The 58237-nt window shown below is 35.8% G+C and overlaps 4 protein-coding genes and 1 long non-coding RNA gene across 9 annotated transcripts; 2 read left to right on the forward strand and 3 right to left on the reverse strand.

The window, feature by feature from the left end:
- Positions 1–1122: 1122 nt before the first annotated feature.
- LOC136805715 (E3 ubiquitin-protein ligase mib1-like) lies at positions 1123–16012 on the forward strand. 2 transcript variants are annotated; one of them, XM_067062260.1, is made up of 20 exons: positions 1123–1456; positions 1627–1795; positions 1991–2097; positions 2266–2393; positions 3458–3649; positions 9964–10043; positions 10236–10479; positions 10707–10839; positions 10970–11103; positions 11348–11504; positions 11631–11931; positions 12120–12339; positions 12446–12574; positions 13610–13797; positions 13896–14070; positions 14180–14258; positions 14494–14583; positions 14816–14895; positions 15382–15685; positions 15751–16012. In XM_067062260.1, exons 1-19 carry the CDS (start codon positions 1222–1224, stop codon positions 15520–15522), a joined length of 2982 nt encoding a protein of 993 aa, XP_066918361.1. In that variant the 5' UTR covers positions 1123–1221; the 3' UTR covers positions 15523–15685; positions 15751–16012. The 2 variants fall into 2 exon arrangements, with proteins under 2 accessions (XP_066918361.1, XP_066918362.1); XM_067062261.1 differs by lacking the exon at positions 15751–16012 and having other exon boundaries at positions 1139–1456; positions 2275–2393; positions 15382–15614.
- Positions 16013–18237: 2225 nt separating this feature from the next.
- LOC136805706 (titin-like) lies at positions 18238–36260 on the reverse strand. Of its 4 annotated transcripts, XM_067062243.1 has the most exons (37): positions 36059–36260; positions 35591–35689; positions 35422–35464; positions 35205–35280; positions 34938–34982; positions 32506–32558; positions 32226–32293; positions 32085–32131; positions 31859–31946; positions 31604–31753; positions 31334–31503; positions 30766–30923; positions 30539–30645; positions 30168–30353; positions 29647–29832; positions 29323–29508; positions 28860–29045; positions 28410–28595; positions 28072–28257; positions 27746–27931; positions 27410–27607; positions 27065–27253; positions 26781–26954; positions 23554–23943; positions 23056–23442; positions 22663–22869; positions 22330–22529; positions 22119–22199; positions 21691–21929; positions 21219–21310; positions 20895–21043; positions 20396–20541; positions 20014–20222; positions 19745–19859; positions 19327–19634; positions 19021–19098; positions 18238–18671 (listed from the first exon to the last, which is right to left on the reverse strand). In XM_067062243.1, the coding sequence occupies exons 1-37, from the start codon at positions 36197–36199 to the stop codon at positions 18540–18542; spliced, it is 5841 nt and encodes a 1946-aa protein (XP_066918344.1). In that variant the 5' UTR covers positions 36200–36260; the 3' UTR covers positions 18238–18539. The 4 variants fall into 4 exon arrangements, with proteins under 4 accessions (XP_066918344.1, XP_066918345.1, XP_066918346.1 ...); XM_067062244.1 differs by lacking the exon at positions 19021–19098; XM_067062245.1 differs by lacking the exons at positions 20895–21043; positions 21219–21310; positions 21691–21929; positions 22119–22199.
- A 5718-nt stretch (positions 36261–41978) lies between these two features.
- LOC136805735 (isoaspartyl peptidase/L-asparaginase-like) lies at positions 41979–44232 on the forward strand. The gene is made up of 6 exons (XM_067062281.1): positions 41979–42156; positions 42259–42406; positions 42710–42904; positions 43149–43334; positions 43535–43671; positions 43853–44232. The coding sequence occupies exons 1-6, from the start codon at positions 42022–42024 to the stop codon at positions 44078–44080; spliced, it is 1029 nt and encodes a 342-aa protein (XP_066918382.1). The 5' UTR covers positions 41979–42021; the 3' UTR covers positions 44081–44232.
- A 1955-nt stretch (positions 44233–46187) lies between these two features.
- Positions 46188–46776, reverse strand: LOC136805749 (uncharacterized). Its single transcript, XR_010846445.1, has 2 exons — positions 46545–46776; positions 46188–46368 (listed from the first exon to the last, which is right to left on the reverse strand). It is a non-coding gene; the product is annotated as an uncharacterized lncRNA (long non-coding RNA).
- A 138-nt stretch (positions 46777–46914) lies between these two features.
- LOC136805732 (probable phosphoglycerate kinase) lies at positions 46915–52239 on the reverse strand. Its single transcript, XM_067062279.1, has 13 exons — positions 52124–52239; positions 51540–51590; positions 51302–51454; positions 50142–50209; positions 49939–50015; positions 49462–49565; positions 49172–49291; positions 48952–49066; positions 48644–48823; positions 47695–47771; positions 47496–47596; positions 47281–47379; positions 46915–47128 (listed from the first exon to the last, which is right to left on the reverse strand). Exons 1-13 carry the CDS (start codon positions 52183–52185, stop codon positions 47088–47090), a joined length of 1248 nt encoding a protein of 415 aa, XP_066918380.1. The 5' UTR covers positions 52186–52239; the 3' UTR covers positions 46915–47087.
- Between the last annotated feature and the right edge of the window lie 5998 nt (positions 52240–58237).

Consider the following 58237-nt stretch of genomic DNA (forward strand, 5'->3'; position numbering starts at 1 on the left):
TCTTTATACAAAAACATTCGAAATTTTTTCTCTTTTATATTTTCTCTTTTATTGTTAAATTAAGAAAACAAAACTTCTATTGCTTATTTGGCATTTTATTTTGTTATTGATAGAAAAAAAGAAAACTTCTTTTATGTTCACAAAAAGAGATATTCACTATTGGATATCTAAAAATATCTGACATTGTGTTTTGCTTAGAGGTGGACGATAATGCATAATACCTAACACATAATCATAGTGTGCAGAAGGGTTGTTTTTAATGTATAATTGATAATGGAGGGTGCGTAGTGCAATGGAAAATAGACACAGGGTTATCCTCCCCAGGTAAGCATTTGAATATGAAGCCTTCACTTTTGACTTTACAAAGAAGATATTTTATTGGAAGATAGGTATTTTTAATTCCTATTAATCAGAACTTTAAAAGTATACTTTTTCCAGGGCTATTGTTCCATCCCAATTCCTGAAAGTCTTAGTGTTCATTCTGATTGTTTTAACAAAAAAACATTGAAAACGATAAGAAATAATAGTAAAGCTCTAAAGAAGTGAAGAAATTGTGATTTTATAAAAGCCTTTGTTTGATTTGAGCCTCAATCCTCAATCCTCAATCCTCAATCCTTTAAAAGTACTTTTCCATTTATGTATTATTATATGTTAGGGATTATACATTATACATTATGCACCGTGGCGAAAATCAAGATCACAAGTTTTTGCTTGCTGGGAATAAACTTTAGGGCTTTATATAAAAAAGATTTTGTCAAGTCAAGTAAATTTGAAGATCCTCCGATCAATCGACACAAAACTCTACATTAAATGGATTTTTTGTGTGGATTTTTTAGCAAATGGAGAATATTAATCTGTGTGTGGATTAAAGTTCCCAAATCATCCTCTTTTTCTCCTAATTTCTTTCACTTTTCTGGGCTTGGCTAAATTTTGTGAAAAGAGCCAAAGTTATTAATTAATTGAATTGATTAATCCATGCAAAATTCGATGCAGTTAAGGTTTCTAGTTTTCCATGCAATAAGACTGTCCTTTTTCAAAGTTGATTTAAAAAATGTTGGATAAAAAAGTCCCTCGATAACGTATCTCCTACTCTTTTTCATTATTTAAACCTGTTGTTATTTTAGATGAAAATCTTTAATTGCTCAATTTTTCAAACAAGACTTTTTATTGCAGCTAACATATTGTGAAATAAATAATCAGATGGTAAATACTTGATATGTGATGGCTGCAGCAGCTTCGCCAATAAACAATTTTCTGGCCAAACAAATTGGTGTTCGTGTTATACGAGGTCCTGATTGGAAATGGGGCAAACAAGATGGTGGTGAGGGCCATGTTGGAACTGTGCGGAGCTTTGAAAGTCATGAAGAAGTAGTTGTTGTGTGGGATAATGGAACTGCAGCAAATTATAGATGCTCTGGTGCTTATGATCTGCGTATCTTTGATTCAGGACCGGCTGGTTTGTAGTTTTCATTACATAATAGAATAACTTTTTTATTCATATTTTGAAAAGGATGGGCATTCATACCTTTTTGTATTTTAAATTATTAATTGGTGGATTAGTATGATGTATTTCATTTATTATCTCTGTTAACAGCAAATTGGAGAAAATTTTCTCTTGTTTTCCAGGCATAAAGCATGACGGGACACAGTGTTGTGAATGTCAATCGAATCCAATCTACGGAACTTTATGGAAGTGTGTGGAGTGCACTGAAGAGATGTGCAGTACTTGTTATCACAATGATCGGCATAACTTGAGACATCGATTTCATCAACTTGTTGCTCCTGGTTCAAATAAGTAGGTCTTTATTAAACTCTACTTTTGAGTTCCATAACTTTTTTATAAATAGTCACTGCCTCTCTTCTTAAAATAACAGAGGACTAAAATTGATGCTTTTCAAAATGAGAGTTTCTAACAAAACTCTTCTCATAATTCCAAACCTACCTACAAGGGAATCGTTCATTGAATACATTTTCTGTTTCAATTTTCCAGGGTATTGGTTGAACCACGGAGAAAGAGCAAGAAGATCACAGCTCGTGGAATGTTTCCTGGTTCAAGAGTCATTCGTGGTGTTGATTGGCATTGGGAATCTCAAGATGGTAACTCTTTCATTTGCTTGATTTTTTAATCTAATTCTTTGTAATAATTTCATCAGTTTGAGGTATGTTGTTTTGCTGGTAGCTTGGGAACATTGCGAACACAATGACAACCATCTGCCTTTTTCAACATGTCAAAAGTAGTATCAGAAATCTCAACTGTTTTTTAAGGTGTTGCAGGAAGGCGAGGAAAGATCACAGAAATTCAAGATTGGAGTTTGTTGCTTCCACGTTCTGCAGCTTACGTTGTGTGGGACACTGGTGCAAAAAATCTTTATCGTTTAGGCTCTGAAGGAATGGTTGGTGTTTCATTATTCACAACGCAACACTATTTTTGTGTTATATTTCTTCTTTTGAACTGATTCCAACTACTTTTTATAATAACATAGCTCCGATGATATTTTTGACCTCATTAGTCAGCCCAGGTGACTCCTCAAATCGGTTCGACGATTTTTTTCCCGCTGGTCGTCGTTAAGACTTTAAGTTTTAATTCCGATTTCGGATTATTTTCGGGAAACAGGATTTCGGAATTACTTAGCGCGCGAAAATAATTTTTTCTTAGTGAGATAAAATAGGACGAGAAAAAACACATAAAAAGACGCGTATAATTAATAATAAGAAAAAAAGAAAAAAGATTCTTTTTTGCGTCATATTCAATAGTTAATAAAAGTTACTTCTGCATTGTAAATAAAGAAAGAGAACTAATTATAGAGAAAGTGAGTATTAAAGAAATTACTCTTCTTTGAATAATGTTAAGTTGTATACTGTACTTGTAGAAATTCTTCTTCTATTTGGGTCTTTTATTTTATTGTCATGACAAGACACCCGTCGAGTGTTTTTTATAATCTGATATCTTTGATATAAACTAGACAGGTTCGAGCTGTAGTCCAATTTTGGACTCACATTTTTAACAGTTGAACAAGCGCAGGACTCACTCACTGAATAAAAATGAGTAAACGACTGGACAATAAAAAATCGCGCTTTTTTCTGAGGCAGTTTGAAAAGAGAAACTAAAACAAGCTTTCATAGGCTAATTCATCAACTGTCATTTTGAGGAGCGAAATTCAAATTCAATACAGCAATGGTATTTATTTGTTTCACCGACTTCTGCTTTGGACGGATCCCACTATGCACCACTACCTTTTCGTCTGAACGTTTCAAGCAAATAGATACGCTCTTTCAAGCTGTTCAGATTTTAACAAAGCTAGATCTCTTATTTGCACTTCTAAGCCTTCTAAGCCTTTTGGGCTGACTTTCCAGCGCAGCTGGTTTATTTTGTTTAATTGGAATCCATTCCTGATAGTAATAAAAAAGGATTCCTGTACCACGAATGCAATTTGTTGATTATAATTTTCTTTCTCAGGTTGACTTGAAGTGTGTATCAGATGCCAAAGGACCACCCTTTTATCGTGATCACCTGCCAATGTTAGGAGAAATGTCCGTCAAACGAACTTACAACTGGCAAGTAGCTGATTACGTGAGAGTGGACCTTGAGTTGGAAGTCGTTCAATCTTTACAATTTGGACATGGTGGATGGGCTTATGGAATGGAAGAGGTGAGAGAACATCAAATCTGTCTTTCAAAGTTTTCCTTTCCTTTTCGAAAATTTCTTTAAAATTCATGTTTGATTTACTAGAAAAACATTGAAAACTTTAGTTTGGAAATCGACTTGTGGTTCTATCATGAAAATGGTGTATTTAACTCCAGGGTTCGAATTATAGCTTCGCACTTCGCAAATTGCGAAGCAATTTCAGGTTTTGGCGAAGAAAAAAGTTTTTTGAGATAAAAATTGCGAAGCAAAAATTTTTAAGCGAAACTTAAAAATTGAAAGGCAAAGAGAAAAAAGAATCTAACCAAAGAGATAGAAAATAGAGGAGGTTGCACGCTTCTCTTTCTATTATACTATGTTAGTTATGATCATGAATAATTAATGAGGGAAGAAAAAAAGAGGGAAAAGTTTACGGAACCGACTAAATTGAGACAATCAATGTTTCATTCAAAAAGATACTATCGACGCCGTAAAAAGGTGTTTGAAAACGAAAGTAGAACGAGCAGAGAGGGATAGAGACAGATCAAAAAAATGGTAAAAAAATGGCTACTGTTTTCTTTGACAGCTCGAGTCTTTTGGAAATTTATTCTTAGATATTAGCTCTCTTGAAATATACTGTTCACTTTCTCACGTTCTAAAGAAAGGTTTACTTCAATGAGAGTCTATATAGCTGCAAATAAGGTAAGCTAAGTACAGGGAGAAATCTAGCACCAGTTGTCCATTTTAGCTTTTTTATGAGCTAAAAAATGTATATTTTTCTACAAAAATCATAATATATTTTAACCATATAATAAACTATCATCAAAAGATAAATATCTACTAACAAATGTATTGAGATTGATAATTTTAGATCAGTTTGGACTGGTTTGGAGAGAAAAGAGAAGATATGCAGATATAAGATGATCAAAAACTTTAAGAGATTATAAACTTCAAATTTTTCATCTCATGTCAAAGACTGTCACAAGTGTGAAGGTGTATTTACTTTTTCTGCTTAATTAATTTTTGTTTGAAACTTCACAAAAAACATTTGGAAATCCAAATCAAATCCAGCTAAAATCTAACAAAACAATTGAATAACAATAATTTAACAATAGAAAAATCAGAACGACCTGCCCATAAGTTGAGGTTGGGGTTGGCTGACTAAGACGACCACCCAAAGTGTAAAATCCAGGATATTCGACAAGCAACTCTTGCATCAATGACGTGAATGTCTTGACTAAAGATGAAAAGTGAAAAGTCTGAATGAAAGAATAAAAGACGGAGAAAGTGTTGGTTTTCTATTTTGAAAAAAAACCTCCAGAACATGCAAAGCCAGGAGCACTCACAGAAACATTGATTGCTTATAAAAATTAACATTGTACTATTTCATACTAAAAAAACTTTGAATGCAAAATCATTACAAACCTGTAGTTTACAGCCCTTCAACAGTTTGAATAGCCAGATACAGTCTCCTTTTTTCTTTCCTCTTTAGCAAGCCAGGTGTGGAAAGTGCCTCTGTTTTCCCACCTTTCAAAAATGTATTGGTCAGCCACTAAAATGATAAAAAGTTATAATTTGGTCACAACACACAAGTAAACTGTCAACATTATCTCTTATCAAATAAAAAATGCTCCTTTAAAATCATGAGATTTCATTTCACATATTGTATAATATGGAGTAGAATTATCTGGATAATAGTAACACCTAACCCTCCCCTCAGTAGCGGCCTGGCTTAATTTTCTTGGTGGTGCAAACTATGAAATTGGCGCCCCTGATATTTTTGTCCTTACTTGCGCCCTCCATATTAAGTGAAAATATTAAACTGTAAAAGCAGTGACTGATTGAAAGTAACGCCCGGAATCTTTGAGTTAAAAAACTTTTTTTAATTGTCATAGCGCTGTGAACCCTAAGTTAAGTTAGGGCCTATTCCCTGTGCTAAGGGAAGGTTCACCTCCTCCTCCTCCTCCTCCTTCCTAGTTATTATTTGAACTTTTTTCAATTTTCAACTTTTAAAATTTTCAAAAAATGCCCCAATTTATCCCGATTTACATTTAGCATCAAAAATAAAGCTCCTGAAATAGAAAACATGAGCTGTTGATACTTGAAATGGAAATGTTATACCTAGCAAGTCGTTTGGTTTATATTTTTGTTTTCTAAAACTTTATCAGCAAATTGCGACCTGATCCTGATAATCTTTAAACTTTTTTGCGCCGCTGGTCTTACTTTACTTTAAAGATGAATGGCTGAAAAAGGAACCAAAAGCTGTACAGTTTGCAAGAATAAGGGTATTTTTAATTTTAGGCGCCACAGGCAAAAAATTTTGGTGTAAGAAACGTCAAACAGCTTAAAAGATCTTCTAAAAAGAAAAAAAGTTAGACAGCATAAGACCACAAAAACCACAGTGGGCATCAACAAGTTTCGATCTTTTTGGCAATTTCTCATTTTGGGGGTGATCATCCTCTTTAACCCCTGGTGGACACAATGTTGACAGTAGTTTTGAAAAAATTAACATTGCACTTATTGAAGGCGCTATAAACTTGTCGAAGGGCGCCAAATCGCCCAGTTAAACAGCAACAAAATTTTGGCGCCCCCTTGAAAAGCTCTTTTGGCGCCCCTTTCAGATCTTTCTGGGTGGTGCACTGCACACCCTGCACCCCCTGCCAGGCCGCCACTGCCTCCCCTTAAAGGGAACTAGCAGGTGGTGAGAATACCTACAAAAACTAATCCCATTAGAAGAATATAGGATAAAAATGACGAAACGTTTGTCTTTCGTTTTTATGTACTGTCTAGAAAAACTATTTAAAATTTCTGTTTATATCAAGCTAGTCATCAAACTAAAATCAGACTAAGAACAAGCAGACTTGTAGCTATAGACTAAATTATTTCAATGTCATGGACAACAACTGAATACATCATATCATGGGATTTTTATTGTCATAAAAAGCCATTTTATTTCAGACGGACCTAATTCTCAGACTTCACCTAGCATGGTCAAAAATAAGAAGGAAAAATATAAAAAATGATAACTGTTGTATAATTGTATGCTTAGTAACATAAGCAAAATTTTTGAGTTAATATGGAAGTTACCTGAGCTGCAAGTTTAAATGTCATCCTATTTAGTCGATGTGTTCTCTTCTTAATTTGATCATGTAAAGCCCTTGGATTATGGTATTCTCGAACCAGCTAAAAGGAAAGGAAACCTTACAATTTCAATCATTTTTTTGAATTTCAACACCTGGTAGTGATAATACTATTTCAAACAAATCATCATTAATAATATCTAAGGTATATATCCTCTGGAAATAATAGACAAACCATTGATTTACAAAAGTTTTTGGTGCTTCTATTTCCATGAGAGTTTTCAAAATTGTTTTATATACTCACAAATGAAATAGAGCTTTCTATCCAAAACACATCAGATTAATACTGAAGAAATAGACTTTATCTTCCTTATTCTTTGAGTTTATAAAATGAACAGTTTGTACAATGCTCCATCAGATACCAAACACCTGACCTTCAAACTCAATATAATTCCAACACTTTAAAACAGCTCTCAGACTACAGGAAATAACTCATCACTTGAAGCAGATGCAGTAGGGAAAAAACAAAAACAAAAGTAAATCCAGTGTAGATACCTCGTAAGTAGTACAATAAAAGCTAAAACATGTGAGGCCGATTGTCTTGCTTGTTGGCCCTCCTCATAACATGTTTTTTGCCCTTCCAAGTTACAGATTTCCTCTTATTTCACCCAATAGACCTTTTTTCAAAGAGGACGTCCTGTTGAATAATTATGTACTCCAGCCATAAAAACAATGATAGAGCCATGCATAATTACTGGTTTTATCATTGTTTTTCTGCTGGACTACATAATTATTCAACAGGGTGGCCTCTTTGAAAAAAGGTCTATAACAAAATAAAAAGTCTTCAGCATCAATAATTAGACAAGCCACACGGTCTCTTTAATATTGTGAAATTTTCTCTCCATCAACAAAATCTGCGAAACCACCAGTATCAATATATACCTGGTGTTGCTTTAACACGCTGAGTTGAGTTATGCTTGACTTTCTATTTCTTCCTACTTTTTCAGCTTGGGTGTTTCTGGGTGCCTTTCAACAGTCAGGGAAATCCCTCAATTGCGGTAGTAAATTTATACTGCAATTGCAGTATAAACGTCAATTTTACAATTTTCATATACCGCAATTGCAGTACACTCAAGAATCAGAATTCAAGATTCAAGGAAAAAACAGGCAATTTTTGTACATAATTGATCATATCTTTTTAACGCACAGACAAAATATTTTTTCCGTAGATCAGATTCTTTTAATAAAGAAAAGCTTTCTTCTCGTACGATTTTTTATAGTCGATGTTTGTTTATCTTTGTCGACCAGCACTATATGTAGTCGTTATAAGCCTTTGTAGGCTAAACACGAATGAAAACTACCGCAATTGCAGTATACCGCAATTGAGAGATTTCCCTGACTGTTCAACGCTGATTCAAACTTCGTACAAACAACTCACAGATTTTCTCAGGATGAAAATCAACAGAATCATTAGTATAACATCAAACTCTCAAAGCATTGAAAGCATCAAAAGAAGTTGCCTCTTTAAGTTTTCTACGGTCTTACTTTTTATGATGAATTGGCTTATCATGCACCGGCCGCATAATAATCTACACTACGTTTTTACTAAGCCAAACCAAAGTGTAGGTTTGTTCGATGAAATTCAAATTCTTCTAAGAAGAAGAAGACTTCCATCTCTTCCTTCAGTAATAAAAAAAACAAATCAAGAAGCAAACTTTTCGAAATTCACTGCCAGAGTGAAAGACAACAAGAACCTGAACCTAGTCAGTCTAGTTGAGTACATGAAAAATGGGCTGAACTCAAAGAGCCAGACCACAGTGAAAAGAGCCAGACCACACTAGAAACTTCAGATATACATACCTCAAGGCATCCTTCACCAAGGAAAATTATTCCCTATTTGAGAAAAAATGTCCATCTTTTCGATTTCGAGTGATTTCCATCAGTTGGTGCTGTTAGCTACTCAACAAGACAGGCCATCTTTCTTCGATGATAATTTCACTGTATCCTTGATCAAAACGTAAACAAATCATTTGATTGGTTGAAATAAATATATCCCAAAGCATTTGAGATGTTTTAAACAATGTAGTACTTGCTGTAGACGTTGTTTTAGTCATAACTCGAATAGACATAACAAAAATAACAGCAGAAAAATCACCACTTCGACCCGCCATGTTTGCTTCCTTCTCGATTGGCGGCATAACACAGCTCGCGTCAAAGGCGATTTTTCTTTGTTGCAAAACAAAGGAAATTGAATAGAAAACAAGAGTCGCCCGGCTTTAAAGCAGTTGCGTGCAACCTCCTCTATTTTCTATCTCTTTGATCTAACACAGTCTGTATATGTAATTTAATGAGTGGGATCACACGCCTGAATTTAGCTCCCAGCTAAATCTTTCCACGCTTTTCTCTCTGGCATCATAAAAGAAGAAACTCCCTTATTTGCTTGCCTTTTTGCTGAAGAGAAAATCTCTTCGTTAATTGTTGCTGAGTAATTTTTCTTTCTCTCTGGTTATTACGTCATAACAAATGTTCGGTTCATTGCACTTGTTATCTTTAGTAACGAGTAAAATTCCTTTTACATTTTACAAGTCTAGACATTTATCTTCTCTTTTGAATCTCAAAGAGAGAGGAATGTAGTTGTTTAATAAAGCGTTTTGATAAACAACTTTTGTATATTTAATTAATATTGTTCAATGTGCCCCCTGTATCACTATCGATCTTTTTAAAGACACCCCCTTCTCACAGACCCGGTGGGATTTTTTTAGCCAGTGGTGGTAAAAATAACGGACTAAAACTTTGAAACAATTTACAATTTACCACTTTAGCATTCGATTTTATTACTTTTTACTTTCTAGGTTATTCAGTTATGTTCTACAAGAATATGGTTCTATAATATATAATATAATTTTACTACACAAATTTCCGTTCTCGTAGAGATTTCTCGAGACAGTAGAGACATAAATTTATTATTGTTTTGAACACAAAATTCCAAAAGAGGCATACAAATTTCTAAATTCTATCTACTTCACATTTATGTTGTAGATAGAACAATAGATCGTAAATATAGATCGCATTTAATCGCAAATTACATCGCAAAACTCCAAAAGTGCTTCGCAAACATCTAAAAATTTTCGCCTGCGGCGCTATCCGGCTCGCTTCGCTCGCATTTTTTTAGCGAAGCTCCTCAAATTTATAATTCGAACCCTGAACTCTACCCCGATAATTGTTGCACCACTTATTCTTTTGTTCAATATTCTTTTGTAGGCATTGGGGAACAGCGTTGGGATCATTTCAGGGTTTGATGATGATGGGGATGTCGTTGTCTCTTATCCTAGTGGTAATCGGTGAGTGCCTTGTCTTTTAAGACTAATCTTTTAGTCATGTCATCTTTTACGTTCAAACTTGCGAGGGATGTGTGTAGTCGTTGAGTGATCTTTTTGTCTTTTATTGTCGTTGACCTCATCCGTCTGAAACCTAATTATAATTTGTGTTGAAAGAAATTCTTCGATTTTGAAAGTTTCATTCTACTCCATTAGGTGGACGTTCAATCCGGCAGTGTTGAGCAAAGTCAACGACTTACCAAGTTTGGATTCCGACTCCCTGGTTGTCCAATCTCTCGCTTCAATGTCGTTGGATGAAGCGGAAGACGGGCAACGTCCTTCAAGGGGATCGCGCACCGGTCCTTTCGTGGAAGGAGATGTTGTCCAAATCTTGAACAATCGTGACCGTGTCAAATTATTACAAGAAGGACACGGTGAATGGACTGATGCTATGAATGAGGTGATCTTCCTCTTCTTACTCCTCCTCAAATTCCAAATTCCGGACACTGTCTAGATATAACTAAATGATCCCTTGAGATCGTTTCTACCCTATTGACAAGTATTGAAAACCAAAATTATTTTCTCATAGATAGAAAGTTATTTGTGTGAAGGGACACGGGGCCGAAACTTCAGCAGGGATTCAACAATATTTTCCCTCTTTAAGTATTCGTTCAATTTTCACCACAGACACTTGGCAAGATCGGTTCAGTGACGCAAGTGTATCAAGATGGTGATTTGAAGGTGGAAGTCAATGGCACCAGTTGGACGTTCAATCGGAAATGTGTTGTTCGTATCGGATCACATCGTCAACTACACTCTGGTACGCTGCGTTTCAATCATTCTGTACAAATCATTTCTTTGAAAAAATTACCAGCTCTCCCTCGTTGAAGTAATTGACAAAGGTTTATTTTTGAATAACCTTAGCACGACTTGTATATCTTTTCTTTCAGACGAAGCGAAGTCGCTATTGAAGAAGTTGTTTGAAGGTCATTCATCGAAAGAACCTTCAGAACTCTTGGTAAAAGCTGCAGCTGAAGGAAACTTGAAACAAATCAACGAACTCTTCAAAACAAGAGCTGCTAAGGTGGGTGATGAACTCTTGGCAAGTTTTTCAGTAGTTTTTCTACGCAATAAAATAGTTTTTTTACAGAGAATAGGTGGGAAAATGTTCGATTACTGTTGAACATGAGCTAAAACATATTCAGAAATTTAATGATGAGGGAGCATAATGTTGTTGAGATGGAAACAATATAGGAATGAACAAGTGAATTATCAGCTGATAGATTGGCCTTAATGTTTAAAAAACTGTTATTTATTCAATGGTGCAGGTGGACGAAGTTTTTGCAGGGCACACGGCATTGCAAGCAGCTTGTCAGAATGGACAGGTAGAAGCGATCAAGTTGTTGTTGGAGATGCAAGCTGATACTGAAATACAAGACAAAGATGGTGACCGAGCTATTCATCATGCCACCTTCTGCGATAAAGGTTCCTTTTTTCAAACCTACTTGTTTTTTTTTGTCTCCAATATGTCGGTCTCATTTATGCTCGATAATTACATTACATTATGTTAATCTGTTCATGGACAGTTCTTTTAAAAACATGATTTTTCAGAAACGCCGATCAGACTTTTGATAGAAGCAGGAGCAGACATTTGTTCACGAAACAAAAGACGCCAGTCTGCGCTTCACGTTGCCGTAAACAAGGGCCACTTGAAAAGTATCGAAACATTACTTGAGTTGAACATTCATGCCAACCTGCAAGATTCAGAGGGTGACACAGCTCTTCATGATGCTATCACAAAGAAGCGAGATGACGTGGTGGCTATGTTGTTGGAGCAAGGAGCAGACATCTCCATGACTAATTATAATGGTTTCAATGCTGTCCACCATGCCGCGTTGCGTGGCAGTGCAAAGTATGTACGATCTTCATCATAAGCACCAAATTCCTCCAAGTTTAATGTTTTCTTTCTTTTCTTTCTTTTCTCCTTCAAAAACCATCAGATATAATCTAATGATGAAATTGAGGTTTGCTGCTAAGGTATACTTGATGAGCTTCGGGGCCTAAAATGAAATAATGAAATGTTGTTTTCTATCTTGCAAGGGCGATCGAGATGTTATTGCGGAAGAATGAGAAACCTTGGGTGATCAACGAACAGAAGGATGACGGCTACACACCTCTTCATTTGGCTTCACTGAACAATCATTTAGATGTGGTGCAACTACTCATCAAACTCGGCGGTGCCAACAAAGATTACCAAAGCACGAGTCTCCAAACGCCTCTACATCTCGCCATACAGAAGCAACATGCCGATATCGTTAGAGTAAGTCGTTGATGAAAAAATTTTGAAAGACAGGAATTATTTGGTTTTACTCTTATTCTTTTCCTTTGAAACGACGCCTTACGGAACAATAGTGTATTATTTTTAGTTTTTAGTTCTTGAAGGAGCGAAATTGAGTTTACAAGACAAGGATGGGGACACGCCATTACACGAAGCTTTACAATATCACACACTAGCACAACTGAAAGAAATTCATGACGTTGATGATGTACAGACGGTAAAGGTTTTCTCTACTATTCTAACTGCCGAAGTTTAAGGATAGTCTAGTGAAATTTTTCATACATCATCACAAGGACTTATAAACTTTCTGGTATTAGAACTGCATCTTCTTAGCCATCATTGGTAGGAGAAATAGGTTGTCCTTAAAAGACTTTTTCCATTCGTGCATCAGTGGGTTTTTTGGACCTGTGGTGGAGGTCCTATAAATTAACCGTTGTTCGTCCGTTCGTTCGTTAGTTACCAGCTTTTCTCGAGATTGGCTCATTAGTTTTTTCTGATTTTATACACAAAGATAGGTAACCTTAAACCCTCGAATGTGACGGAGCCCGATTTTCAAAAAAAAAATTTAAGGCAAATTTCAGCCAAAAAAACAGTTAAAAAGGGTTTTTAAGACTTTGTGAAAAATTGGATCATTAATTTTTTCTGATTTTTTGCATGAAAGTAGGGTAACATCATTGGTAAAAGATGGCCGAAGCAGATTTTCACAAAAAAAAAATTTTCGGCTTAAAAAATGAATCTTTATCTATAAGAATTTATAAGCATAAATCCATGTTCTTAGCCATATTATTATTTTCATTAGTTTTTTTTTAAGATGAAAAGGTCACGGTGGAGGGCGATGGTTCGAGTTTTCTAGAAACCTTATTTATTAAGCTGTGCATTTTTCTGATAGTGGATTGTTTTTATAAAAAAAGCCTTTACAGTAATAGCTTTTTTTATTTCTTTTTCAAAAGTCTTTTTCAATAGTGTTGATAGTTTCTCCCAATATATATACTTTCATTATATTTTTTTTTATTTTGTCCAGTAATGCCTTATATGTTTCATTGTTTTAATGCTCATTGATTAGTTTTGAAAACCAGGTAGGTCCATAAAAATATCAATTGTTTTTCATAAAATCAACTTATTTACTGAGTTTCAACTTGCTGGAAAATGTGTCCATGTAGAACGTTAATTCTATTGAACTCAGTTGAACTATGTATTTCCCGACACAATTTTTCATTCAACATCTCAATGTAATCAAAATTCGCTTTTACAGCTCATTACGAATTTCGGTCAGCCAAACACAACAAAACAACCTACAAACTCGGCTTTAATCGCTTGCTTCCTTGTGGCACACGGTGCGGATTTGAATGTGGAAAACGCCAAAGGATTGAAACCAATTGATCTTTGTCCTGATTCAGATCTTGAGAAAATTTTGCAGAAATGCCATAAAGAATATCTAAGGTATTTTGCAAATGTGTTACACTGATTTTCGCTAAAATACTCAAACCTGATCGGTTCTTGAAAGTAAGATTTGATAACCAAATCCTTCATATTTACAGCACATCGAAAGCAGCTCACAAACGGAAGGAAGACGTCAACGAATGTATCGTTTGCTCACAAAACCATCGTGATGTCATTTTTACACCTTGCAATCACGTGGTCACATGTGAAGGTTGCGCCGTCAGAATAAAGAAGTGTCTCCTGTGTAGAGGTGTGGTTGAGTCGTGGAGAAAGGTAGCGATTACATCACCACCTAGCCTATCAACTTGATTTGAGAATGACTAACTGACCACTGCTCAAGCTTCTTTTGATATTTTATCTCATTCTCTTCATATTTCTTTAGATTGATGAATGCATGGTGTGCTCAGACAAAAAAGCAAACGTGTTGTTCAAACCATGCTCTCATGTCGTCGTTTGTAGAGGTAGGAGCTTGGAAACCCACTGTTTGGAAAACTGAGGATAAATTCCAGGAAGAAGAGGATTTGTATTTTTTAGATTCATTGAATCTTTGTGTGACACCTTGTTTTTCACTCAAAAGTGTTCTCCCAACTTTTGTGAAAAAATATATCATTTTATAGTTCTTCTGATTTTGCTTTTTTCCCTTTGCCTGGTGGTTTGATAAATGTATGTTAAATACATATTTACTCTAACGTTTAGACTGTGCGCGTTTGATGAAGAAATGTGTTGAATGTCGATCAGTCATCGAAAGCACAGTCCCCTTGGAAGAGTTTTACCACGAAAAGAAAGGTTTAAATACATTTCACATTTTCTGCACATAAATATGGGACCACTTCAGTGAAACGCAATACGAAAAAACCTCTGTTGTTGACGTAAATCTCTCGAACAATTTTGTTGCATACAGTGCAACATCTTCAATATAGTTTTTTAATAGCGGGATGGCAAAATTTAACATCAGTCCAATGAAATTGTATGCGACAGTCTGATGCGGAATACAAGGGTTTGTTTTTTTTCATTTCAGAGGAGATAGCGACGCCTTCTTCACCCAAAACTCAAGATGTGAACGTTCTTTCAAAACAGTTGGAAGACATGAAAGAACAGGTTTGTCCACCTACCTTATATCACTCGCACTTCTCGCTTTGCTTTAGGTTGCTGGTATTCACTAACAGAATAGAGCTCATATACTACCTGCAGCTTCGGTCTGCGATTCAGACTAACTCTCCTTCAGAATATTGTTAAATTGAGTTCAGTTTATATTGCTAGTTGGACATAATAACACCTCCGTGTCATAGACCCGGTGGGACCCCCGTTAGAAATTCAATGGAAAAAATTGCTCTCCAAAACCATTTTTTGACCTATGAACAATAGAATTTCTATCCTCATTGGACATTTCATGAATTTCATCCCCACTGTGGGAAGAAGCTCCACCAGGGATTGTGAGAGAACTTATGATATGTTGATTTAGTCTCGTAAATTCTAAAATTCCTATTCCCATAATTTATTTAATTTTATGCCTTTTTGATCCTCATGATGAATTTTGACCAAAATGTGAGACAGTCGTGCCTTATAATTCCGTTCTTTTCATAGATTGTGTGCGTGGTTTGTTTGGACCGTCGAAAGAACATGATTTTCTTGTGTGGTCATGGAGCCTGTCAACTGTGTGGTGACAAACTCGTCGATTGCCCCATCTGTCGAAAACCCATCGAAAAACGTATCCTTGTTTTTTAATTCCACTTTAATTCATTTTTCTGTTTATGATTATTAGAAGACTAGACAAGTACAACAATCCATTTTACGACCTAAGATGTCCGTTAATACACACATTGAATTGAAACTACTCATTTATACACACTTAGAATCGCGTCCAAAGGGTCTTCTTTAAGTGGTCGTGGTCCTTAAAGGTGATAACTCTTTGAAATCTTGATCTCATCTGTGCTAGGTAAATAAAATGTCGAGCGAGAAATTAAAATAAACATCACCTGTCTGTTTCTCGGGCCTGTTGATTTTTTAAATGGTGTTTGGGAATTACAGCTTGCGTTGCATTGTATAATTATTCATTTTGATTGTAAATATCCTTAAACATTTTTTATTTAAAATGCGACATTTTTCAATTTATTTTTCATTACTTTGTCTGCGAGACAGATTTTTTTGTAGATCATGTACATAATTCAGTTCTGACGTGTAGAAAAGAGAAAATAATGAATTTGATTTAAATCCAGGATTGTTTGTCTTGATATCTAGCCATCGGAATCAAAACCACCTGCTAGAGGATTATGAAATTGATCGATCATCACATTGTTAATACAGTAGCTTGACGAACCAATGCTTATGGTAATACGCAAATCATTTGAACAAACCCCTGAGAAAAAATAATTTCAAATATTTTTGGAATCGCATTACTTTTTAGGTAAAAAATAGTCAAAATTTGGCAAATTGTTACCGAGAAATGGAAAAGTAATCAGTGTATCGAGGATCGATAAACTAATATCACTCTTTTACCACTTTGGGAAACTTTTCAAAACATTTTACCTCCTGGAAAGTCATATCGTCCTCTTTGAAAACTGACGTACATATCTTTTCGCCCCTAAAAAGATTGAAACGCAGAATCATAACAACAGATCATTCATTCTGACCTTTTTCACCTCAATGAAAAATCAGTCCCTCATAGAGGAAAATTTTGAGAAAATTTTGGAATCTCCCAGTCTCATTCACGTCACCTTTTTCGCAAATTTTGGCAAAATTAAAAAAAACAAGTCCGTTTTCCAAACTTCAGCAGCAGATCGGCAAGGGTATTACCCCTCTCCGCCGGGCTCCTTTAATAGGTGGGAAGTAATCTCTGAATCTGCCTTTTTGAAAAATCAACGAGTGAGTTTTTTTATCAGAAAACAATTCATACAAACAATACATTTTTTATAAGCAACCAGACTGCTGAGGCTAAATTTAGTTTCTAGCCAAAGTTTTTTTTACTACCGGGTGCACCAAAAAAAAGTATACAACTTTGTCGAGATATTGTGAGCTTCAGGATCTAATTTTTTTGTTCATTCTTTTTTTATTGTATAGAGGATGCTCTAACTTGAATTTTTGATTATACATTAAATTTGAAAACGGGATCCTGAAAACGTAGTTCGAAAATTATTTCAAAAAAACTGACTTTTTTTTAATGTTGAAATTCCAAAAAACAATCAAAAACAGCGAGCAAACTTTTCTCTTGACACTTACCTTGTTTACACATAAAAATACCAAAAAATGCAACTGTGTTCATCAAAACTCGTCACGGAATTTAAGAATATGGTAAAACAAGCTATTCCCATGTAAGATAATATTTTTGGAAAAGCTGAAATTTTTTTTTGGAAATCTCCAAGGTTTTGATGTTATGCTATGTGAGAAAATTTTTGAAAAAATAGATCACCATTCCTCGCCTAGATGTTCAAAGAACTTTGGTCTGCATTGACAGTTTGATGGTGTTGGAAATGTTCATAACGTACAGATAAAATGGGCAAACTGTTGGCAAAATATAAGATAAGAGAAAAAAGAATAAAAGAAACAATGAAATTGTTTTTTTGTCATTTTGTCTTATTTATAGCGTGATTGCTGTTTTTAATGATTTTTTAAAATTTGGACATGGAAAAAAAAGTTAGTTTGTTGTAAATAACTTTCGAACTGCTTTTTCAAATTTAATGTATAATAGCTCAAAATTCAAGTTAGAGCATCCTCTATACAATAAAAAAAGAATGAACAAAAAATTTAAATCCTGAAGCTCATAATATCTCGACAAACCCGTATACTTTTTTTGGTGCACCCGGTATTTCTCAAAGTAAATTTTTTAGATAATCTAACCACTTCAGGGCGAGTTAAAAAGTTGTTTACATATCGGACTACTTTTCCTTACAAGAATTCTTCATTACTTTTTGTGAAACAACGGGCCAAAATCCAAATTCTATACGTAGCCAACAACTGCAAATTATTCCCAATTTACTCATTCAAGTTATTTTAAGGAAATATTCATACGAACAGAAGGTGATTTCCTAAAGTAATATTTCCCAAAGAATTTATGAAGTTCTTTCCCTTAGTTAACATGAGTACAACCGATTTCGTTACCTAACTCGATGAAAAAAGATTCTTGTGTTTTTAGAGTCATTGAACTAGAATGATTTTGTTTACAATGGGCTTTTCCAGAAAAAAGTTGAATATAGGGGGTGGATATTATAACATCTTTTTGGAAATTTAACCCCCCCCTCCCGGACAAACTTTATTTGACCCTCAAACAGAGCTAGATTACCCCCAAAAAGAGCATGTTTACTCCCGGACAAGGCAAATTTATAGATTTTTCACTACCCCTGAACACTATATCCTCCAACCCCCATGTACGGACATTTTCTGGAAGACCCCAATTTATTAGTATTTAAACCAGTTCCTTCTGAAATGAATTAACACGATTAAAACTTCCAAAGTATGCAAGTTTATTTTAAATAAAAAAGAAGTGAATATGTTATGCGTTACAAATTATGATAAAATAATGTGGCAAATAAATTATCCGACGCAGAAGACTGTGCAACTTGGTTGACTTGGGAGGCATTTGGTAAAACTCCTAGTCCATGTCAGTGACAGATTTCAGCGTAAAATATAAAAAAGGTCAAATACTTCTAAGTTAAAAATAATCCTCAGTCCTAAGTAAATAAAAACTAAAATCGTTAAAATAAGTTACAATAAAAATATGGTTCGGTAAACTTCATTCGTTCGGTAAATTAGACTTCAGTATCATCACCGTCATCATCCACTTCTACGATTTCATCTTGAATGGCTGTGATGATGACGTTGCCATCCTCATCTGTCGTCACCATCTGATTCGTCTCTGACGTGACTGCTTCACGCAACATCTAAAACGTGAAGAGGATTATGTTTGAGGCAAACGAAGTTTGCATAGGCCTATTTTTTCAAATACACTAATCCCTTCAACCGACATTTAGGCATCAAATAATTAATCCCTAAAGAGAAAAGTGCAAACTTCAAAGCCTATTTAAGTCTGCCTTAATATATAATCTGCAGTGGAGACTTGCAAGATAATCAGGATAGAATGTCAAATAAAATCTTGGCAACCACACTTTCAAAATGAGGACGGTAAGTGTAAAGAAGTCTCTCTCTGAAAGGATTATCAAAGTGAATGCTTTTGAATGTGCATATTAATAGCATGTGTTGGTAAGTAGATTGAGTGATTAGTTCACATACCCTTTGAAGTTCGTCATCTTCAGCGTCTCCAGAAACGGTGATAGTTTTACCAGTGATTGTCTTCTGAAATGTGGTCGTCTGTTGTGTGGTGAGAGAGAGGTTAGTTAGCAAATAGTTAATTGTGTATGTGTGCAAACGGGGGATTGGGAAGTGTGTGCATATTAGAATGATAATCGTACAAAATATTGTAGAATACCTCACGCTGAGGAAAAGTAGGTTTTTGTTAGACTAAACTTTTAAAATAATCAAATAAAACTTTGAAAAACAATTTGTCTATCTCTAGAGCAGGAGATTTGTTAATCTTACTCGGACGACTTGTGTGGAGGTGATGCTTCCGATGTCGCCGACTTGTTCAGGAGCCTGGCTCAACAATTTCTGGATTTCTTCTTGCGTGAATTCGGTGGAGTCACCTTCGATGGTGATTGTTTTGGTAATGACTTCCGTTGGTAGTTGTTCTGTGTTCACAACAAAGTCTCCTTCGTCTTCTGTGAAGCTCTCCATCTGAGATGGCGTCAGATCCACCTCGATAATCTCCGTCTTGATGACTTGAGTGTCCTGTCGCGGTAAACTGAAGGGTCGTGTGCGAACAACTCCCGGCTCGCTGTTCGGTGGTGCTGAAACGGTAAAGGAGAGATTGATTAAGTTAACCAACCTAACGCACAACTGAATTTGATCATGACTAATGAATCCCAGAACGTTAAAAAAAGAAAGGAGAGTATCTCACCGACACGGACATCTTCGTTGGAAACTTGTTTGATGAGGATGACTTCGGTTTCGACTTCGGGAACTTCCATTGCTTCGATGTTCTCCTCCATATCAGGGAAGGATTCTTCTTGAGGCTGATCATGAGAAGAGGTGGAGAAAATATCATAACATTTATAATTGTTGGTAAAAACACTCGTTTTACAGCTATATATAAACGGATTTAAAGGAATAACATATTAATATTGGAAAATGAATTTTGTTCGCTAAGAATGAAATGTGAAAGCTTACTTGGTTCGTTTCAAAGATGACATCTTCGATTGGGAGTTCGGATTCCGCAGGAATGATGGTGGTCACTTCTACCGGTACCGAGGGAGGCTCGGTTGTTTTGATGACATTTGCAGTATCGTTCTCATCGAAAGAAATGGTGCGCGTCGGCACATGTCCTTTTGGTGTCGTTGGCGGTGATTGTTCTTCGTGAGCCAAATTTTCGTGTTTCGCTGAAACGAAAAAAGATTGTTTATAAGTTTCTTCAGTAACAAAATTCCATTTTGAAATCTTGAGGTCAGCAATGAAATATCGTCGATTTATTTTGAATCGCTTTTATACATTATTTAGATACTGTTTCTGTGAAGAACGTCAAGTATCAAAACAATACTTGTGAGAAAGATACCTTTGACGGCTTTGACGAATCCACCAGCACCTTGCTCCACCATTGAGACATCAGTGACCGTATAAATGATCTCAGAATCACCGGCTTGCGAATGAGGTCGATAATCTCTTTGTTCGTTGCTGGCGTCGCTCTTCGTTCGATTCATTCTAAACATTCGCACAAAAATCTCGTCAAAAACAATAACAAATCCCTAAGATTCTCTCCAAGGAAAATTGAAGGTGCAAGAAAGATATTATTTTAAGTGCATTTTACGAAATTATATGTTTAGATACATTCAAATCTTTATAATTCATTTAAAAATCGTATGGTATTTATGTTTTGATTTTCGAGTCAATGAATTTGAACAGAAGTATATGATAAATGTAATGTAAATGAATAAATGTAATGGTGAATGAATGGATTTTTCGAAGAAATGAATGAATGAATCATGAAAAGCGAACAAACATTATGAAAGATTAGTCAGTCTGTCTCCTGTCTTTCTTCTTCTCTTCATAAATACCTGTGATCGTCACTCTCACTCCCGCTACTTCTCGGCGTCGGTGTCATCTTCACGAAACTTTCCGGACGTCGCGGTTTAGGTGCCGTTTTTGGTTTCTTTTTGCGAACGGTCGGATCCGGAAGGTTGATATCGATGCCGTCAGTCTCCGCCTGAAATTAAAATTAAGGGGGATTTGTAGAGGTCCGAGATGTTCAAAATAAAGCAGTCCTGACTGGAAGGTCAGCCGCAGTGCGTGGAGGTAAAAGGAAAGGTTCTCAACGTATAAGCCCATAAGAAGGGGAGAAATGATGCGAAGCTAACAAAACATGAAAAATCTCCACATACCGTGGTGTTATCGGGGAAAGCTTCGACGCCGTATTCTTCGAGTTCGTGGTCGAACGATTCGTTGTAAGCGTCTTCGTCGTACGTGCTTCGTCCTGTGGTGGAAAATCAAAACGTGTTAAGATGTTGTATATACAGTAGAGTCTCTTAAACTTAAATGTCTCTTAACTCGAACGAGCTTTTTCGTACCTTCAATTAACAATGCCTTATAAACCTTACTACGTGACTCCCTTATCTCGAACAAGTTTGTGCCACCCGTGCTTATTCGAGTTATGGAGACTCATCTGTACCTACACATTTGATATTTACGATTTAATTAATATCTCTATTGCAAAAATTCAACCCAAAAGAAGCAGTTATTAAACGTCAAGTAAAACACAAGGTATTGTCAAAATGAATTATCGGCGATACATGATTCTAACAAACCAATCGGATGTTTATTTTTTTAGTCGTTGATAAACTTAAAGGGACGTACGTGAGGAGAGAGGTCGAACTTCGTCATCATCTGGAAGGGTGAAAATGGAATCGATGGTTGCGTTCAACCCTTCTTGTTCCAATCGTTCCTCTTCTTGTCGTTTTCGCGCTTCTTCCTCATCATAAGGCGCGCTTTCGACAACAAATGTCGTTGCCGGGGTGATGGTCTCGATAGTGACCACGTTCTTCTTTGGAGCCGGTTTTTCAGGGGCCGGCTGTTCCAGACTGGTGGACATTTGACTGCAATAAAATAGTTTGATTAGCAAATGTCTTACTGACTAGGCAAGAATTCTACTTGGGTTATAATGTGTATGTATTAGTAAGGGATAACGGTGTGTATGCATTATAGAGGTGGTAGTTAGAACATAAAACGAAATGGGGAAATGTTTGTGTATAATGAATGAATGAATGTAATGAATGGATAATTACTTGATTTTACTGATAAGGTCGTCCATACTCATACTCATTTCAACTGGACTTAACGACTCATCCAATCCATCTTGTGAACTCCTATCAAAGTGCAGAAAATAAATTAACATTACATTATCAAGAAGAAAGTGCGAAAATAGAAAAAATAAAATATTTGTTAAAGAAACTGGTCTTAGCAGGAGAAACAGGAGATAAAGGAAGTTCATCGTACGTGGCGACAGGTTTGCCATCCACAAACGTCAGGGTAGTCGTTTCGATGGGTTTGCTCTCCATCATGTTATCTTCCTCTCCGTCGGCATTGATGACGTAACGCGTAGTAGTATACGTCGTCATAACGGTAGTTGTGATGACGCGACGACGGAAACGCTTCTTTGTGCCGTCTGGTTGTTCTTTCTCGATCACTTCCCAGTCCTATGGTAAAAATTTACAATTTCAACTCTCGTCTCCATTACTCATATAAATTACCGAAGTCTAAAATTTAGACTGAAGAAAATACAGATTGGAAGATCACTGATGGAGAAAAAGAAAACAGGAGTTAACTTACGTCCTTGTTGAAGTCTTGTTCGTCGTCAGGTCCGATTTCCACCTCTTCATATTTGACGTCACTGGACAAATTGGAAGACGTTTCAACTGGAGTCGGTTCAGCGCGGAACGATGGTTTCTTCAAGATTACGTTGCACTTAGAAATGTAACGACGTCGGTATTTCTTCGTGGTTCCGTCGGGCATCACTTTGTCGTATTCTTCCCAGATCTAAAAGAAGGCCATATTTAGTTTATAAAGTGAACAATAATCACTACATATTTTTAGGTCAAAATTGCAAAGAAAGATTATCAAAGTATTCTTGAGAAGCGTGAATAGCTCTGACAAAGAAAGTTTTCATTTCCATGGTGAAATTCAAAGCAAAATCTTTTCTAGACGGTAAGGTGAACATCTTACATTCTTATCAAAATGCACAGGGCTATTCTCATCGACAGGGATTTCTTCATAACTCAAATCAGCGTCTTCATTTGAGGGTCTTCGTACAGGGTGACTCGAAATAGTGACGCGCGTATGAGCGGGCTTGCGGACGTGCACATTGACCGCGCGACGACGCACGCGGATGATGGTACCGTCTGATTTCTTCTTTTCGATGATTTCAGATTCGGGGTCGTCTAACGCATCGATGAATTCTTGACTGTCTTCATCAAGTTCAGTTTCTTCGAATTCCATAGGACATTCATCAAGGACCAGTTGTTTTCCATTGGACACTTTCACTCTCATCGCGCGACGTTTGACACGAACGATGGTTCCATCAGGACGCTTCTTGTGAACCACTTCAAACTCCTACACGAAAAAGAAGTTTTGTCAAAATTGATACGTGATAAAAGATACGCACCGTAGATCCAAACAAATAAAATGTTGGTGTTTATGACCAAGATACGAGATGCAACTTACAGGGTCTTCAAGGAGTTCATTGAAATTGGGTGAGGATTCATCGACAACTTCTTCTCCACAAGCAATCACATCCTCATCAATTGGTCTTCTTCCGACAGGTTTCTCTCCTTCCTCACCCTTCTCCCCTGGTTTCACATACTTGACAACGACGATACGACGTCGGTACTTCTTGACGGTACCGTCAGGTTGTGTCTTGACGAGGTCTTCCCATTCTTCAGGGTCGTATTTCTCCGGATCATCAGGATTGTCTTCTGTGATCTCTTCTTCTTCGTAATTTACGCCGTCTTCGTTTTCCGGCGATGGGTTTTTCACAATCTTCATGACGTGTAAACGACGGCGATATTTCTTCACCGAACCATCAGGTCGTGTGCGCTCCACTTCCGTCCATTCCTATAATTCCAATGGGAAATTATCCTTACTGGTGTGATAAAGCTACTTTTGAGAACAGAGTTATTTCGTGCATTTTCGATACGAAACCTGACCGAAAGTGACTTGTTATATATATAAGGAATATACGGTGCAAACCGTTCAACAGAAGCAGCCTGAAATGTGACCTTTGTTTGAATGAAAAATTTGAAATATCTTTGCGTAAAGACAATTTACTGAACTCTAGATCTGAACTTATCTCAAAATGCCGGCACATAAACAAACACCTACTTGAAAACTTCGATTCTAAAGATTGACGTCAATTTTTTATATGAAGACGCTGTATTGAATTTTTTAAATAAACGTGGAATTTTGTTTTGATAGTTATTTCTAATCAACTGATGAATGCGAAAGCAAGAAACTTTAAGTATTGAAAAGAAATACACCGTTTCTTAATCTTTATGTATCAAGCTCTACTTATGTATTGAGCACTCTTAATTGTGCAGAGAAACACAAGAAGAAAAAGCTCCAGATCCTGTTGAGCACTCTACTCGAATCAACTAGAAAGAAATGGAAAGACTTCGATTCGAATATTCTTACAAGAACATCCCAATCCCTTCGGGGAGGAACTACAAAATTCAATCAATCGAAAAAGTTGAGAAGTTTATCAAGCGTATGCGTTGGAAAGCCAAATTTTTCGACCAAGCCGACAACGAAGAGATCGTCCAGATCCCAGAAACTTACGGATTGAAGACGCAAAAATGTCCACCACAAATTCGAGAATTGATTCCATTCGAAAATGATCTTATTGAGCTGATTACCACCGTTAAATTCCGTTACCAGCATAACCAGTTCCAAAAAAAGCTGAATGATGACATTCGCATAATCAACAACACAACAACAACGTTAACGTTTGCAGACAAAACGACTAACCTTTACAAACTTTCAAAAGCTGAATACAATAAGCTTTTGCACAATGCAATAACATCGAACTACGAAAAGTCTAACGTCGAAGTCGAACGTGAAATTATTTCCAGAGGAAAATCACTCGTGAAAAATAAGAGTATCTTCAATAGAATGTTGACAAACGGTAAAAATGATGCGTTCATCACCCTGAAGGACCACAAACCGAATTTCCAGAACAATCCAAAAACGCGACTCCTCAACCCAGCCAAAAACGAGCTTGGACGAATCAGCAAATCAATTCTTGACAAAATAAACAAAGAATTAAAAATCAATCTTCAAATCAACCAATGGAAAAACACGAAAGAAGTGATCCAGTGGTTCAAAAACATCCCCCAAAAAGAAACGAAAACATTTACCGTCTTCGACATCAAAGATTTCTATCCGAGTATTACTGAGAACCTTTTAAAGAAAGCCATATCATTCGCTAAGCAGAAAACTAAAATTTCGAACGAAGACATCAAAATCATCAACCATGCACGACAGTCTCTGCTATTCAGCAACGACGAACCATGGGTTAAGAAGGGAGGTCAGCTGTTTGATGTAACAATGGGTGCGTATGACGGCGCAGAAGTGTGCGAGCTTGTTGGGACATTCCTACAGCACAAACTCAGCCAACAACATGACAAAAACGATATTGGCCTCTACCGCGACGATGGATTAGGCGTTTTCGAAACCGGCAAAAATGGTTCAAAATCCGAAAGAATCAAAAAGAAAATAACAAAAACTTTCAAAGACTTCGATTTAGACATTGTGATCGAATGCAATAAAAAGGTTGTCGATTACCTTGATGTTACGTTCAATTTAAACGATGGTACATTCCGACCTTACCATAAACCAGATAACAACTTACAGTACATCAACACCCAATCCAACCACCCACCAAACATCATCCAACAACTGCCAAAAACGATTGAAAAACGCTTATCGGAGCATTCGTCCAATGAACAAATCTTCAATGAAGCAAAACCCATTTACGAAAAGGCTTTGAAAGACGCCGGCTATGAAACCAACTTAATCTACACACCAACAGTGAACAGACCACAGACACGCCAAAGAAAACGCAACGTCATTTGGTTTAACCCTCCCTTCAGCAAATCGGTCGAAACAAATATCGCACAAAAGTTCTTGAAGTTGATCGACAAACACTTTCCTCGTCATCATAAATACCACAAGCTGTTCAATCGAAATACAGTCAAAGTTAGCTATAGCTGCACGACCAACATGAAAGCCATCATCGATGGGCATAACAAAGCAGTACTTAAAAACCAAAACATCGTACAACCAACCAAACATGCAACTGTATCGTCAAAAATCAATGCCCCATGAACGGTAACTGCTTAGCTAAAAACACTGTTTACGAAGCCACACTGACAACGGACGACGAGAATTTACCACCAAAAATTTACATCGGTCTCGCAGAAACAACCTTCAAAAAGCGATATGCGAACCACAAGAAATCGTTCAACCACGCCAAATACGAAAATGAAACCGAGCTCTCGAACGAATTTTGGCGGCATTCTCGTAACCAGACCAACCCTAAAGTTACATGGCGAATTGTAAGAAAGTGCAAACCGTTCAACAGAAGCAGCCTGAAATGTGACCTTTGTTTGAATGAAAAATTTGAAATATCTTTGCGTAAAGACAATTTACTGAACTCTAGATCTGAACTTATCTCAAAATGCCGGCACATAAACAAACACCTACTTGAAAACTTCGATTCTAAAGATTGACGTCAATTTTTTATATGAAGACGCTGTATTGAATTTTTTAAATAAACGTGGAATTTTGTTTTGATAGTTATTTCTAATCAACTGATGAATGCGAAAGCAAGAAACTTTAAGTATTGAAAAGAAATACAACGTTTCTTAATCTTTATGTATAAGGAATATACGTACATCAGGATCATAAAGGTCGTTTTCACTTTCATCGAACGGTACTTCTTCCACTTGGCAATCTTTTTCATCGACAGGCTCCTCGTCACTCTTGCGAACGATTCTGACAATAGAAATACGACGTCGGTATTTCTTGACTTTTCCATCTGGCTCCATCTTTTCAATCGTCTCCCATTCCTGCAAAAAAATGTTTTGTCAGATTTTTATAAAGAAAACCAAAATACAGCGATGTAAACTATTAAAGGGAACTTCACTTTTGAAGATTAATATGGATGGAGTGTGTTTACCTCAGGGTCAAACTTGTCATCATCTTCTTGTGTTGGAGCATTTTCATTGAGTGGCATTTCTTCGACAGTCACTTCATTTTCATTCACCAGATCTTCAGGCTCCTTCACGATCTTCAAAATGACGACACGACGCCGTCTGACGCGTACTTTGTCGCCATTCGGTTTTTCTTTCTCCACAACTTCCCACTCCTAAAAAAAATTAAAAGATGGTTAAGTTGTGACTGCCTGGGAAGCCTAAAATGTGATGTATCAAGTTAAGTTAAGAAATTGTAAAAAACAAGATGTCAAAATGTGGCATAGGTAATGAAGTAAGAGAAACTGAAGAAAGTCACATCAATTATTTACTTTTGGATCAAATTGATCATCTTGAGGGTTGGCTTCATCAATTTCAACTTCTTCATATTCGATGGGTTCTTCGTCGACTTCTGACGGTTTCTCCTCATCTCCACTCTTTGGTTTCTTCACAACATTAAGAACAATGATTCGTCGGCGGAATTTCTTCTTCGAACCATCAGGCATCGTCTTCTCGACTGTTTCCCATTCCTAGAGGAGATATTTGAAAAATAATGTAAATTTGAGTAGACCTGGCTCGTTTGAGACCTGAAAAACATCAAATGACTCGGAGATGCACAATATTGGCTTTAAAGTGAGAGAGAGAAAGAAATTCTGTGCTAACTATACCTTAGGATCATATTTATCATCATCAGGATTTGCTTCATCAACTTCCACTTCTTCATATTGAACTGGTTCTTCCTCGACTGGAGATTTCCCACTCTTTGGTTTCTTCACAACATTAAGAACAATAATTCGTCGGCGGAATTTCTTCTTCGAACCATCAGGCATCGTCTTCTCGACTGTTTCCCATTCCTAGAGGAGATATTTGAAAAATATTGTAAATTTGAGTAGATCTGGCTCGTTTGAGACCTGAAAAACATCAAATGACTCGGAGATGCACAATATTGGCTTTAAAGTGAGAGAGAGAGAAAGAAATTCTGTGCAAACAATACCTTAGGATCAAATTTATCATCATCAGGATTTGCCTCATCAACTTCCACTTCTTCATATTGAACTGGTTCTTCCTCGACTGGAGATTTCCCACTCTTTGGTTTCTTCACAACATTAAGAACAATGGTTCGTCGGCGGAATTTCTTCTTTGAACCATCAGGCATCTTCTTCTCGACTGTTTCCCATTCCTAGAGGAAAATGAGAAAGTTTAAAATGATTTTGAAAAGTTTCTTATAAAACAAAAAGACGTAAAAAATTCCAGCAAAAATACTGAACTCGTCACCTGCAAACTGTAAAATTGCCTGAAATTTCAGTGAAAGGTTTCCCCAAAAAAACATACCTCAGGATCATATTTATCATCATCAGGATTGGCTTCATCGACTTCCACTTCTTCATTATATTGAATGGGTTCTTCGACTGGAGATTTCCCAATCTTTGGTTTCTTCACAACATTAAGAACGATATTACGTCTACGGAATTTCTTCTTCGAACCATCAGGCATCGTATTCTCGACCGTTTCCCATTCCTGAAGAAAACGAAAGTAAGTGAAGTTGAGTGACTTCATATTGCAGTGAAAGACATTGACAACTTATTTCATAGTCGAATGGGCTTAAATTCAATATTTTCTCAATAACTAAGAACGCGAAGCTATCGTACAAAGCTCGTCTCAAGCAAAAAAAGAAATAGAGACATGTCAGAGTGCGCAAAACTTCAGCCAAATGCGATCGTTCTCCGAATCTCCAGGTCACCCCGATGTTTTTAGAAAAAAGAAATTCTGTGCTAACGATACCTTAGGATCAAATTTATCATCATCAGGATTGGCTTCATCAACTTCCACTTCTTCATAATATTGAACTGGTTCTTCGACTAGAGATTTCCCACTCTTGGGTTTCTTCACAACATTAAGAACGATATTACGTCTACGGAATTTCTTCTTCGAACCATCAGGCATCGTATTCTCGACTGTTTCCCATTCCTGAAGAAGACGAAAGTAAGTGAAGTTGATTGAGTTCAAAATGCAGTGAAAGCAGATGAAAGACATTGGCAACTTTTTATTTCATAGTCGAATGGGCTTAAATTTAGTATATTATAAATTGATAAGAACGCGAAGCTATCGTACAAAGCTCGTCTCAAGCAAAAAAAGGAATAGAGACATGTCAGAGTGCGCAAAATATAAGCCAAATCCGATCGTTCCCCCAATCTCCAGGTCACCCCGATGTTTTTAGAAAAAAGAAATTCTGTGCTAACGATACCTTAGGATCAAATTTATCATCATCAGGATTGGCTTCATCAACTTCCACTTGTTCATATTGAACTGGTTCTTCCTCGACTGGAGATTTCCCACTCTTTTGTTTCTTCACAACATTAAGAACAATAATTCGTCGGCGGAATTTCTTCTTTGAACCATCAGGCATCTTCTTCTCGACTGTTTCCCATTCCTAGAGGAAAATGAGAAAGTTTAAAATGATTTTGAAAAATTTCTTATAAAACGAAAAGACGTAAAAAATTCCAGCAAAAAATACTGAACTCGTCACCTGTAAAATTGCATTGAAAGGCTTTCCCCAAATAAAAAATACCTCAGGATCATATTTATCATCATCAGGATTGGCTTCATCGAACTCTACTTCTTCATTATATTGAACTGGTTCTTCGACTGGAGATTTCCCAATCTTTGGTTTCTTCACAACATTAAGAACGATATTACGTCTACGGAATTTCTTCTTCGAACCATCAGGCATCGTATTCTCGACCGTTTCCCATTCCTGAAGAAAATGAAAAGTAAGTGAAGTTGAGCCACTTTTTAGAGACCCTTGCCCTCTATCTTTATGCAAAAGATCAGAAAAAATTAATGAAGCAATCTCACAAAAAGTGCATAATACCTTATTTTTAGGCCCAAATTTACCCAAAAAAAATTTTTCTCGAAAATCGGGCTCCATCACATTTTGGTTATTGCCATTTTGCATCATTGTGCAAAAAATTAGAAAGGAAAAAAAAGACATGTCAGAGTAGGCAAAATTTCAGCAAAATCTTATCGTTTTCCAGATCTTCAGGTCACACTGAAGATTTCGGAAAAGGAAATTCTGTGCTAACAATATACCTTAGGATCAAATTTATCATCATCAGGATTGGCTTCATCGACTTCCACTTCTTCATAATATTGAACTGGTTCTTCAACTGGAGATTTCCCACTCTTTGGTTTCTTCACAACATTAAGAACGATGACCCGTCGACGGGATTTCTTCTTCGAACCATCAGGCATCGTCTTCTCAACTGTTTCCCATTCCTAGAGGAAAGTGATAAAGTTTTCAATGACTTTGAAGATTTAATAAAAAGTTCTTCAAGTTTCTTATGAATCCAAGTTTCTCATAAAACGAAAAGATAAAAAAATTTCCAGCAAAAAAAACTGAACTAATTCAACTGTAGTAAACTGTAGAATAGCATCGAAAGGCTCCCCAAAATAAAAAATACCTCAGGATCAAAGTTATCATCATCAGGATTGGCTTCATCGAACTCTACTTCTTCGTATTGGACTGGTACTTCTTCATAGTGGACTGGTTCTTCTTCAAGTGGTGCCACTAAAGGAAAAAGATTTGAAAATTTAGTCTTCAGTCTCCAGACATATATTCCAACCACAATTTTTTGTGTAAAAACCAGAAATAAGCATTAATTTACATTTCCAAAGAAGAATAAACTACCTTTAGTTGGTTCAATGAATGGCACTTCAGGTTCAATCAACGGTGTTTTGTAAGAAGGAGGTAATGTCTTCCTTGTGCTTGGCGTTCGTTTGAAGTTGGCAGCATTTTTAGGTGCTTCATCACCTTTTTGGTATCTCAGTTGATACAAGGTTCGATCACTGAAAAGAAAGAACATACACGCTTTTTTAATAAGAACAAACTATATAAGATAAGAACATATTCGATGACCAAAGTGTTAAGTAAGAACAAGTTAACAACATTTTAAGGCTTCATGGGCTCTAAAACACTCGATTTCTTTCAAAATTGCACAAAAACACTCAAAAAATGTAGAAATTAAGAAGATTTTAAGAACATTCTTAGGCTTAAAACTGAAAAAGTTAAGAAGATCCGATTCCGAAAGCTTAAAATTTTTGGATGTTGTTATAAAAAAAACATGCATTAAATCAACCTTCTAATTTAGAAACATAAAAATTGAGTTGAGTGATTTAGTGACAATGTTTTCACTTTAGTTGAGATAGAAGTGGAGTTAGTGGTGAAATAAATATTTTGTGAAAACAATTTTTTATACCTGTATCTGAAGCTAGATCCCATTTTCAAGGTGTCAGCACGTTTTCGTGGAGCATCAGGTCTTGTCAATCGGAAGAAAGAATGATATTCAACAGCCACTTTGTAGCATTGTTTGCAGCTTTTAGCAGATTCGAAATAATATACGTAATTCTTCTTATTGTCATTGTCGCTCTGAAATAAAACATTTAAAATTACTGAATGTTTTAGAAACATGTGACGCTTTACAAAATTAAAATAGAATTACTTTCAGCTAAAGGAAAAGCATTTGTACCACTGGTTGTTTGAGTTTAATGGTGAATTTTCTTCGGTTGTAATTGAAGTCATGCATATTTTGCCATCTGAAAAGCTGTTCACGCTTTCCATCCCGATAGATGTTTATTCCTAAAGCAGCAATACCAATCTCTACATGCCCATTGGTATCCTAAAGACAAAAAAAGAACATTTAATATTTGAACATAAGCTTACATTTAAGACATTAAAAGGTTGTTTGGGTTGCTTAAACTTCATTTGTTCTTAAAATACCTACCATGGCATCATGTACGTCCACTCCATATCTAGGAATCTTTTTGGCAATTTCCAAAAAGTTAAGTTCAGCTTGTAAAGGTGTTTGACCCCTAAATAAAAAAGTAAGAGTAATTATTATGAAGACATTTATGCGAAGTTTAAGTAAAATCCATCTATCCATTGCATTATCCAGTGAAAAAAGTACAAGAGAAGGTTGGAACTGAATCAAAAATGAAGAAAATGAATACCTGTGTTGTTTGTGCAATAAATTGATTCTTTCAAGTATATCGGTATTCTATGGTAAGAAAATGACTTTTTCATTAAAGAGTTCCTTTAGGGTGATTTCAGCTTAAGGAATCATGTTATTTGTTGGTATAGACTTTACTTACCTCAGCAAACTCATAATCTTTCAAGTAATCATGCTCATGCTCTGATAAATTGAAGTCTCCTACTTCAGCTGAAAAAATATCAATTGAAATTTCAAATAAGTTTTAATAAACATGACTTAACTATCCCAAGTAAATACTTTTATATATGTATTGGAATCTCAATTTTTTAAATGTTGAAAAATATCAGTTAAGACTTTTAAACTTTGGTTGACAGGGTGCAATTGACTAAAAACAAACATTAAATAATGACACATTGCCAAAGGTTTTAAAACAAATTTACCTTGTGCAGTATATGCACCAAGTTGAGCAATTACTTCTTCTGTGCATTTTAATCTTAAAGAAAACAAGTGATACTTTGATGGACCTACCTGGATTATGCATTTAACACGTTTATAAGTTAGGTCACGTTTTTTTAGCTGAAATATACCCCAAAATTTTTTTCTCCAAAAATCGGGCTCCGTCACATTTGAGGGTTTATAATTATGAATCTTTATGCAAAAAATCGTAGAAAATGAAAGAGCCAATCAATCTAATACCTAAGTAATTGATAATGTGCTTATAAAAAAATATCGAATTTGGCCAGTTTTTCTATAAAAACATGCCAAACAACCAAAATTTCCTGTCTAAACACTCGTGAGAAAAGAAAAACATCTATCTCATAAAAAAATTGAGTAATTTGACTAAGAACATTGATGTATGCTTATTAATAGTGATTCTTATAGATAAACATGCGTTTTTGAGCCAACAAATTTTTTTTGCAAAAATCTGCTTAAGCCATCTTTTACCTATGATGGTACCCTACCTTTATGCAGAAAATTAGAAAAAATTAATGATCCAATTTTTCACAAGTCTAAAAAACCTGTTTTTTAGCCGTTTTTTGGCCCAAATTTGCCCAAAAACATTTTTTTTCGAAAATCGGGTTCTGTCACATTCAAGGGTTATTAGTTATGCATCTTTGTGTAAAAAATCATAAAGAATGAAAGAGCCAATCTCGAGAAAAGCCAATACCTAAGTAATTGATAATGTGCTTATAAAAAAATATCGAATTTGGCCAGTTTTTCTATAAAAAAACGCCAACCAACCCAAATTTCCTGTCTAAACACATATATTCTTCAAAAGTAAGCCCTCTTGAGCAGATAAAAACATCTATCTCATAAAAAATTGAGTAATTGACTAAGAACATTGATGAATGCTTATTAATAGTGATTCTTATAGATAAACATGCGTTTTTTGAGCCAACAAAATTTTTTTGCAAAAATCTGCTTGAGCCATTTTATACCTATGATGGTACCCTACTTTCGTGCAAAAAATCAGAAAAAATTAATGATCAAATTTTCACAAAGTCCAAAAAACCTGTTTTTTAGCCGTTTTTTGGCCCAAATTTGCCCAAAAACATTTTTTTTTCGAAAATCAGGTTCTGTCACATTCAAGGGTTTATAGTTATGCATCTTTGTGTAAAAAATCATAAAGAATGAAAGAGCCAATCTCGAGAAAAGCCAATACCTAAGTAATTGATAATGTGCTTATAAAAAAATATCGAATTTGGCCAGTTTTTCTATAAAAAAACGCCAAGCAACCCACATTTCCTGTCTAAACACACATATTCTTCAAAAGTAAGCCCTCTTGAGCAGAAAAAAACATCTATCTCATAAAAAAATTGAGTAATTTGACTAAGAACATTGATGTATGCTTATTAATAGTGATTCTTATAGATAAACATGCGTTTTTTGAGCCAACAAAATTTTTTTGCAAAAATCTGCTTGAGCCATTTTATACCTATGATGGTACCCTACTTTCGTGCAAAAAATCAGAAAAAATTAATGATCAAATTTTTCACAAAGTCCAAAAAACCTGTTTTTTAGCCGTTTTTTGGCCCAAATTTGCCCAAAAACATTTTTTTTCGAAAATCGGGTTCTTTCACATTCAAGGGTTTATAGTTATGCATCTTTGTGTAAAAAATCATAAAGAATGAAAGAGCCAATCTCGAGAAAAGCCAATACCTAAGTAATTGATAATGTGCTTATAAAAAAATATCGAATTTGGCCAGTTTTTCTATAAAAAAACGCCAAGCAACCCACATTTCCTGTCTAAACACACATATTCTTCAAAAGTAAGCCCTCTTGAGCAGAAAAAAACATCTATCTCATAAAAAATTGAGTAATTTGACTAAGAACATTGATGTATGCTTATTAATAGTGATTCTTATAGATAAACATGCGTTTTTTGAGCCAACAAAATTTTTTTGCAAAAATCTGCTTAAGCCATCTTATACCTATGATGGTACCCTACTTTCGTGCAAAAAATCAGAAAAAATTAATGATCCAATTTTTCACAAAGTCCAAAAAACCCGTTTTTTAGCCGTTTTTTGGCCCAAATTTGCCCCCCAAATTTTTTTTTCGAAAATCGGACTCCGTCACATTTTGGGCATTGCCATTTTGCATCATTGTGCAAAAAATCAGAAAAAACTAATGAGCCAATCTCGAGAAAAGCTGGTAACTAACGGACGGACGGACAGAGGTTAATTTATAGGACCTCCACCGGGGTAGGTCCAAAAATGATGTCATTAAAATCAATAATATGGCTGCTAAGTGCCAAGTAATTTTGATGATTAAAGGATATACTTTAATTACATTAATTAGAATAAGCTGTAATCCAACTTCTCCATGGAAACCTATACCAACACAATTTGTTAACTAGATAAACATTATTTACCTTTTTTCTGATAAATCTTCTCTAATCTGGAGATAAAGTAAATATCTGAAAACACAAAAATTTAATGGGTTTCAAAAGAATTCCAAAATTTAAAAACCTGTTTCACTAAAATCATTAGAAGGAATAAAAAAACATTTGTTTTTGAATTTGAATTTGCATTGAGTAAATAATTCAGTCAATATATTGAGACTTGAGCAAAAAATATAAAGCTGGGTCAAAGTCAAACAAAAACATTTTTGTATAGAAAACGGAAAACAAATAACAAACCTTAAATGATCTTCTTGAATCTTGCTGGGCTCAGGCTCATAGAATTTGACCCGAAATAAAAATTCTGCTTTAGAATCTGAAATAAATAAAAAGCACATTTGAAAACACCTCTTCCTTGCTAAATAATTCATAAAGAGAAATGAAATGGGCAAGTTATGCATAATTTAAAGATTTTCACTAAAAAAAATTCCAAAAACAAAACTGAAGAAGTACCAACCTCCCAACTGATGTTTCATATCTTTATGAATATCCAACCATTGCTGAAAAATAAAATAAGTTTATCAAAATAATTTTCTGGAAAGGTACTCCTGTGCATGGTAAAATGAAAAAAATTATCCTGAAAATGTTAAGCTTTTTACAATAGGAAAATATTCTGAAAATCTTACCCTTGTTCCATTATTGAAAAGGAGACCAACATAATCTTTCGATTTCACATCAAGTTCTTGAGCTACTTTATTGACTAGTTCTTCTCCTTTGGCTGATTTCTAAAATCGAAAAAACCCTTTGTTGTATTGGTTATAGAAACACATTATCATTGATAAAATTCTTTGTGCACTTTATAAGGGCCTTTTAGAGGTCAAAATAAGGCTGGACTTAAAAAATTGTTGGTTTGCCGTCCAGCCTAATCCGAATCAATTACCATTAAATATACACTTACAATCTGTATAACACACTATTTGGAATTAAAATTTAATTAAACCCAACCTGTTCTTGTAGACAAAAAATAAATATTCCAACCCAATCAAATCAAGAAACTAACTTTGGAGATAAATTTAATAGCTTTTTTTCCATTTGCCTATACATGATCATGATGACAAAAATCAAAATTCAAGGGGAAAATAAAAACTTCAAACCTCAACAGAAGTGTTGATCACAGAGCCATCCAAGCATGTGATGACGCATTCATATTGAGGACCTGACTTTTTCTTTGATTTCTTTGAGTTTGTTTCAGCAGCAGATGAATTTTCACCCGTTTGGGCTACATTGGAAACCATTTTTTACCACGAATGAGCAAATTTTCAATTTCTTATTATAACTAAATATATAAAAGAAGAGACTTTCAAACACAGGAACTCTTTGTTTTTTCTCTCTAACTGATCTATTTTAGGACAACATGAAAACATGCAGGACACCGAAATGAATTTTATATCACACTTAATGATTAACTATCATCTTAACCTGTTTTAAATGCTTTTTATGTAAGAAATTTCTTCAGAGTTTTATTTTTATCCTACTATCGGTATATACCATAGTGTCCTCCAGGGCTTGTTCCCCCCACCAAATTCTTGATTTTTTAAAATCTCCCCCCTCTTTTTTTTCTTTTTCTCTTTTCGGTTTTTTAGTTTCCCCCCTATTTTTTGCTTTCCCCCCAGAAAATTCTGAAAATATCAGTTGCCCCCATATACCCATATAAATTTCTCAAATTTCAACCTGACACAAACGTAAAATTTTGCTGCAAAAGGAATACTACACAAAATACCGGGTGCGCCACAAAAAAGTTTCTCTCTTTGAAACTAATTTTCTCGAAATCTAAAGACTTTAAAAGAACCATTCCTATTTCATTGGAAAGAAGAAAGATAGACTTAAATTCTGATGGGTCATTTATTAAATTCGATTCATTAGATCAAAAGTTATGTCCAATTGAATATAAATGTTACTTTCAGAAAGTGCTCGAAAACGTTAAAAATCGACCTATCAAATTTTTACTTTAAATTTGGCATTCGCAATAGCCTTTACATGATTAAGAGCATTTTTCATTAACTAAACACATAAATTTTGAAACTGAAGGGTCGAAAGGGTTCAAAATCTTCATCAAAATTAATTTGATTTAGTATTACCGAAATTTTCCTCAGATTTTTGGTTCTAGACTGGATTAAGTCTATGTAAGGCTGAATCTACCTCGAGACCCATATTTGATGTATTTTTATGAATTCTACCAGATTTTTTGGCCTTTTTCGACGAATTGTCTTCCTTTCATTGAAACTCAACCTTCCTTTAAATAACAAAAGGTCATTAAGAGTAGACAGCTAATTATCATTTTTAATGACTGAAACAAAAATACTGATATATCATGTAATTATGCTTCTGAATAATTTGATAGGTCGATTTTTAACGTTTTTGAGCACTTTCCAAAAGTAACTTTTTTATTCAATTGAGCATAACTTTTGATCTAATAAATCGAATTCAATAAATGACCCATCAAAATTTAAGTTTATTCTTCTTCTTTCCAATAAAATAGGAATGGTTCTTTTAAAATGTTTAGATTTCGAGAAAATTACTTTTAAAGAGAGAAACTTTTTTGTGGCGCACCCGGTAGAACGGAAATTGGTTAATTTTTCAATCATGATCTAGTCACATGATATCATGTGGACAGACCTTGGTTGCTGAGATAAAGTTGAAGTGATTTCATACTTCCCCCCCACCAAATTTACCAACTATTGATGTTTTTCCCCCTCTTTTTTTTCCCCCTTTACTATTCAAATTTTCATTTTCTCCCCTCACCCATTCAAAATTGGAAAATTGGTTCCCCCCTTTATAAAGGGGGGGGGGGAGGACACTATGTATACTAGGTCAAAAACTTTTGATTACGCCCATGTTCAATACTTTTCATTGATTGTCAAATACAAATTATTGACAAAAAGTATTTTACATTGACCATCAATATTTACAGTCACTTTTTTGCATCGACTGTTCATAAATTATATTGAAAGTCAATATGAAACATGGAATGTAAAAAAGGAAATACTAATGGTTGATGCAAACAATTTGTTAAAAACAACAATTTATCTGTCTTCTTCTTGAATGAAGCACTCAATTCTACTAAAGTTTTATTTTGTTTCAAACTTTCAAGTTTTAATTAATTGTCTTGCAAACTTGATTCGGGTAACTCTCATCCTTGAGAGTATTTTTTAGTACTCTATACGATGATTGGTATTTTTTTTGAATTCTATGTTCAGATTTTTCTACCCAGCCCCCTTGTTATGTACGCGCGCCCTGTTGCTGCGACCTTTGTTTGAAATTGAAACCAAAATATTTAGGACACACTGCCGTTTGCGTAATATCGATAAAGTGAAAGGAGGCCCTGACTGCCTAGCTGTAGGTTACAAAGTAATGGCCTAGCAATTGTGTATGTACTTTTTAGCCTGACATGTGGACACTGGTACAGCAAAATCAATATATATATAGATAAAATTAGCGCTAAAAGAAGTTGATGTAATATTTTCATATCTGGAGTCAAAATATTATCGCATCTAGCAAAAGGTCTACCCTAAGTTGGTCTAATATCGACATCCCTCATCTAATTATTCCCACACCCTTCTTTAGAGACAGGAATAATATGAAAGTTGGAATCACTGGATAGTACTAAGCAAAGCAAAATGGTTTCAACCTATCTATTATGTTCAGCTCTAAAATCTAATTCCGACACCCTATTTTAGACCAATTTTTATACGGCCGTTCATGTACTGGACACCCCCCTCTTGTTAATTGTACTCTTAGGTTCCAAATAAACGGCCCCCCCTCCGCTTGTTAATTTTTCGGAAATTTTCCAACCCCCCTCTCGAAGAATATTTTCAGCTGTCAAAGAGAAGGTCCCTTATTTTGCTTTAAATAGCGTAGTTTTAGCCTATTTTTACCTTATTTTTGGGTTTCAGAAGTACAATTTCCAACCCCTCCGGCAATTAGGCCCCCCCGTTTATTAAAATCTAGAAAATTTTCCAACCCCCCGTTTATTTGAACCCCCCCCCCCGTTTATTTGGAACCTAAGAGTACTGAGTGAGAGAGTTTCTCAGACAGAGAGTTCAGATAAGTTGAAAAATTTATTAAGTTAGCGCTTATTCTTTATATTGAAAAAGAAAACAGGAAGAGTGATTGTGGAAATTCATCAAGCCTGGAAATAGCTACTTAGGGGCCGTCGCCAAACGACTTTCCTTTATTTTAACAGGCTGCAGACCCCCTCCCTCCCCCCTACGTCTTAGCGGCTAAAAAAATTCTTCAAAAGTAAATACTTTCACTGGTCCATGGCCACCATGCTCTTTCGATTCGTAATCCTCAAAGTTCTTCTTTTCGCACGGAATAAACATCTGGTTTTGAGCCGTGACCTTTCAATTTTGAAACTGCAAGCCCTGCAGCAAGTCAGAGGCTCAGGGCCCAGTCTGGAATTCATGCACATTACACCGAATATATTCGGCGTGAGAATGTCCTCAATTGGGTGTAACCTTCTTGATCCTCAAAATATCTTCGGCGTGGCTTTTGCATGGATTCCACACTGCAGGGCGGGATGGGCAGAGGAAGGAGTCAACGACTTTTGTCACGTGACCAGTCATTTTTCTCGTTGACGCATTAATTGGGGATCGGGAATAAGGTGAATGTTGTGTGGTTGCTTTGGTTTTAGCCTTTCTTCATATGTTTCTACTTTATGGACTGATGGAATTTGTAAGTGAGACTTTCCCTTTTTTTTTAACTTTTTTTAACGGCATTGCAGTAACCCCCTCCCACCTCTTACGGCCAGAAGCCGTTGAAAAAAAGGAAAATCGTTTGTCGACGGCCCCTTACTGCCATCTCCCGCCCCACCACACCCTCTCTTAAGGTTGATTTATTCAACGAAAGATAATATATAAATATAGAATAACTTTGACAATCAAAGTTGCAGTTGAATATTTATCATAGTTGAAAAACAAAGAGAAATCACAGCAAAAGCCCAAGATCTAAACTAGAAGATGCAAACCTTTGTGGCAGTATAAAGCCATCGATAAACTTTCACAGTGACCTTCATCAAGAAAATGGAAAGATGTTTTGATTGTAAACTCACAATGTTTTGATAAACGAATCGACCCTTTTGTTTTGACTGGAGTTCCGCCCTTTACGCATTCTGATTGGTCAAAAACATTCCAAGAGACGAAATTTTATAGTGTAGCTAGGCCCTAAGAAAATTGGCGCCGTAGAGAGAGGATAAATTATAGTAAATTATAATACCCTTTTTACATAGCCAAAATGTAGTTCATTAAAATAGAACGGAAACAACCAACGAAAGCTCGATTGTTTGTTTGTGTTCAATCTCTTTTATCTCGTCGCTATGTATTTTGTTGCTGGGGTGTGTTGAGTACTCGAAGTCACTTGGGTGTGGCCTGCATAGCATAGTAATGCGCTAAAACGACAATTTCTTTGAGTTTTATTAAAAAAATTAAGAAGCAGCCGGCGAAGGGATTTTTTAGAAATATGTGTTCTTATCTTCTATTTAGCGCACTATTTGTCTCCCTAAACTTATCCCTACTTTGATGTGTTCTAAAATCTAGGAAAAAACTGTTCGCCAAGACAAACTTGTAAGATATTTGTTTTTCTCCTTAAAAGATGTGTTCTGAAGCTTTCTAATAAAAAAGCGGTTTTCGTCTAACAGCTGTCTAACAGGCTACGAAAACCTAGGCTCAAAACATTTGAAAAAGTCGCAAAGTGGAATAGACATTAATTGCGTAGAAAAACGCGGGTGACGTCTAGTATAGGCTAGTCTAACATGATTTGGAGAGATATATTTTTACTAATAAAAGTAAGAAGAAGTACGGATAAGACGGATGAGGCTAAGATTTGTCAAGACAAAATGCGAAATTGAATCTCGCAAAAATCTAATCTAAGTACAGTTGACGCTCTCATAGTGTCCTCCCCCCCCCTTTATAAAGGGGGGGGGGGATTCTGATTTTGGCCCTATTTTTAAAGTATGGGGGAAAATGAAAAATTTGAAATTTGCTGGGGGGAAATAAAGAGGGGGGAAAACCATAAATTTAGGAAATTTTGACTGGGGGAACTTCACTGATCTCAAGGTTATCTTATTGCAAAACCTGTTTAAGCAATAAAATCAGCAAACCTTTTTAAATAAACCAACTTTTCAATACAATTTCATTTTTCCAGCACTTTCAAGGCTATATTTTCAAGCTTTCCCAAAATTTCAAATTTGATTTAAGGCATTTTTATGTTAACCATATGGGGGAACCGCAAAATCTTCAAATAGCTGGGGAAATTCAAAAAAGAGGGGGGAACCGAAAAATTTTGAAATATGGTGGGGGAAAGAAAAGAGGGGGGAATGGAGAAAAAAATGGATTTTTAGTGGGGGGAACCAACCCAGGAGGACACTATGGCTCTCTAATTCGATCTTCAAGGGGAATTGGATTTTCATCGAATATGGGAACTTATCGAATAATGGAGCGTCGTTTACGAGAATTTCTTGTTGACGGGGACTTTAAATTTCATCGAATAAAGGAGCCAATCGAATAGTAGTCAACTGTATATGCAACTGACTTGAAAGTTGGCTATCCTCAGCGCGGGAAAAAATTAGCAGCCTCGAAGAAATTTAGCCACTTTTCCCAAGCCAAATATTTTCAAATTTCAAAAAACTTTTCTCTTCCAAACAAAATCATCTTTAATTTTAGACAGGATAAGAAGTAAAACCGGCACTAAAAGTGAAGATTTTGGTCACTTGTCCATGGTTTTTACACCGACACGGGGAATATAGATGTTTGACCAGATTCTTTCCACCAATTTCCACAGGAACAAATGCTAATAGGCCATAGCCAAATAATGCAAACGTTCACTTTAGAAACAAAGTCAGTAATGATCGCGTACACCTTAGGAAGAGCGCGTTAGTGATATCTAACTCAATATTTTCTGGAAGATTACTAGTAACCCTCTAATCGCGAAAGTACATTTAGACATGCTAATTGTGGTCAATTTAATAAAGCTATTAAAAGCGAGAAAGAGATCGTTGTTCCAAAATATAAAGCTTCAAAAGTACACATATTATTACACATAGAAGACAAGCGAAGGCAAGATGAGTGAGCAGAAGAAATCTTTTCCATGCGTAATCGTTCATGGTGGGGCATTCAATGTCCCTGAATCGTACGTTAAGAGATACACAGAAGGAACACAAGCAGCGGCTAAAGCAGGATATCAATCCATGCTCACTGTAAGTACGATTCCTATCTTTCGCTATGAAGATTAAGTGATTACATAGATCCGTAGCCTTTCTATGACATCATTACAATGCAGATTCACTTGATCTTTACAGGGAGGCAACGCACTGGACGCAGCAGAAGCAGCAGTCAATTCATTGGAAAACAACAGTGCTTTCAATGCAGGACGTGGTTCCGTTTTGACTGAAGCCGGAACCGTCGAATGTGATGCGGTTATTGTGGATGGAACCAATCGAAAAACAGGTTTATCTACTTTCCTCCATTTTCAAAGACCTGAACTAATTTTCCACTAAATCTAACAGCCAGAATCTTCCACTGCTCTTTTCCAAAGATCAATAAATGATTAAATTGAACATCCAAAAGACTGAGTTGCAAAGACACAAAACCTTCCCTTGACGGAAGATATGTCGAAAATAAATACAGCTTAAATCGATTTGTCAGTCATACTCTGAGACAGTAGTATAACATAAAAGGGAAAATGCATTAACTTGCTCTTGCTCTCAGTACTGTGCACAGTTGAACTTTCTCACGATAATCTATTCTAAGGTGCTGTCGGCTGTGTCCGAGATATTGCTAACCCGGTGTCACTAGCTCGTAAAGTAATGGAAGAGACACCTCACTGCATGTTGGTTGGCGAAGGGGCAATGAAGTTCGCACAAAAACTACAATACCCAATCCTTGAGAACCCACAAGACCTCATCACCAACGATTCCGTCCATAAGAGCTTCATGAAAGGATCAGGTTAGTAGTTTGCACAACAAAAATGGAAAATTAATACAGGTATAAGACAATCAACTTGTATTACACAGCGAAACAAGTCTTGACCAAAAACATTTTCAAATATTGAGATAAGGTACATAAGGAGCAGTTTCATTAAAGCCGACTGATTTGATAAAAAATTTGCAAAACTTTTGCTGCTCCACCTTGACAACTTCTGCCAGTCTGTCATCATGGACATCTTTATAAATTTATTTTCTCACAATAGATGCATTCGATGCACACATAAAACTCTACATAGACGAGATCGTTCAAGCGAAAGGAGATGCAGACCTGAAGAAAATGTTCGAAGAAATTATTTCCAAGGAAAAAGTGAACAAAAAGAATGGTCACGATACAGTAGGAGCGGTCGCTATTGATAAAGAAGGAAATCTGGCATGTGCTACCTCCACAGGTAAGGCTTCTTGAATAAATGAACGATCACAAGACAATCGTTTACCGAAACCTAATGCTAAAGTTATGATTCAAATATCAGTGCATAACACAGATTAACGATCAAATATTCTGTTGTATTTTGGTGTCTATTAAAGCACATTGGAGTAGTTAACTATCAATGGGAAAATATTTATATATAACCTTTCGCTGATATTACAGGTGGATTACCAGGAAAGATGCTGGGCCGTGTGGGCGATTCTCCCATCTTTGGTGCAGGAGCATACGGTGATAAGAATGGGTGTTCTTCATCCACTGGTCATGGCGAACCTTTCTTGAAGGCTGCTGCTTGTAGACAGGTAAAGAAACTTCATTTTCAGGGATGCAAACAAAGCAACTTATAAATAGCAATACGTAACATATAAATACAGATAGAAACGTCTGCCCTAAATACCAGTTTAATCTCAGAAATAACATATTAACAGCTGTATAATCTCTGAGCCAATACTCGAGTACATTTTGAAATCAATTCTTTTTCAGGCGAATTACTTTTTGGAACAGGGCAACGGACCGATGGAGGCGTGTCAAAAAACATTGGATTACATTCTGGAAGAGATCGGTTATGGACACGGTGGCATCATCCTTATCGACAAGAAAGGGGAGATAGGATATGCGTTTAATACAGCCACCATGGCATGGGCCTCTGTATCTGATGCTGGCATGCGGTATGGTATGCGACCTGGTGAAGACTTCACAGTGACTTTATGAAACAGAACATTTTACAATTTCTTTAATTTAAAAACTTTAATATAAAGTCACATACGAGCCGGTTTGTTAAAAAGGACGGAGCCATCTTTTTATTTACTATACATCTTTATAATAACTGGTGTACAAATTATAATACATTTGGAAATTCACTATTTACTAAGATAGACGTGTTGAGAGGGAGGAGTATCGATCCCAAAAGAAATTGAACAAGTGATACTTTTATGGACCTACCTGGTTATGCATTTAACAAATATATAATTGATTTACGTGAGCGTGACCATTAAACAATCATTCAGAACACAAATAGTGACGATCTATTAAAATTAGTCGTTTGTTTCTTATTAAAAAAACGTTTAGAAACCAAAATTTCATGCTCTTGAAATATTCTTTCATATTCAAGACTTAATGAGCAAAAAAACATCTATCTCATAAAAAAATTGAGTAATTTGACGTAGAACATTGATGTATGCTTATTAATAGTGATTCTTATAGATAAACATGCGTTTTTGAGCCAACAAACTTTTTTTGAAAAAATCTGCTTGAGCTATATTTTACCTATGATGGTACCCTACTTTCATGCAAAAAAATCAGAAAAAGTTAATGGTCCAATTTTTCACAAAGTCCAAAAAACCCGTTTTTTAGCCGTTTTTTCGGCCAAAATTTGCCCAAATTTTTTTTTTTCGAAAGTAGGGCTCGGTCACATTCGAGGGTTTATAGTTATGCATCTTTGTGCAAAAAATCATAAAGAATCAAAGAACCAATCTCGAGAAAAGCTAATACCTAAGTAATTGATAATGTGCTTATAAATAAATATCGAATTTGGCCAGTTTTTCTATAAAAACACGCCAAGAAACCAAAATTTCATGTCTAAACACACACATTCTTCAAAAGTAAGCCCTCATGAGCAAAAAAAACTTCTATCTCATAAAAAAATTGAGTAATTTAACCAAGAACATTGATGTATGCTTATTAATAGTGATTCCTATAGATAAACATGCGTTTTTTGAGCCAACAAATTTTTTTTGCAAAAATTCGCTTAAGCCATCTTTTGCCTACGATGGTACCCTACTTTCATGCAAAAAATCAGAAAAAATTAACGACCTAATTTTTCACAAAGTCCAAAAAACCCGTTTTTTAGCCGTTTTTTGCCCCCCAATTTTTTTTTTTGAAAATCGGGCTCCGTCACATTCGAGGGTTTATAGTTTTGCATCTTTGTGCAAAAAATCAGAAAAAACTAACGAGCCAATCATGAGGAAAGCTAATAACGAACAGACGAACGAACGGACAAAGGTTAATTTATAGGACCTCCACCGGGGTAGGTCCAAAAAGTTGAAAAAGAAGATCCTTTATATGAGAATCAAGATGGTCACTAAACAATTATTATTAAATTCATTTCTCTATAAGCATACAAGAAAATCGGACTGTTGTTTAAGGTAAAACATAATATTGTGCATACTTAAACCTTATGCCTATTTGTACTAAGTTTTTAGGGGCGGTTCAATACCGAGGGGGACTTTTCCTGTACCACCCTCAACTTTTGATCTAGTTGCCATTTTTTAATAATATTTGGCACGCAAATCATTGTCGACGTCAAAAAACGTAAAAGCCGAAGATTTACTTTGTTTCTCTAAAAAAGCAATAGCAAACTAACAAAGTCCTAAGAAAACCTTGTCTTCAATAAGCTAAAAAGGTTGATTTTTTTCCCAAGTATTCAATAAATTACGGTCTATATAAAATTGAAATGTAATGAAAATGTGTAATTTTTTATGACATCTTAGTGTCATGTCATCATGCTCAAGGTGTGAATTTTTTTCGGTGTCAAAAATGATTTTATTTTAAGCTAAATTAAAATCAAAAATTTCATAAAATGAATATTCACTTCAAACGCTTTATTATTTTAGGCCCTATTAACATCATTTTCCCTAACGAACAGAAAAAAAGGGGGCTTGCACGCATAGGATCATGGGATGCCCTCAATTTGACTACAATTTGTCAAATTAAATTGGCTCAGGATCAGCTTATTAATTTTATCATTATATGACTTTATTTGCGTTTCTATTACCTAGTGTTATTTTCTAATGCAGACGAAAAATTAAGAATTAAAAAAAAAATTTCCACTGTCAGCAGTGCCAAAATTTGAATTGAAAATTTACAGCATTTGAATGATCGTGTTCGAGAATCAAATGATTTTGTTAAATACATTCCATCGGCCAATGAATAAATTATTTCATACCAAATCAAGTCGTCGCAAGAACCGCCTTTGCTTCTTTCACTTGCCTTGAGAAATTCTACAAAATTGAAACAGAATCGATTTAAAGGAAATGCTGCTGCTTTGAAATTGTTAACTAAATGATGAAACTATAACAAAGAAATGTAGGATTTTCCGAGAAAACTTTACTCCTTGTAACGTAACTTCAAAACGAAACTTCCAGTAGATTTCGGACACCAGAAAGTATGAGGTCACCTGGAATTCATTGAGCGTCATCTCAACGGTTTTGGTCGTTTCTTGGTTACATTCATCCTTCAAATGGAATTTCAACGTCACTGTCGGCGCATCTAGATTCTTACAATTGTTTGAGCTACATGCCATACTCAACTTCCAATCAAACTTTATCAGTTGACCCACATTGAAGTTCCCATCACCGACTACCATTTTAATTTTATTTTACAGTGTTTATTCTGTGTTATTTATTTCTGTAAAGAGAGGTGACACGGTTAACAAAATAATATCAGAAGAATCACAGGGGGATTCAGTTAAGTAAGTTGTTTTCTGAGGTAGATGAAGCAAGTTTTTTTGTGAGAGAATTTGGAAAAGGAAATAACAAATGTTGGTGCCATTGGCAAGTTGTTGTTTTTTTCATGCGTAATTTAATAAAAATTCACTAAAAAGCTGCATAGAATAAGTAAGAAATTTTATAAATATACTATAATTATCTAAAAAAATACAAAACAAAAAGATAATACAGGAAGCATTGGTAAAGAATTTCGATCGGATCGTGTTCAGTGTTCAAGCGTTGGACAAGAAAGCTACTCCGGGTAGTTCCTTACCTGAAATATCAAAAGCAATTATCATTATTGTAAGCACAGGAAGTTTTGAATAAACATGCAATCATGGAATTAAACCATCACTGAATAGACAAGAGGTTATCTAAAAAAATATTGAATGAAACGAAGAATGAAAGAATTGAGCTTCGTCATACCTTCTAAAAGTTCGATGCTGGCACCACCGCCAGTACTAACGTGTGAAACTTGATCAGCTTTTCCGAACTGGATCACTGCTGCGGCAGTATCACCACCACCTGGAAAAGAATTTTTTTTGAAGTTTGTTATTCGTTTCAAAGCGAAGGAAGACAGTTGAAGGGATCCTTGAGTGAGAACAATGTTTGCGACATATCAAAAACATAGAAGTTCTTACCGATGACAGTGGTGACGCCTCGTTGAGTTGCTTCACAAACTTTATCCATTATTGATTTCGTTCCTTCCGCAAACTTCGACATCTCGAACACTCCTGAAGGACTGGAAAGGGGAGACAAGAAGTAAACAGGTCAGGATCATTATTTTCATTTGAAAAGTGAAATCACCAAAGTTGAAAGAAACTATAGACTTTAGCCTACCCATTCCAGAAGACAAGTTTTGCATTATCAATGACTTTGCTGAATTGAGCGACTGATTCTGGTCCAATGTCAAGTCCCTACAAATCAATGCAAGAATGTCATAATCAAGCTAGAGACAGGAGGTTGAGTACGAACGAGGACATTCATCGAGAGGGAGCTGAAAAGGTGCGATAGAAACGCTAGTAGAAGCGAGCCGAGTACTTACGACGACAATACCTAATGTTATCCCGCATCAGTAAGATTCTAACGATTTCATTGGTCAAAAGACATCACGTGGAGATGGGATATATACCGTATCTGTCTCCCTCACGTTCGATTGAGAAAAAAAAGAAGACATTGCATATTGACGAATGTGCTTTCGAATGTTTTGATCAAGATTCGAATGTTTTGTTTTGAAAATAATTGAAATCGAAATTGAAATGGTCGAGGTTGAGAAAGTCAACAAACAGAAAATCTTCAAAGTTATTTTGATTTTTACTTTTCTTGAGTTTGTATGGATACAGCACGACTTTTAATTGCGATGTTATAAAATGCAACTTTCATGGATCCCACTTTCACTGTTTGATTTACTTTGTAGCTCTTTGATGTAAGTATCTACTTGATGGATAGTTCTGAATTTTGTTCGTGCTTTTGGAAAAGATGAAGGGACTTCAACGGGATAAATCCGTTGCACGGTCGTCTCGAGGTGGGATACGGAATATACAGGGATCAGTAAAACCGTATTGGGACTCGGCAAGCCTCACCACCAATACGGTTTTACTGACCCTGTATATCCCGTATCCCACCTCAAGAAGACCGTGTAACTAATAATATCTATGTCTCAGTAGTACGGTAGTTATTATTAGCTATTGTTTTAAATGGAATGAATTGTCAGAGTATTTTTCTAACTGAGGAAGACTAAATAGCCGATGTTTTCACAGAGTCTTTAGGTCTGCGAAAAAGCTCTTACCATATATCCGGCAGGGACACCGTCTTTCAAGTTTCCCATTTTGATTTCAGCATCATTAGAGAATTTGGAGGCACAAACGAAGTCAGTGGGCAGATGGATGGTGACTCCTTTCTCTTTGGCTGTCTCCATGATCTTTGGTACGATCGCTGCTCCTTCTTCGTCATATAATGATGATCCAATCTTTGGATGGAAAACAAACTTATCTCAAAACCCCTTTCAATATGATGGTTGTTGTATGTGTAATATTTACAAATCATAGGTATTCTCATTAAAACAGTTGACCGATTTAATCAAGAAAAAAGATATACCTCGATATTGTTGATGACTTTAAGGAATGTGAAAGCCATTCCACCTCCAATTATAAGTTCGTTAACTTTATCCAGAATGTTATTGATCAACTGGATTTTGTCTGCTACTTTCGCTCTATAAATTGTAAAGAGAATTGAATGTTGTCAGAGGGAAGGCATTACACTACACAGCACAACTTTCAACTCAGCGCTCATTTCGAACGAAAGTAGTTCTTCTTACCCACCAAGGATGGCAAGGAATGGTCGGTCAGGTTTCTCAAGCACCTTTTCAAAGTATTTCAACTCTTTCTCCATCAGGAAGCCGGCAACACGTGTCTCCGATGAGACGCCTACCATTGAACTAAAAAAAAAAGAGAAAACATTCGATAGATACTATAATCTGTTTTATTTTCGCAAGATTAAATTTCGCAAGTTCCTGATTCTTGGCTTGTTCATAAAGCCGAATTCACGCAAAATCTTCCAGTTATTTCAATAGGTTCACTTTTGTCAGAGGGAAAGAGTGAAGGAAACCTGTGTGCTCGATGGGCAGTTCCAAATGCATCATTGACATAAACATCACCCAGTTTGGAGAGAGATTCTCGAAACGTTTTCACTGCGTCAGCTTCGGCTTTCACCTACAAAGATAAATTCGCTTCACAATTTGTTCCTTGGATGAATACTCTGTGTTATGTTAACTTGTGTCAATTGTTTATTCTTTTTGACAATGGGACGAATTTTTCTCTAAAACGTGGCTAAAACTTTTAAGGGCAGTCTGGAGACTGGAGGTTGAATTTTGCTGAAGTTTGGCACATTGTAAGTTGAAATTGGGTGAATTTCGAGTTTTACGTCCATTGACGAGTTTATCATACCAACCACTAATTAGGTCTATGAATAGTTGGGAAAAGACTGAAGTTTGAGCTCAGTGTGGTGTATAGCTTGAATTTTTATAAAAGACAGTAAAGTTCAAGTATCTTAAGAATTCATCAGACCTAATGTATAACGATTTACCTTCAAACCAGTTTCGTTGACACCTTTACCTTCCTCCTCGATGTGAAATCGCAAATTCTCCAATAAAATGACACTTCCTAGCCACAAAAAAAGAAAAGAAAAAAAACCTTACTAGTTTACGTGTAGCTCAAATGTGAGGATAAATGAAAATGGTGTCACTAGAGCGATATTAAATCTTTCATTTATGAAGTTAACTCTCCTACCGTCAGTTGCTGTTTGAACCGCTTGGATAACATTGTCTCCAACACAATCTTGTAGAAATGTTACATCTCTGTGAGAAAGTAAAGTTAAGACAGCGTTGGTTATTCTATACTATTATAAGCAATCAACAATACATTGTATTTGCAAAGTTCTCTTGCCATTAGAAAGATAACAGCGTAAACTATCAGAAGCAGCCGGCGAAGGGATTTTTTAGAAATATGTGTTCTTATCTTCTAGGAGACAAAACGTTATGACCTTTCAATTTTTTATCCAAATGATGTGTTCTGATTTCTAGGAAACCTTTAGCGCACTATTTGCATAGTGTGCAGAGGGGTCTGAACCCCCCCATTAATATTTCATCCCCCCCTATAAAGGTATCCCCCCTATTTTTAAAATTTTTTGATCCCGCACCATTTACAGGGGTCCGAACCCCCAACATATAATTTGTACTCCCAGTATTGGGGAAGAATTTTGATGAATGAAATATATTTTTCAGTGTGAATTCGTACCAATAGTCAATGAACTTGAAAACACTAGCAAATAAACAGTAAACTAATAATAGTAAAACCAAAAAGTTACTATCCCCCCCATTTTTATTTGATCCCCCCCTATAAGCTCAAACCCCCCATTTTAACTGGAAAATTGCCCATCCCCCCCCCCTATAAAGCCTTCCTTGAAAACTCGGATCCCCCCCCCCCCTTAAAAAAGGGGGGGATTCATACTATGATTTGTCTCCCTAAACTTATCACTACTTTATGGTTTGATGTGTTCTAAAATCTAGGAAAAACTGTTCGCCAAGACAAACTTGTAAGATATTTTTTTTTCTCCACAAAAGATGTGTTCTGAAAATTTCTAGGGTTACTAGGCAACAAGATTACATCAATTTTTGCTTGATTATACCCCTGTCTCCTTAAAAGATGTGTTCTGAAGCTTTCTAGGGTTACCTAGACAACAAGAACACGTTAGATGACCTTGATTATACCCCCTGTCTCGTCAGAACACATCATCATTTCTAGACATTTCTAGCTGATTAATTTTCGAAGATCTGATCAGAACAGATCAAAATTTTTAGCTGAAATATGCTCTCAGAACACATCGGAAAAAAAGGTCGCCTCGCCGGCTGCTTTCGAACTATCAATATTATCTTGGAAAATTACTTTACCTTCCCAAAAGTGTTTTCAGTTCTTCAGCAACAGGAGCAAGAGTAAATTTTTCGTTTCTTTGCCCATCAGGTCGTCCAAGATGACTCATCAAAACAACCGATTTTGCACCTTTCTCGAGACAGTGTTTTATACTGGGTAAAGCAGCCACAATTCTAAATGAAAAGAACATTGGGATTTATTGAAGAAAAAAATTAAATTCTTGAAAAAAATTATTGCAAAGCAAAAAAATTTATATACCTTTGGTTGTTAGAAATCTTTCCATCTTTTAATGGTACATTGAAATCAACCCTAATAAAATAAAAAGAGATAATATTGTTGCAAAAATCGGAACCCACAAATTATAAATTTGGCCATTTTTCATCAAAAACTTTGAATAATCCTTAGCAAAAAGAAAGAAAGAAATCCATAACACCACGAAAATTAATTCCCATGTGATTTTTTCACATTCTTTACAACCGCGAAAATTAGTTCCTGTTAAAATTAGTTCCTCCCTAAAGGTAGTAAATCAATCGACTTCTGGGGCAAAGTTTCTGAGTTGTTGGTTTGCCTTAAAAGAGTCTGGATGGGCTACTCTCCAGACCACCTTTAGGCACCATAGCCACCACATCAAATAAACCAGCCCATTATCGTTCACAAGTGATAAATGAGAGAAAACTGCAGTCGCTGCCAATAATGCTCTTTAAGGATCTGTGAGGATGGTTGAAAATTTAACAGTTTAGATGCTAACAAAGGTTAGTGTTTCAGAAGTTCTATATAATACAGTGCAAAAATATTTCCTAAGTTCAGGGAGGTACAAACCTGAAATAATAGATTATACAAACCTCATTAAAATGCGTTTTCCAGCAACATCTTGGCTTTTTAAATTGGCTTTTTGAAGAGTCATTTTTAAATGTTGGATATTGATTTTACAAATTCTAGAAATATGAGGGATAAAATATTATAATAATATCATCCAAATCAATGAACAAGTTTCTTTTTGTGTTTTAATTTATGAATCATGAAGTGTTAACATCATGTAAACAGATCATGTAAGCACAGCAGTATATCCAGGGCTGCAAATAAGCGTTGGTCATCAGTCAATTTCCAACTGAAAAAGCCATTTGACCGACTGAAAATCTTTTGTATCGGTCATGATGTCCGTGTGAAAAGATAAATAAAACCATTTACTTGATTTGTGAACAAATCTTCTATACACCCCTGCCTCTTACTCTATTCTTTATCGAATTGATTTCTTCGTAACTTTTAAGAGTGTCTCTAAGATCACTTCTATCAAACTGCTTTCTTTGTAACTTTAAGAGTGTTTCTAAGTTCACTTAATTATCAACTTACCAAAGTCACTACCAAGTCATTACCAAGATAATTTTGCGATAATTTTGCGGTTTCTGGTGTGGTAATGAAGATTTTAAGCTCCCCTTTTGCACCAAATTTTTCCCTTTTTTTAATTGTTAAATGACAGTGTTAATATATCACCTGATTGGGAGACTCTAGCTGATTATTGCTTCATACCTATCCATGGTCATCATAGGCCTTTTGCTAGGCAAGATATCATGTTAGATAATTAAAAACTCCAGCATAAATAGCTATGACTCCACGTTTCAATGGGTGCGAGGAAAACTTTGGTCACTGTTGCTGTTTCCCTTGCCTCCATTGAAACATGGAGTTATCGCCTGAGTTTTTTAATTATCCAATATGATATCACACCTAAAAAAGGCTCTTAAAACTCCAGTGTAGAATTTGTTGGTGTTAATAAATATGTTCTCCTTTCCATCCCTCATATTGAATTGTATTAATAGTGGGTGGGTACCTCAGTCAGAGTGCATTTGCCTTACCCCATCTAAGGGATGTGGGTTCGATCCCCGGTCACCGCCAACTCAGTGAATGAGTAGCATAAATTAGGTAATCTGATCTTTGCAGTAAGTTACTGGGAGCTGAGAGTATAGAAGGTGTCGCACTGGAATATTATCTAAAAAGAAAAAAGATTAAAAATGGAATTAAACGAAGATGAAAAATGAAGAAGATGAAAATCAATGATTAAGTTTGATTGAGTTCAATGGTTTGATTAAGAAAATTCATACTTTTTGTCTTGTATATAAATGATCTGCCTGTCAATGTTATTTCATCTCTACTACTTTTTGCAGATGACACAAAGATTTTCAAGGAGGTCAATTCTATCTCTGATTCTCTCATCATCCAAAGTGATATTTACAAAAAATGGTCTGAAGATTGGCTCTTGAAATCCCACCCGACAGAATTTACGCTTGGTAAATTCGCAAACATCAAACATGCTCACCTGTATTGTCTTACGGATAATCAGCTGGAGCATGTATTCAAAGAAATAGCTGAACATATAGCCAAGCAAGTCAACAAGACCAACTCTATGCTTTGTGTCATCAAGCGAGGTTTAACCAGCGTAACTCCAGAGATCCTCCATACACTATACTCAACCTTTGTCCGACCTCATCTCGAGTATATATACAGAAGTCAGTTTGGTCACCAAGACTACGCAAACACATCAATTTGCTGTGGTTGACTATGTTCGATTGGTTCGATTGATTGTCATTGATTGCGATTAAATTAAATTGGATCACTCCGTTAGGGCTTTTTAGCGCAGGCGGCCAAGCGCTTTAAAAGTACCGTACCAAAGCGAATAAAATCTAATACAATTGAATCAATTGAATGTAATCGAATACAATCAAACGTAATCGAATAAAATCAAACGTAATCAAAGCAATCGAACGGCAAATCCTGGGTAATATTTGATTGCGTTTGACAATTGAATTACAATTATTCAATTGCATTCAATTGATTCAACGTTCGATTAACACCGTCTGGCTTGGCAGTTACATCAATATGCCTTCTTACCTGTCTTTAAAAATATAAATAAAAGTAATCACGGAAAAGTACGCAAAAAAAAATACATAAGTGTGAGAACAGAGTAATCAAACTCGTTAGAAAAAGTACCATTAGAAGTCATAAAAAATCAACCTGAATAAATGCAATCGAAATTCCAGAGAACTTCATAATTCCCCAAACAACATTACATTACAACGAATGTAAATACACAGAGAGTACAAGCATATGTCAAATTCCCATCACATAAATTTTACAATTACGTCAGAGTAAACTACGCTCACCACCGAAGAGGTTTAATTGGAAAGGGTAATTATATTTTATTGTTCGCTTCTTTTTTAAAGATTCGCCGGGTTGGAAAAGTATGAATTTCTTTGTACATACTTAACCTACCCCAAATATTTAGGAGGCTGAGTTTTAAACGAATCGTTGAGTGCAACTGCCTGGCCATACCCAACTAGTGACTATAGGTCACCTGTAGGTCTTGACACTACCGTAGGTCGGGGAAACTTCGGAACGAAGGAAACTTCGGACTGAAATCTTTAACAAGTGATTACTTCGCGAGGATTTAACATTTTATCGTACTTTTTTCTTTCACAGTTCAGAAATGAAGTACACTCAACGATACATGTCAAGCGACGGAACGCCGAAGGAAAAACAAAGAAGAAATTGAAGGAAACCACGATATTTTACCATCTCCATGGACCTTTTCGCCTTTCCATCCGCCATCTTGAATTGTATGCAAAAATACACGAATGAAAAAGCCGTGGTTGGATTTAGTTGGAAAATATACGAAACATATGCAAGTTTTCACAAAGATTAAAAAGCCAACAAATCATCTTATAAAGAAAAATTATAATCATTAGAACAATAAAAGATGAAATTTCTTAATCCAAAAAGAAATATTCACAGAACAACAAAAGCCTTTTAGAAATTTTTTCTTAAAGACATAGCATATTCTGTTTTCAGGCCATTAAAAAATTTCACAAAGACGGAGTACACACAACAAACTTTCAAAACACGCAAACTGAAAGCAGTAATTATGACGTCACACATTCAGCGGGTTTAGATCAATGTTTTGATTTGATCGTTTGGCGGTTCTATTCCCAGGAGAATAAATTACCGTCAGCCGAATAAGGATTATTTTTGTACCTTCGCGGGTGATTTTTCAGCTTGAGTTTATGTCTAATGTTATGGTTTTTTGAAGCACTTGTTCTAAGACTTGAGCGAATTTGATTATTTCTAGTTTTCAAAAGAAGCAAACTTAATCTTTCTTCTACAAGATTACACTTTAATATAATGCCAATTATGCATGTAAGTTTTATATTAATACTTTTCTTTTGCATATGTTTTGCATACTTTCTAAGGGAATTTCACCACAGCAATTCGGTCACCATAATTTTTGCATACAATTAAATATGGCGAATGGAAAGGCGAAAAGGTCTATTGTAAAGAGATTTGTTGGATATCTAAAGCGGCGACCTCATAATTTTATTTACGTGATGAAAAGAAGAGACATTGAATGTCACGTTAAAAGTTATTTGGGCTAAAAATATGCATTCCTCAATCTTCAATAGCTCTTCAAAGTTGCTCCATAAATTCACCGAGAAAGTCGCTGCGAGAATAGCTTTACCGTCAGCCGAGAAAGATCTTCTTTAAACGAATCCCAAGAGAAACATAATGTGATTTCGAAGCAATTATAACAACTTTGTTCTGACGTCGCCAGACATTGATGATAAACGTGCAGATAATTTGGTGCTTTATTAGTATAAAGTAAGATAAAGGGAAAACCCTTTTTTATTAGAAGTCGATGATGGTGGATTTTCTTCATTAGAACATTAGAATATGTCAAACAATTCTTGGAAAATGCTTGCTTGTAAGTCACCATCTGATCCACATAATATGTTGCAAATTCTAATGATTTTTAAAATCTAAGATTATCGTAACTAATTAAAGAGCCTCCGGTACTCCCGCATGCCGGATTTGAAAAATATATTTGTGTCTTTTGCTTTTATAAAGAAGCCATCACTGCCATGGAAAACTCATAGCTTGAAATACGGCACAAGAAGAGTCTAAATTAGATCGATTAGAGGCCCACTGTGAGACTAACCATAGTGTGAAGAGGGGTCTGAACCCCCCCCCCCCATTAATATTTCATCCCCCCCTATAAAGGTATCCCCCCTATTTTTAAAATTTTTTGATCCCGCACCATTTACAGGGGTCCGAGCCCCCAACATATAATTTGTACTCCCAGTATTGGGGAAGAATTTTGATGAATGAAATATATTTTTCAGTGTGAATTCGTACCAATAGTCAATGAACTTGAAAACACTAGCAAATAAACAGTAAACTAATAATAGTAAAACCAAAAAGTTACTATCCCCCCCCATTTTTATTTGACCCCCCCCCCCTATAAGCTCAAACCCCCCATTTTAACTGGAAAATTGCCCATCCCCCCCTATAAAGCCTTCCTTTAAAACTTGGATCCCCCCCTTAAAAAAGGGGGGGGGTTCATACTATGCTAACTTGTAAATATCTCTATAATAATAAAACGAGAAGTAAATCAAATTGAGAAGCAGGCTGCTCCATCAAACAGCATCACACAAAGACATCACTTCACTTTCACTTTAACAATCAAACTTGCTGATCACCTGAAAAACTGGCCTAGATCACTGCTAAACACTAACGCAAAGCCAGGAGCTAGCTATTGGACCCTGTGGAGCTTGAAAGGACTTTAGTCCTGTGCTGTGTCGTGCTGTGGTATGACTTGGTATGATACTAGTCAGAAAATCTTCCGTATACTATCTTCGCTTTCTGATTTGAATGATGGCACTACTTTTCCCCCATCAGGGCATCAGAATTATTAAAGGCAAAAGTAGTTGAGCTTCCCAGCTTCTGGACTACAACTGAAATAGACTTTACATTTTCCATGCCTCTGTTCTCTATCTGGGTCTTTAAGTTTTTCCTCACAATAACAATGTACTTTGACTTACCCTGACTTTACTTAGAAAAACAAGAAAAAGGAACTGGTGAAGTGGAGAAATTGGCTTCCTGTCCTGATTTATGTCTGCCATGTCATGTCCTCTCGTGCAGGGTATCATTAACTGCAAGATGTGTATGAGGCTTTATAAAAGAGGCACGCTTTTTGAGCATGGACCCGTGCGCAATTTTACTTCCAGTTTCACGTGATCTAAAAAGTAAGGCTCTGTCTACATCTCCTTCAGCATGCATATGCTCAGATATGGCAAAAATTTAAGCATAAGCTAAGCATTACCTTCAGCCTACGAAAAATGTCTTTTCCCCGGGGGGGGGGGGGGGTACTTAGGCAAAAATGGGTGCTGGGTATGTGCGTGCCTTAAGGGTAGGGTTTTTCACCCTCCCAAAGTCTCTCTAAGGGTTACCAAAACAACAAAAGTCAAAATCAGTCTCTCTAAGGGTCGGTTTTTTCACAAACTCGGGTCAAAGAAAAGTGAAAAGTCAAAAAAGTGAGAACATTTTTAAAAAAAGTGAGAAAATTTTTCAAAAATTAGAGAAATTTTTCGAAAATTGGAGAAATTCTTTTAAAAATCGAATTTCTTTGGCCCATTATAGAAATTTTTTGTGAAAAAGTCTCTCTAAGGGTTGGGTTTTTCTACACTGAGTCTCTCTAAGGGTCACCTTTTCACCAAAATTCAGTCTCTCTAAGGGTAAGGGTCCAGAGGTCTGGCACGCACATACCCGACACCCATCAATCCTAGTACCCCCCCCCCCGGGGTCTTTTCCTAATGACTAATTCAAACACAGACATAGTAGGGCCATAGTAGAACTAATGTATTACATGCATTGTAAACGACTTCAGTTTAAGATTTTGCCTGTTTTCAGCTGGGATTTTCCGGACTTCTGAAATACCCCTAAAATTCTGCTTGGGATATAAGCATCATTATAAACATTTTTCAGCTTTGTCAAGTTTTCGACCTAAGCATCTCCATCTTCTGTTTTCGAATTTTTGTATGCTTATAAAAAACATGTACTAAGGTTAGTAAGGATGCCGGCCGTATGGGGGCACTCATATGGTCCGACCCACGGCATGTACCGCAATTAACCAT

The sequence above is a fragment of the Clytia hemisphaerica genome, unplaced genomic scaffold, assembly GCF_902728285.1.
Source record: "Clytia hemisphaerica strain Z4C2 unplaced genomic scaffold, Clytia hemisphaerica genome assembly, whole genome shotgun sequence".
In the NCBI taxonomy this organism is placed as follows: domain Eukaryota; kingdom Metazoa; phylum Cnidaria; class Hydrozoa; order Leptothecata; family Clytiidae; genus Clytia; species Clytia hemisphaerica.

Excerpts from the sequence above, each read along its gene's own strand:
- LOC136805715 (XM_067062260.1), top strand. The coding sequence starts at position 1,222 with ATGGCTGCAGCAGCTTCGCCAATAAACAATTTTCTGGCCAAACAAATT. Across the intron at positions 3,650-9,963 it reads GGGCTTATGGAATGGAAGAG|GCATTGGGGAACAGCGTTGG; the intron begins GTGAGAGAACAT and ends ATTCTTTTGTAG. Across the intron at positions 12,340-12,445 it reads AACATGCCGATATCGTTAGA|TTTTTAGTTCTTGAAGGAGC; the intron begins GTAAGTCGTTGA and ends TATTATTTTTAG.
- LOC136805706 (XM_067062243.1), bottom strand. The coding sequence starts at position 36,199 with ATGGTTTCCAATGTAGCCCAAACGGGTGAAAATTCATCTGCTGCTGAA. Across the intron at positions 28,258-28,409 it reads ATGATAAATATGATCCTGAG|GAATGGGAAACAGTCGAGAA; the intron begins GTATGTTTTTTT and ends ATTTTCCTCTAG. Across the intron at positions 19,860-20,013 it reads TCATCTTTGAAACGAACCAA|CCTCAAGAAGAATCCTTCCC; the intron begins GTAAGCTTTCAC and ends TCTCATGATCAG.
- LOC136805735 (XM_067062281.1), top strand. The coding sequence starts at position 42,022 with ATGAGTGAGCAGAAGAAATCTTTTCCATGCGTAATCGTTCATGGTGGG. Across the intron at positions 42,157-42,258 it reads GATATCAATCCATGCTCACT|GGAGGCAACGCACTGGACGC; the intron begins GTAAGTACGATT and ends TGATCTTTACAG. Across the intron at positions 42,407-42,709 it reads TGGAACCAATCGAAAAACAG|GTGCTGTCGGCTGTGTCCGA; the intron begins GTTTATCTACTT and ends ATCTATTCTAAG.
- LOC136805732 (XM_067062279.1), bottom strand. The coding sequence starts at position 52,185 with ATGACTCTTCAAAAAGCCAATTTAAAAAGCCAAGATGTTGCTGGAAAA. Across the intron at positions 49,566-49,938 it reads TCAACGAAACTGGTTTGAAG|GTGAAAGCCGAAGCTGACGC; the intron begins GTAAATCGTTAT and ends TTATCTTTGTAG. Across the intron at positions 49,067-49,171 it reads TTCCTTGCCATCCTTGGTGG|AGCGAAAGTAGCAGACAAAA; the intron begins GTAAGAAGAACT and ends TACAATTTATAG.